The 72,089-nt window shown below is 42.4% G+C and overlaps 1 protein-coding gene across 6 annotated transcripts; it reads left to right on the forward strand.

Moving 5' to 3' along the window:
* Window positions 1-346: 346 nt before the first annotated feature.
* On the forward strand, window positions 347-38,467 carry KCNS3 (potassium voltage-gated channel modifier subfamily S member 3). 6 transcript variants are annotated; one of them, XM_053588143.1, is made up of 4 exons: window positions 1,210-1,337; window positions 1,435-1,624; window positions 21,804-21,993; window positions 36,460-38,467. In XM_053588143.1, exon 4 carries the CDS (start codon window positions 36,519-36,521, stop codon window positions 37,989-37,991), a length of 1,473 nt encoding a protein of 490 aa, XP_053444118.1. In that variant the 5' UTR covers window positions 1,210-1,337; window positions 1,435-1,624; window positions 21,804-21,993; window positions 36,460-36,518; the 3' UTR covers window positions 37,992-38,467. The 6 variants fall into 6 exon arrangements, with proteins under 6 accessions (XP_053444121.1, XP_053444118.1, XP_053444119.1 ...); XM_053588144.1 differs by having other exon boundaries at window positions 1,435-1,593; XM_053588147.1 differs by lacking the exon at window positions 1,435-1,624 and having other exon boundaries at window positions 36,460-36,528; window positions 36,775-38,467.
* Window positions 38,468-72,089: the final 33,622 nt, after the last annotated feature.

Consider the following 72,089-nt stretch of genomic DNA (forward strand, 5'->3'; position numbering starts at 1 on the left):
TTGACTCCCAATGTGGGTTTTTGATAAAAGAACAACTGGAAACCCACAGGTATCAGAGAGCATTTGATCAGGTCAGGAAAGTGTGTCACCTTTCGCATACAACCCTTTGCCCCCATCCCCTCCCCAGCGCTTGGCTCAGGACCTGTGTGGTCTCTCTAGGCGCTTGCTTGAGGTGAGTGGTCAGCGGCTGCTGGGCTGGGGGCGGCTGACAGAGAGCACGATGTGAGGTGGGAACCCAGGGAACACGGGCGCCTCCAGCTTGGAGCGGCTGGCTCCCAGGAATTATTGCACGTCTGCAGAACTTAAAAATCTGCAGTTTGGGGGCGGAAGGGGGAGCGCGGGGGTGGGTCCCAAGCGTCCCATTTCTCCTCCTGGCTGTCACCGAGCATTCTCGCTCAGTGCAGAGAGGCCAGCCATGCCTTCTGGACCACACTTTGCCCTCGCTGAGGTCCTGGTTTGTTCCTCAACCTTGGTTGAAGACATTTTCCCCGGACTCCCTGGAACCTTCGTCGGTCGGAAAGCGGACCGACTCCACTCGTTCCTCTTCTACATACCAGGTGTACCTGCTTGGCACAATGTCCAGCTACCTCTTCTGACTTGGTAAGTTGAGGAATGGGACAATCTACCCTGTTTCACGCTGTGCTGAGTCTTTAGGCAGCGGGACTGGAGGCAAACATCGACAGGAATGGGGCTGTATCTTCCTTCGCACTTTGTTTTAAAACAAGCTGGGGGCTCACGACTTGTTAAGAACACCCGCGCAAATTTGTGAAGTGTTGTTAAGGCCCCGACTTTCAATAAGGGGATGCCGCAGATTCTGCGGCCGGGCAGGAGGTCACCTTTTCCCCGCGGGACCGCGGTGCTTCGGGCCGGGAGGGCGTGCAGGTTGCACGTTCCTGCTTCAACCCAGAAAGAGCCGGACGCTCCGGGGGGTGACTGTGCACTTGGGCCTGGGCGCGGGTGCGCATCCTGCAGAGCCGGGTCGAAGTCCATCCATTCATCCCTCCGCATGTCTCGCTGTCTGATCCCCGCAGTCCGCAAGCGCTCGCACCCTCGGCCCGGGGTGCTCGGCTGCCAGCCAGGCGGAGCCGGCGGGCAGAGCGGGGACCAATGGGGCGGCGGCCCAGCGACCGGCCCCGCCCCGCCCCGCCCCGCCCGCAGCTCCCCGGAGCTGCGCTCCAGCCGGGCCAGACCCACCGACTGACTGACTGACGCTGGCCGCCGGTTGTCCTCGCCGCCGCGGCGGCGGGCGCGGAGCCGCGCCACGAGGCCTGATCCCTGCAGCGCGGGCGGGCGGCGTCGCAGAACGGAGCGACCTCGGCGCTCCCCGACTCCTGCAGGTACCCGCTAGCGTGCCCACCGTGCCGCGCGCTCCGGAGACTTCTCCGTGCGACCCTGCAACTTTATCGCACCTTCTCTCATCGTTTGCTGCCCCAGGTCCCCGCGGTCCAGGTGGCTCTGCAGATCTACGCCCGCAGGGGACTTTGCATCCCGCTGGGCGCCTGGTTGCGGAACCCCATCCTCAGGTCCCCAGAGCCCGCCGTCGCTGGAGCCCTAAGGCTCCGCCTGTTGCGTGAGCTGCGGGCGGCCAAAACGGTGTGTCAGTCTCTTTAAAAGCCGCAGGAAGGTATCTAGGATCAGCTTTCGGCCCATGCGGTGGGGTGGGAGGCGGGCTGGAGGACCCACTGCAAGCGGGAGAGTCGGTGAGCCTGGAAAGGCGGCACCTCGCGTGGGGCATCCCCGGGGCGTTTCCTTAGCTGGGAAGCTGTTCCTTTCCTTCCTAGAGAGGAGGCGCTTTCTTGGCGCTTGTAAGTGCTTCTCAGGCCGCCTGCCCCGCCTTCTTTCCAGTCATTCCTCCCCCCCCTTTGCCCTGCTGAGGTGCTAAGCGCCCCGCGACAGTTGCAGGAGCGCATCCAGGGCCCTTGCCCTTGTGCGGCACTGCGCCCAAGGGACTGCCGGCGCGCTCCGGCCGGGGTGGCTTGGGGCTGGTGGGGCCGGTGTGGGATCGCCTGAGGACTCTCGGCGTTTGAATCAGTGGCGGGGATGGGTGCTCCGGGGTCAGGAACTCCTCTTTTCCGCTCCTGGATGGGTGGCCGCCCGACCTCTTCAGGTGCCTGGGCTGTAAGTGAGATGGTCCTGCCGGCAGGGGCCGCGGCGAGCCTGGCTGGGCGCCTTTCGCATTGCGGGGTTCGTTCTGCACCCCCATCCCTGCTCGTTCCCTTCTCGCCTGTTTGCAAAAATCGCACCTTTTGCACCCTTGGTGTCTCTCTCTCGGTTTCGGCTGGGGAGACTGAACCGAGGGCTTAAGTTAGGCGGCTCGCAGAGGGACAGAAGACAGTTAGGGACTGTCTGCCAGAGTGACCCAGGGGCCCTGGTTTGGTGACTGGGCTTGAAGGGAGGGGGAGGGGCGGAGGTGTTTCTTGTCCTAGACAGTAAGTAGATTTGCGGTTCCGGAGCTTTCTTTTGGTTTTACACCTTTACCCTCTGAAAAGAGTGAGGCAGTTGAAGAAAACCAGTTCAAAAACCTTTCCTGTCTCTTTTCGTGGATTTGCTTAAGCGATTTGCATAACTATTCACTTAGGATTGTATAAATTACTCCTGGTTGCCCCTCTTCTTAGACTACTTGCAAGTACCTGCCCAGGTAAACAGGAAGCAAGCATTTTCCTGAGCACCTGTGTCCTTACTGAAGGTATGTGTCCAACTGCTTTGTTTTTTCCGTTATCTGGAGCTGAAACAGGGTGGCATTGATTCAGCGGTTGAACTTGGTAGAACGTGTGGATCCCATTCCTTACCCGGGTTGTGATCTTGAGGACACTGACTCATTCAGTTTGCATTTGCAACAAGCACCCCACCTCTGTTGACCAGGACTGGGGCTTGGCTGTGGGGCCAGCCCAAGATGGTGTGATTTCTTCTCCCCTTCTGAAGATGATAGGGTTTCCTCTTCCTGTCTAGTTCTTCTTTCTTTTTCACGGAATTCCTTCCTTCTCTTGTCCTAATGTTAAGTTTATTTCAGAATTAGGAATTTCTGTCAATATAGGGATGGGGAGAAGAAGGTGATGTTGAAGTCCTTGAGAACACTGAAACCAAAGTGTCCTAGGAAGGAGACTTGTGGGATCTGTTTTAATTTAATCTTGTGTCTGAGCCATTATCACAGACAAAAGCCATTGATGACTTCACTTATTTGTTGGTTAGGTGTATGAGAGCAAGTTGGGAGATCAGAGCAGTCTTTGCTCTTCAGAAATACTAAAAATATTAAAAATGCAATGCTTTGGAGCTTGGGTTTGCCAGCAAAGCACCAGCTAATTATCTTCTTTATCTTTTTTTCTAAGAAGGAAGAGGAAGAATGGGGATTGCAGGCCCCTCCTGCCTTCTGAGTTGTGCCCTTCGCTGTAATCCTTCACAGACGCACATCCTTCTGCTCCATCACACAACTCAACCGCCCGTGTCTGGCATTTGGGGTTGGGATGTGTCAGCCTGGAGAGAGCAGGCCCCACAGGGTTTTCCTCCTCCTCTTCCTTCTTGTTTCTTTAACAGATAATGCTTATTGGCTGCATACCATATGCCAGATACTCTGCTAGGCACTTTTCCAGGCCTTATCTCATTTAATCCTCATAACAACAGCATGAGGAAGTTTCCACTGCTGGGAGCCAGCAGTAGATGGAGCCTCCCTGGGTGCACCCTGAGTCACACAGAAGGCCAGCAGCACAGGGTCAACTCTCACCAGCGGGAAGGACACTATCCAGGGTAGGTCAAGGCTTAGGGGAAGGTGGGAGTGTTTATGGCCCCAGTTAATCAGGTGTCATGAAGAGGGATCTTTCAGAGTGCTACTGTGCTCCAGCCCTTATCTCTCTTTCTGTATAGCTTCTTGGCTTGAACATGTCACTTTGATTTTGGGGGTCTTGGTCTGTTCAGCTATAGGTATCTCGATTTGTGGTATTTATTGTTACTTTGTACTGGGCATTAACAACTAAGAGGTTTTTACAAGTGTTAACTCATTTCATCCTGATGGTAACATTAGCAGGTGTGTTCTATTATTACTATTATTTCCTTTAGATGAGGAAAAAGAGACAAGACTGAGTAGCCTATGCAAGGTCACCCAGCTGGGGCACAGGAAGCCGAGATTCTTTCCCCAGCAGCTCCAACACTATGCCCTATGCTTAGTAGGATCTTAGACTGAATTTTTTGAACAGTGACAGGTAGAGTTAGCTTGCCGTTATCAAGTGACTTTTGAGTCTGGTGTCTCAGCCTTAAAAAGAACCTTGAAGACAGCATAGAAAATTTTTCTCTTTACCTTTGCCAAAATAATCTGCTTTTCAGTGGAATTCTTCTCAGTTGGATAGGAAAAAAGGAAGATAGATCTTATCATAGGCTAAGCAAACATGGTTATTTTCCAGAGAATGTGTTTATCAATATAAAAGGCCCTAGAGAATGACAGAACACTTGGCTCACTGAGTCAAATCTGTCAAATAAGTTAACTAGTACCCAACCCAAAAGTATTTACTTTGGGTATGTACACTGTGCAGGCAGTGAGGGAAGGCAGATCCTACAAAGTGGTCTTTGAGCTTGACTTTACAGTGGATCTGGAGACTCAAGATCAATGAGCACAAGATAAAACAATATAAGATGCTAAATATTGAAGTCCTGATGACAATCACAGTGACTTGGCCACATTTGTGTAACTTATTATGGTTTGCCAGAACTTTCTCAGGGGATATTTCCTTTCAGTCCTCAGAGTGATAAGTGAAAGGCAGGACAGAGGTTAGGAAGTCCATATTGCAGATGGAGAAGTTAAAGCAAAGGGAAGCCTTGAACTTGGACTTACCTGGGGGTCCTCTGACTCCAGATCCTGCATCTTACTGCCTCACTTAGGTCTGGAACTAGAGGGCAGAGCAGGAGGGCAGTGAGATATCTGGAGTCCTTGGAGGTGGCTACGTCTGAACTTTATCCTAAAGCTGGCTTTTGCTTGCCAGCCGTGACTACCCAGGGTGCTTAATGGGATCAGGGGAGGGGGACTAAATCGAAATGAGGGAGGTGGAGAAAGATTTTTGCTATTTTATTTTTTCAGGGACCTGCTGTTATGTGAAGCGTGGAGTGAATACCCAATTATGATGAACACAATAACAATGTTTACAATGCACAATAAATTGTAGCAGCTGATTTAGAATTTCCATCCTCATCTTTATTATTTCTCTAGGTCATTTTTTGAAACTTCACAGCATGCACACATTATAAAAGTTAACTCTTTAATAAGCTAAAAATATTTATTAGACTAGGTTTAATAACCTAGGGCAAGGGGGCTCATTCTCTTTGGTATCCTGCAGAGCCTTGTGCCATGATTTATTTGCTTGGAGGAGATGCTGTATAAATAGTGTCTTCAGTTGCACAAGTGTTGAATGATAAAGGCATAAGATCTGCTTTTAGCCAGTAATGTTACAGATAACCAATTAATAGTGACAGCAGCTTCAGGAGGCTTACTGAAGTCCTAAATGAATGAAATATCCTGCTGATGTCCCACTGATCAGTCAACTTGATGCTCAACAGGGTTAACTTAATGAGTAACTTATGGAGGCACACATATACTCCCTTTACATATTCAAATATGCACATGCATTCATTTAAAAGCATTTGAATACTTACATATGTACTCTGCTAGGTGCTGGGTATAATGTGGCAAAACAAACAGATCTGGGGGGGAAAGCGGTGGGGAGACAGATATTAAATAAATGCAAAATTTGAGTAGTGGTAAATACTGAAAAGGACTTATGGGAGAGATAACTAGGGTGGGGAGGGCATTAGTGTAGACTAGAAGGTCAGAGAAGAATCTTTAGAGGAAGAGGCATTTCTTTCTGAGTGACAGGCAGGAGTCCATCCAGCAAAGAGTGGGAGGATGGGAATTCCAGATGAGGATTCTCAGGCAGGAATGAGAATCACTTCAGGAGAACACGGTGGGGGTGGCTGGGAGGAGTTTGGACAAGAGTTTAGGGGTCAGATCATGCTTCACCTGTTAGGCCGAGTTCTGAGGGCTGTGGACAGGAGTTAATGAATTTGCAGCAGGTGACTGTCAGGAACTGATTTCTCTTTATACACGATCATCTGTGAGGGCTGTGAAGAACAGATAGGTGTGGGTGTGGTAATAGTTTGGGAGGCTTGTAGCAGAGGTGAGACCTAAAGCCAAGTGGGACTGGCTTGAAAAATGAATGGAGGTGAGAAAGTGCAGAGCACACAGCTGTAGCTTGGTTATGAAAGGCAGCAGAGGGATGTGGGGGTGTCGGGCTGGGTTTGTGTCTGTGGCTGTCTACGTGGAACATGACTTAGGCTGAGTTCAGCTTCTCAGTAAATCAGCACATATATGTCTCTGTGTATAGAGATAACTACAGGGCACCAGCACTTGTAGAAGATTAGATATTTGAACCCTGGCTCTGGCTCTGGATCTGACTCTAAATCTGAATAATTCTGAGCATATCACTTGTTTTTCCCTGCAGTTTTCTCCCATGGCCTGGTGATTTTATGATTAATAATAAAACACAGTCTTCCTACAAATCTTGTTCTTTAATAGCATCGTTTGAACGTGTTGCTTTGGAATATTTTGTAAGTTGAATTAGAACTATGAGTGAGGATATAGGAACAATTGTGCTGGGATTCTAAGCATTTTCTGATTGATCATCACCAATAAGTTGTTTTCAAATTGGCTTAAATGCAGACATAGTAGTAATAAACCTTATGGTGAGGAGACACCAGCCCTTCCACTGTATGAAGGGGGAGGCCTGCTGGGGTGCCCTGGGTGTGGTGATAAGCCACTCTCTCTGTCTCAGTAGTATCCTTTCTTATCTGGTTCTTCCTCTGTACTCATGGATGTCTGGTAAAGACATGGAAGAGAGGCATGCCTGGCCTGTTTTCCGAGAACCCATGTGTGTTAGCCAGCATTCTCCAGAGAAATAGAATCAATAGGGTATGTTTATGCTTGGAAAGATATTTATTAGGAGAAATTGGCTCACATAGTTATGGAGACTGGTAAATCCCAAATTGGCAGGGTGGGCCCACAGGCTGGCAACCCAGGAAAGTCAATGCTCCAGTTCAAGGCCAGAGACAATCTGATGGCCCGTTCTTTCTTACTCAAGGGAGGCCAGTCTTTCTGTTCTATTTAGGCTTTCAACTGATTTGATGAGGCACTTATGGAGGGCAGTCAGCTTTACTCAGCAGTCACCAATTCAAATTAAAAACACCTGCACAAAAACACCTAGAATTATGTTTGACCAAATATCTGGGTACCCTGTGGCCCAGCCAAGTTGACACATAAAATTAGCCATTGCATCACATTTGGGAGAATACACCGGCCTGAAGATCAATGATGAATGTCACAGATTGTCTGATGGGTCCTTAGAGGAGGCTAGAGTACCCAGTGATCAATTTCTAGTTGCAGGGAATGAGAGTGTAAATAGGGCCATAGAATTAGAAGTTACTCCAAAGCTCAGTTAAGTCATTTGCTGCCTCCATAAGACTTCTTTTGGGAATACTGAGTTAAACCCTGGAAAATTAGTATGTTGAGATAAAAGAATGCTAGCAGCCTAAATTTGGAGGCTTGAACGTGCTTTTTTATTCCACTGTGGACTGGTTTGGCTTTCCTAAGCTGTGATGGATGTGCCAAGGTAAAACTAAAAGCATTTCCTATGACTTACTTGAGGTAAAAATGTAATTGTTCAAAGATATTAGAGAACTTCATGGTTATACTCTGTGGTTTATAGATTTGGAATGAGAGGGGATGCCTGGGTTCTGGCAAGGGCTTTTCAGCATTCTTGTCATTGAGGTTGATAAATCACACTCTCTGGGGCAATGTTTTTCTTGTGGGTGTTTACGGTCTCAGTTTTTAAGTGTAGTACCTTTGAGAGGCCAGTGACATAGGTCTCCAACCTCCTTTCCTTGGTGATTAGATGTTGCCTGGACAATATTCCCCCTTGAGGAGGTATTTCAAGGTTGTGCCTCTTGGATAAAGCTTGTGTCCTCTTGGTTAAAAATGTAAGGGGAAAGTACTATGTATAGCAGTGTCTGTCTGCCCATCCAGCTGTCTCTGCCATAATGTAAAAAGGTATTGATGCCCCCATATGCTCCCCAATATTCTCGTTAAAACACAATTCCCACAAAGTAACCTCTCTTGAGATGTGCAAATAGGAATCCCGTGAAAGTTCATGCAGTACCTGAGAACTTGGCCTTGTAAGCAGGTTCCCAGACTCCTTGATCTAGTTAGAAATAGAGTGTCAGTGTGGCATGTCTTTTTGGTGATGAGCACTGAGTTTTCGTCTTCCAGCTTCTCCAGACATAAAGCAGAACACTATGCCTTCTCATTTGGTTTCATTATGTGGGGGTTTGAAATGAAGAGTTAGGGACACACGGTTACATAGTGTGGCCCTGAACTCCAGAGGGTTTGCTCCTAGTTTCTCTGTATCTCATCCCTGTTACCCACATCAGTAGAGTGAAGGCTGCATAGCAGGCCCTCCTGTTTTATAACCCTTCCTTTGCAAGTTAGTTTGAGCAATGAGCAACCATTTCCAAGCAAGCCCTTTTAGACTCCAGGATGAGCTTTCAGGCTGCCTCACCCCAGCTGATGTGAATCCTAGTGAGAGGATAGCGAGGTGGTTTTGAGTCCTGGGACCTGAGCACTATGTGGTGTAGAAGAGGGGAGTTTTCTCCTCTGGGAACGAGGCCACACACTTGCTTCACGTGCCCATCAATGCAGATGCACACCCTTGAGGAGACAAGAGTGCTCATTAGTGTGGGCTGCTTAGTTGATTCGAGAAATGTAGACAAACTGCAAAAGAATACCATAGTATTTTTTCCAAGTCTATGTAATGAACTTCGACAATCGCCCAAACTCTGTTTTGTTTAAATTTCAAAGTATGAAGGGGGTACAAATGTTTTAGATTACTTGGACCATGTTCATAATGCTTGAGTCCCAGCTAAAGATGTGCTTGTCACCCAAATAGTGTTCACAGTACCTGGTAGGTACAAAACCCTGTTTTGCACCATTCTGTTGTGAACTTCATCAGAAACTACCAAATGAGTAGAGTGTGAAACTATTTTGAATTACCCTATTGAAACTAACTTGAGTGGGAAACTCACAGACATGGAAACCTTGATTGTGAAAGTCAGGTGAAGAAAGCCGTGTTTTACCTGACAGTACTTGGAGTTTGTGTGCGCCTTCTTAGTGTGGAGGGAGGACGGCCTTCCGGCAGGGCAGAAGGGAAGCTGCACCTGTCCAGAGGTGATGCCTGAAGCTGTCCCTGAAGCTTGGCTCATGCTGGGCTCGCTGGAGGATGCAGTGTTCTTCTGGGGATCTTTCTTCTTCCTTCCAGCTCACTTCCTCCTGATTCTTTATGTGGGGAAGCTGGGAACTCAGAGAGAGGTGAGGGTATTTAGGAAATGGACTGGAGAAAGGAGACTCAATGTGACAATTATTTTTAATAAGTCAAATTGAAAACTCTTTTGCCTTGCATTGCCTGAGGACCTCATTATTTTTATAATTTTCTTTCATATTGATGAAGTATAGAATTAGTCAGAGTGGGTAGTTCAAAGCATTTTAAAAAATCCTCCCAGGATGGCTTCCAGGAGCTGACTGGATGTGGATGTTTGTGAAGTATAAACACGTTTGTTACTACCTTCCAAATAATGGACTTACCAGACGCTATATAAACCATCGTGTGTACTTTGTCATATCTTTTCAAAAGTTAAGTGAAACTTTTTTTTACTCCCATAAAATAAATAGTCACTGTGGCAACTTATTACAGCAATAGACACTTGGCTGAGGATTTATGGTTGGGAAAAAGCACTCTGTTTTTTTCTAGCAGCAATAAACACTTTTCTGAAATCCTTTGGAAATGCCAAAGCACTGTCAGGTGCTGGCTGGGGTGCAGAGAAACAATAGCCTCGTTAGGGAGCTCACCACAGAGTCCTGGAGCCCCCCGAGAGGTGGTAAGAGTGAAGGCACCTTGCCAGTAGCCCTCCCCCCTCCATCGTGAGTGAGAAAATTCCTATCTCTTACCTTTAAGTGGGATATTCATTCAGTTATAATTCTCCACACATGTCCCATTGTCTGTGCTGTAGCAGACACTGACATCGCTGTATTGCTAAGAAATGGGGCTCTGCAAGCACAAGATAGAGAGGCCTACTTGGCATCAGGGGTGTGTATATGGGAAGAAAGGGTTAGAAAGTGTCCTGGGAGAGGTGATATTTGAGCCGATTTCTTAAAGATGTAACTAGAATTAATTGGAAAAGAAGGGAAAAGGACACTTCAATTAGTGGGAACAGCTTCAGTGACTTTTAGAAGGGAGATGGCACAACGCTTTTGAGGACAGGGTATAACGTGACTGGGTTGAGACAGAGGGGTGTGAAGTAGATTGGTGGATATAGAGGACAGACAGGGGCAGGGGGTGGGGAGCCCGTGGCCCTATGCCCACATGTGGCCTTCTGGATCCCTGAGTGCAGCCTTTTGACTGAATCCAATTTTACAGAATGAATTCTCTTCATAAAGGGATTTGTTCTGTGAAGTTAGGATTTGGTCAAAGGGCGGCGTTTGGGGATGTGGAGGGCCACAGGTGGCCTCGAGGATGCAGGTCGCCCACCTGACTAGGTCTCTGTTACTCAGATAACTCTGTTCCTTGATGCCTGAAATTCCTTATGCTGCTTCTTTTTCATCTTCTTTTTTTAAAGGTCAGGGATGGAGATTAAATGGAATTTTTTGGTCATACATCTGAAGCCCCGTAATTCTTTTGGGCCTGTCTTGGTGGAGCAGTAACTGCTGAGGGTGTCCCAAGAGACTCCTTCTGCTGGCTTCCTGTCCTTGCCCAGGACAGCCATAGGGTGGGCAGGTGCTGTAGGCCCAGCCAGCCAGACTCTCTGTCAGTTGTGTGACTTGAGGACCGGAGACACCGCTGTAGTGAATTCGTACCTGTGATGGCTCCCTGGCCAGACTCTTCCTCTGTTAAGTTTTCCTGTAGTTTCTGCTTCCAGGTTCCTCGGAAGGGCCCTGGCTCCTGCCTTTTTCCAGAAGTGGCTCTTTGGACTTCTCTTTGATTCTAGAAGCTTCATTTAGCCTTTGGAAAAAATTGTATTTCTTTGAGTTAGTCATAACCGGTTGCTGTTGCTTGTGTCCAAAGAACCCTAATAGGTGTAGGAAGTGTCCAGAGTTGAAAGACTAACCTCATAGCCTTCCTTACTGGTATGAGAGGGACACAGGCATTATTTGTAGAGATGGAAGAAGCAATGTTTTTGAAGGGGCTGAAGAAATTAGATTTCTGTAGAATGGACTTTGCCGGCTCCCCAGTATTGCTGTAGGCTGGTCCTACATCTACGTTGACTGGGGCAGGTCAAATTAGCATGAGGTAGGTGGGGGCTTACAATTCCACTTTGCGCTCTGGACTCTGGCAATACTTACTGATAAAAATAATAATAGTCAGTATTGATGTGGCAGTTCTGGGATGTGCCAGACATTGTTATAAATGTGGTATATACACATATTATCCCATTTAATCCTCATAACCACACTTAGATGTAGATACTATTATCATCTTATATTCAATTATTGTTATTATATACATCCACCTATCTATCAATAGATGAGGAAACCTAATGATTTAGTCAAGTCAAACAACCAGAAAGTGGCAGGCTGGGCTTTCAAATCAAGGCAGGCTTGTGGCAGAGTCTAGGTTTTTACCTTCGGTTCTGAATATTAGCTACTTCTCTTCCTGGCTGGGCAAGTTATTTAACCTCCATGGCCTCAGAATCCTCATTTGCAGAATGGGAGTAATAATAGTATTTGTCTAGCATTAGGTGGCCTATAATAAAATGCTTCAGGTAATGTCTGGCAAAATTAAGCACGGTAAAATTCTTTCCTAGAAAAGCTATTTTGCAATGGGCACTATAAAGGAGATTGAATGTAAATACTTTATAAAAGTAAGCATGGAAAGAATTATGACTCTTCTCCCATCCTTATGCATTGTAGCTCTTCACAGAAAGGGGATGAAGTCAGAAAAAGTCATTGGTATTGTCCCTAGGCTTCTTTAGGGAGATAAGGCCAATGTACAGTTTGTTTTAAGGATGTGAGCCCGATACGTAAGGACAGACAACAAACCACCCCCAACAGGAGCAAAGTATGACGAGCCTCCCTGGGCTGGCCACCTCTGCTTTCTACTTAACTGTTTCAAACCTCAGTTTCCTCATCTGTAAATGAATAATGCCTGACTCTTGATCACGGGATTAAAGAAGTTCTGTCATTCATTCATTATATTTGTTGGGCTTTAGGGATACAAAGACTAAGAAAAAAAAAATAGATCCTACCTTTGCAGAGCTCATAGTGAAGTGTGGAGACAGTGAGTAAATTGTTCTCAAGCCAGTTCAATGCTCTGAAAGAGGCGAGTGCTGGTGGGTGGGGTGGCCAGTGGGAGCCTGGTATTGGGAAGAGAGAGGTCTGGGTCAGGAATTGGCTCTTGATATTAGGATAGAGCTGTCTTGAAGGGCAGATAAAATAAGTGCAGAGAAATGGAGTACTTTAGTTGTCCTTTGCTTACATTTTATAAGAACAATAAGAAATCCAGTCTTAGCTTTGATTGGCAGATCATACTAAAAGAAGTGGTTGTTCTTGTTAAAACAAAGCCCTTTGGGTTATAGAATGGGACGAAGTGCTTTTTATATGTCTGTGTGAAGACAGCTCTGTCAACTTTAGGCCTCACTGGAGTTAAACACATTTTTACGAATTTAACATGTAAGCAGCGGTGCCTTAAAATAGGTAATTTTACATTTTAACAATTGCAGTTTAAGTTGAACAAAGTCTGGTGGGGTTATGTTCCCTGCATTAACTCATGAATAATATGCTGTCCATTTCCGTTTAGTATTTGCCAGGTAGACTCCGTGTGATGATCTGATCAATCAACATCACTTCTATTGCAGTCGGGGATAGTGAACTTTTATTGGTTTTATGCCAATACAATTGTATTGTTTTCATTTGAGCCAATTTATAACTTGTACGTGTGCATACATTAGAACTTATTTATCTTGTCTTTGGTAAAAACTGTCTTAACTAAGGAAAAAATGTGTCCTCCTCCCCCTAATTCTCAGTGGCTGATAAATTAGCTACTTTTCTTCTGTGGTGAACATGGTTTCAAAAGTACATTTGTTGTGCATTTTCTATTCTCCCAGTTAATGCCATGGGCAAGAGAGACTATAATATGACACAGGATATGTTGCAAATGTTAGCCAATTCATTAATTCGTTTATTAATTCAACAGAATAATTTTTAAGAACTTACGATGTGTCAGATGAGATTCTAGGCACTAGAAATTCAATGGTGCATAAGGCAAACAAAAATCTCTACACTTGTGGAGCTCATACTGGCATAGGGAAGCAAATAGTAAATAAAAAAATATACACATATATATGCCTATATGTGTCTAAATATATTTTAGGGAGTGGCAAATACTAATGATTAGAATAAAACATAGAAGGGGGCAGGAGTTCTTTGGGAGGGTATTGACATTTTAGATAGGGTAACCAAGAAAGGTCTTATTGAAAAGATGTCACTGGAGTAGACATCTAAGGAGGAGAGGGGGCATGCCATACGGGCACTTGGGGACCAGCCAGTGCAAAGGGCCTGGGGCAGGACGTGCCTCACTTGGCCTGATTAAGGATTATCAGGGATACCATATGCCAGAGGGTTAGAAGATGAGAATGGACAAGTAAAGTGGGGGAAAGGTGGGTGGTAGGAGCTGTAAGTAGAATGGAACATGGTAGTAACATAGTGTGACTTACGTTTTGATAGAATCTTTAGCTCAGTGGTTCTCAGCCTTCTTAATGCCGCCAACCTTTAATATGGTTAAAAGGGGTCATGACCCACAGGTTGAAAACCGCTCCTCTAGCTAAAGTATTCTTAACCTCTCCAATCCAACCGCCCTTTTTGGCCATGGACCCCCTTTAGTGGTCTGGAGCAGCTAATGACCCCCTTTCAAAATAGCACTTTTAAATGCAAAAGGTAGAAGTCACAGGATATACAGGAATCCTATTGTATTAAAATACAGTTATCAAAATAGTAAGACTAATTTATGATTTAGTAATATGTGTGCTTTCTTTGTTAACTCATTAATTAAAATCTAGCAGTAGGTCTGTAACTAATGTGATTCCAAAGTAATTATGAGCACAAATTATATTTTGGGATATCTGCAACAACTCTGATACAGTTGAAATTATTCAATTTCTATTGATGTAAAGTCACAGGTACTGCTAAGACATAAGGCTAATATCTTGGGCCAATGCCTGCATTTTTAATGGAAGGAATTGCTAAATTTCATTTAAAGATTAGTGAAAATAAAGATTTTTTTTATTCCCATCTAAATTCGAGGACTTCCTGGATTCTCAGTACAGATCCCTACTCTGACTGTTAGGTGGAGAACAGATTCAGTGAAACCCAAAGGTGGAATGAACAAATGAAATGTTGCCAATGTTTCTGTTCTTGTCTATATTTCAGTTGGCACGAGTGGGATTCACAGCTATTATTTCAGATCACTGGAATTCCTAGTGGACTGGGGTACCCGATGGCAGCTTCTAATTTTTTAGATGTCTAAGGAACAGCAGTAATGCCAAGAGGTCTTTACATTTCTCTGACTTGGTTCCTGGCTAAAACATTCAGGAGGCCTGGAGTGTGATTCCTTTGTACCTTCAGATCCTCTGTACGGCCACAGGCAGTCCCTCTTCTTCTCCCAGGGACAGCTCCCACCTCAGTCGTTCCTAGTTCACAAAGATATGGAGAGTACAGACGCATAGTTTGTATTCTATAAAGACATAATCTCTGTCAATCTCCCCAGCTCCAAGGACTACCTCTTATAGCCGAGCTCCCCTCTTGGCTGCTCTCTGTCTAAACCACAAGCTTTCTTGCCACTGTGTCTTGTGCGTTCTTTCCTCTCCTTGAAGAAGAGCCTTCTTACCCTTACCAGATCCTTTACTTGTTAATATTTGACCTCAAGGCTCAGCTCCAGATGCTACCTATTCACGTGACTGTCCCTAATTTCCAGTCCCAAAGAACTCTGAACTAAACTTCCCTGAAACCTTCTCTGTACCTTTCTGTGTGGTACCCGGCATTGTGCCTTGGAGTGCAGTTACTTATCTACTACCTGTTCCCCTCCTACAGGTTCTTCCAAGCTCCTATGAGCTCTGAGGGTAAGACCCATGTTATCTTTTGTCCTCCATGTTCCCAGGATGCCACAAAGCAACCAGGAGCACACAGCAGCAGCTTATGATTCGCACTGCTGATGCAGAAGTGCATGTCTGAAATTTCACTTGGTTTCTCTCTCACTCCCCCTCTACCCTACCCAAATGCTGACTAAAACTGCTTATAAGCTTTTATTTTTCCAAATAGAAATAACCGTTTTCATAAGTATTATGTAATACCTACTCATTTAAAGAAATTCGCACAATATTGACAGGGAGTAGAAAGCAAAAATCACTGTAAATTCTATTATCCAGAGAGAATGCATCTAACACTTTGTTGTATGTTCTTATAGATTTTTATTCCACTCTAAAAAATTCAACATTTTATAAAGGTAGAATCATGCCATATATTATATTGTAATTATTTTTCTTTTTTCCTTATCTTAACTGTGACTGTTTATGGATCTACAGGCCGTTGGAGTGTTGTGGTTAAGAGAATGGCTTTGTTGTTTGGGTTCAAATCGTGGAGTTGTCATTTAACAGCTGTTGATTCCAGAGAGTTAGTTAACTTTTCTGTTCATCAGTTTCCCTGTCTATAAAAGGAATGCAATGAAAACACTGCTTGTACAAATGTTGTGAGGGCTAAATAAGTTGAGACATGTAAACACTTAGCACAGGGCCCAGCTCAGTATATGGGAGGTATTCCTATTATTATTTCGGAATGGCTAAAGAGTATTCATTGCATGGCTATTCCCAGTCCATTTACTTATTCTTCTACCAATGGACACTTAGGTTGCTTTTGTCTCTTTTACTGTTATGAATAATTAATAATGCAATGAACTTCCTTGTACATACATTGTTGAATACTTGTCTGACTTATTTCCTCAGGATACATTCCAAAATGGGAAACTGGGACTTGGTGATGTACATCGCTGTAATGCCCTCTAGAAGGGTTTCTTTCAACCAGTTTGTACTTCTGTTAACACCGTGCAGTGTGGTTTTTCCAGTTGCCCTCCAGAGATGCTTGCCCTCAGTTCCTCTTTTGTGTGCCAGTGACAGTCATTTGATATGTCACCCATTTAAAACACAGAGACAGAGGCAACTGGTGCAGGGTCTCCAGTTGGGCAAATTCGACCTGCCTGTTTCCTGGTTGTAGCCTGAGCCTCGGTCTTCAGCGACAAGTTGGATGGGGCCTGGGCAGTTCATTCACCCGGGCCTGTATAAATTGGTAGCTGCATGGGCTACTCGGAGTGACCCCAGACCTCTGTCAACACTGCGGTATAACCATGCTGGGCTGGTGTTTCCTCCTGTGATGTGCATGCACAGCTCCAGGGAGGCTCCTGGTCTGGCTGTCTCTGTTTTCCTCTCCTTGGATTGCTTTGGGGAGGTGACACAGCTGTATCCCTGCTGCCTCTCCTCTTCCTCGGGGGGAGGTTGTCTAGAAACACAGAACTCAAGGAGAGGAAGGTGGTGTTTAGTTACATACATCAAGCTGTTGGGATTTCTGGAGATGGGATTGCATTTACTCCTTCTGAGTTTCCAGGAGAAAATTAATTTATACTAACCTTTCAAAAATCATTTAGAGGCTTTGCTTTAAAAGTACTTACTGGTTTGTCCCTGAATATATTAGACCTTGAGAATTTTTTATTTTCTTTTTGGGACAGATTAAAAAATATCACATTAATTAAAGGATTTATCATATTAACTTAAGGTACTTCTTAAAATTTGGTAATTTAGGAAAAGTAAGTAGTTTAGGGATAACCTCAGTCATCTACAGTCTGCCCACTGGGAGATGTGTGGTTCTGACGACTTGGATTATTAGGATTTCAACATCAGTAAAATTTTTCTAGCACACTAAATCCAGTTGTGGCAGTCTGAAGCATTTTAATTTTATTTAAGAAAAAAGCACTGCGTGGCAATTCTCATTAGTTAAGCAAAATAGAGGTAGGGTCAAATCTCACCTCCACTATTATTTCTATAATTTTATTACTCTCCAATTTGATTGAAAATTGGTTTGTGGTTGATGAATAGTGGCAAGACTGTGAAACTGACATGTATGTGCCTTTTTCCCGGGATATCAGTGAGTTTCCGCAAGATTAGAGCTTTGGTCGGGAGGTGCAGTGTATTTAGTGGGAGCAGCTCTGCCTGTGGAAAGCCGTAGCAGGTGGTATGTCTGTAACTAGGCTAGGGCATGTGCCCATTGTATCACTGTGGCACTGAAAATGTTAGGAAATTTAAAACTCTCTCAGAGAAAATCACAACCTTTAGACTCAAATCCTATGAAGCATGCTTTGAGTTTCAACAAAAGGTTAAACTTGCTTGTTATCTTTCTTCATTTTAAACATTTTGGTTGTCTGACAAGCGAAATGCCATGACTGAATCCTAAAAGAACAAGTGTTGGGGGAATATCCTCAGCCCCAGGGGCAGAGGAAGTATTACTACAATTTGTCATTCCAAGCTTTCTGACCTTTCGCTCCCAAACAGGTGTCTGAGGTCCTTTAACTCTATCTGTAGGATACTGGTTCTCAACTGGGGATGATCTTTGCCCCCAAGAGACATTTAGCAGTATCTGGAGACATTTTTGGTTATCACAGCCTTGGGAGGGGGGAGGTGTGCTGCTGGCCTCTAGTGGGTGGAGGCTGGGGTGGGAGTTGCTGCTGAATACTCTTCTGTGGTCCCTCCATGCATAGAACATGGCATTACCTCGCCCCGCAATGTCAATGGAGCCAGAATTGTAGAATCCTCCTGTAGAAGTTTCCAAGGTCACAATGTCTCCAGGGAAGCTGGCTGGCTGCCAGGAGGAGGGGGGTTCAAAGGTGGCTATCATGGGTAGGGGTCAGCTCTCTGTCTGCACTGCAAACTTTAGAAACTCTTTCAGTTGTCCCAGAGTTGATCAAACTCATGTGGTTAAGTTGCATCGTGACTCAGGCAACTGCGTAAATAAACCTCTTCTTGTTTTATTAAGTTCCACTAAGAATTAGCGGACAGAGTGGACACTGTTGACCACACAGCTCGTATACTCCCTGTCGGCAAGATGCAGGAAAATCCAGATCACCAGGAGGTGCCTGGGGAGTCTGGAGTCAGAACAAGGAGATGTGTTTTGGGTGTAACATGATACCTGAAACCCTGATGTCCTGACATCTCAATCTCCATTCTTGAGATGTTCTACCATCAGGGTAGATGTGCTGAATCTTTAGGATAAGACCTTCCTCCTTCAGCCACTGCTGGGATTGGGTTTCAGAACCAGCTTCCATATCTCACACTTTTCTTCTCTGCTTCCACGACTGACAAACTGCCTTTCATTATCCGTATTGATTCTTTGCATTTATGTACTCTTTAGTCTTGTTGGCTCAGGGGAGACGAATTATTTCAAAAATATGTCAGGCACCATTGTGTGACAGGGGTAATCAATATGAAGACTGATCTTAGGACACTGTCCCTAACTGGAGGCTTTCTAAGTCTAGTGGGTAGCCCTGATGTGACCACATTTCAGAAGAAGGTGGGAAGGGTGGTGGTGGGGACACACAGAGCTCTTGAAATACAAGTGCTGCGACTCAGACCTGTGCTCCATTGTCACCTGCACTGTCTGCTTTGATCTATCAGGCACTGAGTGTATAGTTTTTGAAGCAATCTTATTCCTTTGCTTTCTAGTCCTGGGAGAAGCAGGGGTGGGAAACCTGTGATCTCAAGGTCACATGTGGCCCCCCAGAACCTCAAGTGTAGCCCCTCAACTAAATCCAAACTTTACAGAACAAATTTTTTTAATAAAAGGATTTGTTCTGTAAAATTTGGATTCAGTCAAAAGGCCACAGTCAAGGATACAGAAGGCCACATGTGACCCCAAGACTGCATGGAGGGAGACATTCTCATTCTTGTGCACTGCTGTCCACTAGCTTTTTCCTGGCTTTTGTTCCAAGACTGGATGTCAAATCTCTGGATGATGAAAGAGTCCAATATGCACTTGATCTTCACCTTTTCCCTCTCAATGATGGAGGCCGTCATTTCACATGTTTTTGAATGCCTGTCGTCCACCCCTTAGGAAGTATGGCCAGGGTGGAGGGAAGTGCCAGGGTGATGCAGAGAGTTATTGTGAAGGGAGGGTAGCAATACTTGAGTGAGCTTGATGTGTTTTTCCAGGATCCTGCTGAATCACTCAGCAAAATCAGAAATCTGTTAAGTGCTAAATCATAAACAACGTGCCAACACTGATCAGGATGGTAGGAACACAGATTAATACAAACACCGGATAGGTAAGCAAGAAGGGGAGAGTACATGTTGGATGTACACATTTTTCTTCCCCCAAACATGCTTATTTGGATCATGTTCTGCCACTTCCCCCAGTCCTTCCTTGATTTCCCAACTAAGAGGAATCCTGAGTTTCCACATTAATTGAAATTGGAAAGACTTACATGAGTTTGAATCCTGGCTCTGATACTCCTTAGGTTTGAGGCTTTGTGCAGGTAGGTAGCTTCCCTGAACCCTGATGTCTTACCTACAAAATGGGACTAATAATACTTAGCCATGTATGGTGGTTGAGAACAGAGATGTATGTAGAACTCCCAGTGAGCTTCTTGGCTTCTTGCGGGGATGCAGAAAGTGCTAGTTATCATCTCCTGCTGAGAAGCCATACTATAGATGGGAATGCTCTTACAGGGGTGGGAATTGACATAAATTCACTGGAATAGGCATTAATGGGTGTTACATGTTTTCTGAAAATCTAGTTTTTAGATAAGAATGATGGTGATGAAAAATGGGGCAGGGCATGGGAATTCTGAGTTTTGGGGGGACGAAGAGAGAAAGGGACAGCCTGAGTTGGCATTTATTCTTCAGATGTTGACTTTTATTTATTTATTTTATTTTATTTATTTTTTTTTTTGGCCGGGGCTGAGTTTGAACCCGCCACCTCCGGCATATGGGACCAGCGCCCTACTCCTTGAGCCACAGGCGCCGCCCACAGATGTTGACTTTTAGAGGCCCAGCAGGTACCAGTGTCTGTGAAAAGGAAATGTGGCTCACCTCTCAGCATGTCCCTGAGCTGGCACTGACCTTTCCGGGATGATCTAGTGCAGTGAACTTCTAGGCAGTGCTTGGGCTTTCTTAGAAGTGCTGTGTAGCCAAAGTGCTTCGCTGTTTTTTTCTTCAGTAATTAACATACTGGTATCAAAGCTGTTTGCAGTTAATTAATTATCTCCCAGACAGATTAATCTTACAGGGAAAGGAAGACTTGTATTACTATATCCTTTTAAAAAGGTGCAACAACATTTCTTTCATTGGAAAGTAAATATCGGAGGCTGACCCAGTGGTGTGCTGTACTGGGAGGTTTTGAAGGAGGAGGAGAATGAGGAGAGGGGGAAGGGATTTTGGCTCCTGAACTGATTTTTTTCCTTCTGTTGAGATTTCTTTACCTCCTCTGCCAAGAGTTCCATATAAGAAGTTCAGTCTGGGCAGAGCTACGTTTTGCTTCTGGATCTTTCTTCCTTATTATCTATTTCTGTTATAGGTGGGAATTTACCCTTCTGCGAAGTCCAAACATGCTGCAGGATTGCTTTGCCTGTTGGGGCCAACTCAGAAACTGTGTTCCTGCTTTCTCCCCGGCCCCCTGCCCCACCAGTTGCCTATCGGTATTGTTAGGACCTCAGGACTTATTTGTGGGGTTTGGGGCCTGTGAGCTCTGGGGACTGGGGTCAGGCACTGCATCTGGTTGGCAATCCTGACGCCTGTGATAGCTCCCAGCAGATCTGAAACCACAGTCATGGTTTTTGTTTCATGACTGGCATAGCCAGAGGCACTTCTATCTTGCCTTTTGCTCAGAATGTTTTTCTTCTTTCTTTCCTCCCCCTTTTACACCTGATTGGAAAACATGAAAATCAGTGGATGGATGGTTAGACGCTGATGTGCAGCTGTGAAAATGCCTCAACATGAGGCCAGACTTACCTGGCTGGGGATTGGAATCTATTGCTTTCTTTATCTGGAGAGAGAAACTGAAATTTGTCTTTTTATTTATTTTGACACGGCCTTAGAACATGCTCCACCCTTCCACCCCACAAACATTAACAAGAGGACTCTGTGTTAGCACCTGTAATCATTTCTGATGTGTGAAATAAGGCAAAATTGAATTTGGCCAGCCTTTGAAACTTATTGATTTCAAATTAGAGCAGAAGTGTTAATTCTATTAGAGCAGTAACACCCAGAAGTTGGTCTCTGAGAAGGATTAAAATGTGTTCATTTAGAAGCTTATAAGGATATCATTGATAAATTAGCTGGGAGAATAATGCTCCTATGAGAAACTGCATGAGAGTGAGTGACTGTTGTACTAATTCTAGTGCCTGGTTTTATCTTTGGATGTTTCTTTGGCCTGTGTCCTTGGAGACACCCTAAGCATTCCACTTCAATTGAGTTCTGAGAGCTGTAAACCCATCCATGTGTCTGCTTGCCCACCTGTCCAATGGGAGCAATGTCTCCACAGGTGGAGAAAGACCACCTCCTGCATGAGAAATCGATGAGCTGTCAGAGTTGGGTCCAATCGGTAAAGTGCCCAGACCATGGATTCTGTCATAGAGTCTCTTGGGTGTATTTATTTTCTCCTTGGAGTTACAGTTGGCTGATGTTTTCTTCTGCAGGTGAGTGATTTTCCAGCAATTGCTTTGGCCTCTTCAACCAGAGAACAGGATTCTCCTCTTCCTTTTGGTCACCAAATGCCTATGTGCACTGCATGGACCAGTGAGGGGAGAAGGGTGGAGCTTCTTGGATGATGATGGACATCCCCCCGGGCAGGATGAAGGCAGAGAGTGTGGCATCACCACCTGAAGGGTAAGAGTTGCCTTTCTCTTTTTCATATTCGCTGGAACACATTATTTATCAAAGGAAGACGAGAGGGAAACTTACAGTGTAGTGACAAAGGTAAAAGGTCATGAAAGGGACTCTTCTGATTGTCAAATCCATGGGGAAGTTGGGATAAACAATTAAACGGAAAGCGTCAGGCAAGAAGGATTGGATTGGAGTTGTGCTGAGGGACACCACAGTCCACTCTAAAAACTCTGTTGTCCACATTCCCATGATCTCCCTATTTTGACATTGAGAGAGTCACACTACTGTTATTGTGACTAGTTGCATTTGTGTTCATTTGAGCCAGTCTGGCTTAAAATGGGTGCCATGGAGCAGGAACTGGTCAATCTGGCACAGGTCACAGACTGGGCTGCTGATCAGAAGTATCTGGCCCGGAAACACATCTTAGTTTGAATCACCTAAAGTTAAAGACATGCTGGATCTATCTAATTAAACTTCAGCTATCCCACATAAAAATCATAGTCTGGGCATTGTCCTGGAACATCAACTGATATGTCTGTCTGTACTGGTCATGTGACTCCCCCCAAAGACTCTGTTGCTGAGTAGTGTCTGCCTCTTACTTACGTCTGGATAGCTCACCATAGTCCCTGATGAGCCCACTTCATTCATTTGATTGGTTGGCCACTGGAGGTATTTAATTTTGCCATGGTTGGGCTAGATCATTCTTCCAGCTCTTTGAAAAAAAGTGGTGGTAGCTTTTGTTCATTCTTTGAGATAAAAGCAAATATATTTTAGTAGGTGATAGGCAGCAGTTAGCATAAGAGACTAAAGCTGTAGTAGGACAGTAAATATCTCTTCCTTGGTGGAGCTTGGAGTAAGAGTAAGCAGTGATCAGACTCGTGGTGAGCATGGAGATCTCTAGAGACTGTTGTAGTACCTTGAGTTGCGCACTACACAATGGGCCGTGGGGGAGGTGAGGAGAGCAAGGGAGGCAGGGACAGGAGAACCACTGATCTAGTCGCATTCAAATTCTTCCAAACTCCCTACCTTGGACACCAGCATTTTCCTGGCGTAGATGTGTGTGCCATCCTCTGTGTGGCCTGGCTCAGCTAGAGACGTGGTGGGGTGTCTACAGCAGCGTTTGGGGGCCCCTCTTGTGGCAAAGTCTGCATTTTTACTGTTTCTGTTTGAAAAGCTATCATCTGTGATTCTTTGCTTTTTACAAAGAGGGCAGCTTTCTGGCTGCTTGGCTCCCTAAATCACTAAATCCCCCAGCCTCTGAGCAGCTCTCTGCTTGGAGATGAGCTGTGTGAATTATAGAGTTTCCTGGCGTTTTCAAAAAGGAGTAGTTACACTAAATAGAGGTCCAGAGGGCATGAGTATAACTTTAATATCATTGTACCAGTTGGAGAAAGCAAGGGAGCAGGGAAAGGAGTAGGGGCCGGGAAGGGGTAAGGGAGAAAAACTGTGATATCACTTTTATTTTTCGAATGAACTTTTACATGTGTCTTGATTTTTATGTTTTTCAAAAGAATTTTGCATTTGTTCTATTATCCTCAGGGTGGGTTCATCACCATTGCCTGCTAATGTCCATATTTTGCACCAGTTGCTTTCCATGGATGGAGAATCTACCTACCCAAGGCCATGTACCTGGGTAGAGGTGGCGTGAAATCAAGCTTTCTGCATCTTAGAATTTAGGTCTTATTAGTTGCCTTGGATAGTTCACCGTGAGTAAGGGGACATAGGGGTTCATTTTGTTTAGGGGCAACATTTACAAGTTGGGTTCAGCTTTGAGACTGCTAGGGCCTGTGCCACAGCTGTGTCGTGGGCAGTGGCCTAGGCTATTAGAACACAGATGTAGAGCAGATCCAGGAAGGGGTTTTCTTGCCTGTCTGTTTGGCAGTGAGACTCAAACTTTACACCAAAGCTTCCTCAGTGGCCTGGGCTAGGCCTCTTGGAAGGCTACTGGAGGGAAGGACCTTCTCACTGCCCAGACAATGCCGTAAGAGAAAGCCATCCTGGGGAAGGTGCCTGGCTGGAGGTCACTGAGGAAGAGACATGGGTATGGACTGTGTTCAGATTTTCAATCTAGTTTATATTGGCTTAATTTATTTTGTATATCCTTATAGAAATAGAATTTGTCACAACCTGCCCTTTTTAAAAACCTAAATGATTTTTCTTTTACATTTAATAGAATGAAGTGAAATGTTCCCTTTTTAGAACATTCTTGTTCCAAAAAGATTGCCATAGGAATGCTGAAAATGGCCTATTTTTGTTTGTATGTTTGTTTGTTTGATGAAAGGACTAGTGAATTATAGATTTCTGGACAAGTGGGAAGGAAAAACAAATCTAGGTTTTTTATTTACTTTTATGGAATTGGTTTTAAAAAATGGTTCTGCCTCAGCAAGAAAATGGTTTGTATTATTCTTCTTGTTTCCTTTCTGAGCAAAGCAAGTGTGTTATCAAAGATGGCCAGGGCCACATGCATGCATATATGTGTCAGCCTTGAAAAGACTCAGTTTTGAGAGAGTATTTTTTAAAGTGAATCAGAGAGCACGAGGCAAAGGGAATAGGAAGTGGTGGGTGAAAAAGGAGGTGAAAAAGAGGTTAATGGCTTTGAAAAGGCTTTACAGGGTGCCAGTGGGAGAGAAGTTGAGTCAATGTAGTTTTTTGAGCAGCCTTTTAATCTGCCAGTGAGTATCTCGGATTTTTGACATTCTTTTCTTTCTTATCAATCTTATAAGCACCGAGAGGCACATGGAGGCCAAATACTGTATAGAGTGTTCTCACCATGAGTGATTTGGATTGATAGTAGGCAAGGGGAATCAATACAGTGAGCCTAATCTCTCCTTGAGCAAGAGAATGAAAATTGCAGCTGGTTCTTCTCTCTGGGAGCCGAATGCCTGTATCCACAGGCATGTCTGATTTGGGACCCCACGTGTCCAGCAACATGCGATTAACAATGCCCTGACCGGTGCGTATAGCATTCTTCAGTGAGAATGGTTGACAAAAGATGAAAATCAGAATATGAACCAGTACCCACTTCCTCCCACTTAAAAAAAAAAATGCTCATGTTTGAAGCATAGTTTAAAGAGTCTGCCCCATAATAGCTGGGTAGTGCTTGTCAAAGTCTGAGTCTCAGGTTTCCCTATTTATAACTTGGGAGTCTAAGATCTGCCACTTACAGTTGTTGAAGAGTTGAAGGAAAGCATTCATTCTTTCATTTATTCTTACTCATTGCCTGCTAATGTCCATATACTACGCCAGTTGCTACAAGCACTTGCCACACTGCATGACCTCAATAAAGCTGCTTAGTACATTTTTCTTAAAACACCTTTAATGGAGAATCTTAACATGTCCAAAAATAGAATAAGAAATTAAACTCCTGTGTACCTATCACCTTCTGCAACTTGGTGTCCTGCCTTCCCCCATGTTATTATGATATAAATCCCAAATATTGCCTATTTGTATCCATCAATATTTTATCTTTCTAAAAGATAAGGATTCATTTTTAAGAACATAATTAGGATATTGAAAAATTAACAATAATTCTATTATGGTATCAAGTGTATGGTTGGTGTTCATATGTCTCTGATTTTCACCCAGATACATACACACACGTATATAAAGTATTTGGCTCGTTAGAATCAGGATCGAGACAAAGCCCACACATTCAACCCATTCCATATAATTCCTTGTTTGAGCTATCTTATTTGTCCTGTATATTTTCCCACTGTCTGGATTTTGCCAATTACATCCCTGTGGTGTTATTAAACCCATTCCTCTGAAATCTCTATTTCAGTAAAATCTACTAATTTTGTTCTATTAGGCTTGGTTAGCAGGTTCATGTATTGTCACTCTGATCTCCCACTTATGAAGTTCCTTGCTAACTTTTTTTTTTTTTTTAACAGTGGCCTGCGTTTAATGAGTCAGATATGCCAGAATTTTCCATCATTTGGTAAAGAAATAAACCCTTAGGTTTAAGGAATAGAGATTTTTGGAAATGTGTAAGTCTTCATAGTCACTTCCTGAGAGTCCAAAGCCATTTTCTTCAACCTTGCCAACTTTATATCTGTGTTTTGGCAGCGATGGATGATCATTGCCCAGATCCATAATTTTATTATGAGTTGCAAAATGGTGAGATTTTAATTCTTTCATTTCCTTCTTTATTAGCTGGGCTCCTGTTTCAAATGACAGTATTATTGAGATATACTTCATACCCAATAAATAAAATCTACATTTCAAAAATGTCTAATTCAGTGGCCCTTTGTATTTTCATGAGACTATACAATCATCTAGTTCCAGAACATTTTTATCACCCTCATTTTTATCACTCATACCCATTAGTAGTCCCCATCTCTCCTGCCCCTAGCTCCTAGGAATATTAATCTACTAATCTACCTTCTGGGTTTGACTTGTTTGGATATTTCCTATAAATGGAGTCATAACACTATATGGGCTTTTTGGTCTGGCCTCTTTCATTAGTATAGTGTTTTCAAATTATGTATGTCGCACCATGTGTCAGTATTATATTGCCTTTTATGGCACTTATTATTACTTTTGATTATCATAGTGGTATGAAGTTATATTACACTATGATTTTGATTTCCCTAGGGACTAATAATGTTGAACATATTTTTATGTACTTTCTGGCAATTTATGTTTTCAGAGAAATGTCTGTCAAGATCATTTGCCCATTTTAAGGCTGGGCGTGGTGGCTCATGCCGTAATCCTAGCATTTTGGGAGGCCAAGGTGGGAGGATTGTTTGAGGTGAGGAGTTTGAGATGAGCTGGGCAGCAAAACAAGACCTTGTTTTTATAAGAAAACATAAATAAGTTGGATATGGTGGTGTGCATCTTTTAGTCCCGCTACTTGGGAATGTTGCTGTAGCTACTTGGGAGGCTGAGGTGGGAGAATTCCTTGAGCCTAGGAGTTTAAAGGTTACAATGAGTGATGATCACACCTCTGCACTCCTAACCTATCTTTAAAAAAAGAAAAAGAAATTGTAAGAGGTAAGAGTTTTAGAGTTCTTTATACTGGATACTATACCCTTATATCAGATATATTATTTGCAAATACTTTCTCCCATTTTGTATGCTGTCTTTTCATTTTCTGGATCTTTTTTTATTGTTGGGGATTCATTGAGGGTACACCGAACCAGGTTGCACTGATTGCTTTTGTTAGATAAGGACCCTTTCATAATTGTGTCCCAATTCTTTGACTTGGTAGTGTTCTTTGAAGCACAATTATTTTAAATTGTGATGAAGCTAATTTATCTATTTTAACTTTTATTTTACTGTTGTTTGAGTGTCATATCTAATAATTCATTGAATAATTCAAGGTCATGAAAATTTATGCCAATTTACATCTAAGAGTTTTACAGTTTTATTACCTACCTTTAGGTCTTTAATCCACTTAAAGTTAACTTTGGTATATGGTGACAGATAGACAGTCAGTTTCATTCCTCTGCATATGGCTTTCCCAATACCATTTATTGAACAGACTATTTTTATCCCCACTGAATTGTATTGGCAACCTTATTAAAAATAAATCAACAAGTAAGCTCAAAATATAGGCTTATTTATTTTCTTTCAATTCTGTTCTATTAGTCTTCTTGCCTATCTTATGTCAATGTCACACTGTCTTGGTGACTTCCTTTTTAAGATTATTTTGTCACATTTTGTTCCCTTTCATTTCCATATGAATTTTAGAATCAAATTGTCAATTTCTGAAAAAAGGCAGCTAGATTTTGTTAGGAATGTGTTGAATCTGAGGATTAATTTGGGGAGTGTTGCCATATTATCAATAGCAAATCTTCTCATCCATGAAAATGGGATGTCTTTCTGTTTATTTATGTTTTCTTTAATTTTTTCAACATTATTTTATGATTTTCATTGTACAAGTTCAAATGCTTTTGTTAAATTTATTCCTAAATATTTTATTCTTTTTAATGCTATTATTGCTATATTTAATGCTATAATACTAGCATCAATGCAATTATTTTCTTAATTTATATTGATACTTTCCCTTCACTAGTGTATAAAAATATAATTGATTTTTGTATATTAATTTTATAACCTTCAAAATAGCTAAACTTATTTGTTAGTTCTAATTTTGTATATGTGTATGTGTATAGATTCCATAGGCTTTTCTATATACAAGACCATGTCATCTGCAAATAGAAATAGTTTAATTTTTCCATTTCCATCTGGATGCATTTTATTTCTTTTCCTTGCCTAATTTCCATGACTGGAACTTCCAGTACAATGTTGCCTAGAAGCAGAAAGAACAAACATCCCCATTTTGTTAATGCTCTCAGGAAAATGGTTTGAACCTTTTCTCATTAAGCATGTTTTTAGTTGTGTGTTTTTCATGGATTCTCTTTATAAAGTTGGGGAATTTTCCTTTTATTCCTAGTTTTTGAGTATTTTATTTTCTTTGTCATGAAAGGATGGTCGATTTCTTTAAATATTTCTTCCATATCTATTGAGATGATGGTGTAATTTTACTTTTTTTTTTGCAGTTTTTGGCTGGGGCTGGGTTTTGAACCTGCCACCTCCAGCATATGGGGCCGGTGCCCTACTCCTTTGAGCCACAAGCACTGCCCTGTAATTTTACTTCTTTTGTTTATTTATTTTTTATTTCAGATTAATGTGAGGGTACCAATGATTAGGTTACATTGTGTTTGTTAGGTAAAGTTTAAGTTGTAGTTGAGCCCTTTACCCATGGGGTGAGCTGTGTAGCCTTACCCTGTGCCCAATCCTCCTCTGTCTTCCCCTCTCTCTATCCCCTCATCTCCTCCCCCCGCACCCCTGCCTTGAATTTAATTGTGTTTTTCTTTCATGTGTGGATGTGGTCTGGTTTCATATTAGTATTCAGTACATTGGATACTTACTTTTCCATTCTTGTGATAATGGAATTTAAAAAATTCTGTTAGTATTTTTATTACCTTGACTGATTTACACATGTTAAATCAACTTTATATTCCTGATATAAATCTCACTCATCATCATACATAATCCTTTTTATATGTCGCTGCATTTTGTTTGCTAGTGTTTTGCTGAGGATTTATGCATCTATATTCATAGGGATACTGGCCTGTATTTTTCTCACGATATAGTTTTCTGGTTTTGATTTCAGAGTGTTATTATCTTTATGTAATGAGTTGGGAAGGGTGCCTTCCATCTTTTGGAAGAGTTTGTGAAGGATTGGTGTTAATTCTTTAAATATGTAGAATTTAGCAGTGAAGCTATCTGGACCCGAGCTTTCCATATTGAAAGTTTTTAAATTGCAAATTCAATATCTTTATTTATTATAAGTTTTATCAGGCTTGTTTTTCTTCTTGAATCAGTTACTGTAGGTTGTATCTTTCTAGCAATTTGTTCACTAGGTTGTCTAGTTTGTGGACATAAAATTGTTCACAGTGTTTCCTTACATCTCTTTTCATTTTTATTAGGTCAGTAGTCATGTCTTCTCTTTCATTGTGGATTTTGCTAATTTTAGTCTTCTCTCCTATTTTTGGTTAGTCTACCTAAAGATTTGTCGATTTTGTTGATCTTTTAAAATAGCCAGTGACTTTCTCTATTTTCTTACTATTCTGTTTTATTTCTACATTAATCTTAATCTTTATTATTTTTCTTCTTTTTTTCCAACTTGCTTCAAATTTAGTTTTATCTCTTTCTACTTTCTTAAAGTGGAAGGCTAGTTGTGTATTTGAGGTTTTTCTTTCTTATATTACAGATATGTACAGATATAAAAGTTCCTGTAAGCACTGCTTTAGCTGCACTCTATAAGTTTCTTATCTTGAGCTTTTATTTCTATTCTTCTTATATTTCAAAATGTATTTCAATACTTTTGAATGTATTGTTTTTTGATGTAGGAGGGTCTACATGGGAGAATTTTCTTTTTTCTTTTCTTGGCTAAAAATTTTAATTAATTAATTAATAATTAATTATTTCATGGTTTTGATTACTTTTTATCGTTGGGGATTTATTGAAGGTACAAAGAACCAGGTTATATTGCTTGCATTTGTTAGGTAAAGTCCCTCCTATAATTGTGTCCCACCCCTAAGAGGTGTGTCACAGACCATGATATAATGTGTCCCATACCCTTTCTCTCTGTCCACTCTCCCATGCCCCTACCCCGCTGCCATGTGCTGGCATCAATTATCCTCACATCAGAATTGAGTACATTGGATTCTTATGTCTCCAGTCTTGTGCTGCTTTACTAAGAAGAATGTGTTTCACCTCCAAGGTTAATACAAAAGATGTAAAGCCACCATCTTTTTGTGGCTGAATAGTATTCCATGGTATACATAAACCACAGCTTGTTAATCCATTCCTGTATTGGTGGGCATTTAGATTGTTTCCACAATTTGGCAATTGTAAATTGGGCAGCAATAAACAGTCTAGTGCAAATGTCCTTATGGAATAAAATGATTTTCTTTTGGGTAGATGCCTAGAAATGGAATTGCAGGATCAAATGGGAGTTCTAGTTTGAGTTCTTTGAGGATTCTCCATACTTCCTTTCAAAAGTTGTACTAATATGCAGTGCCATCAGCAGTGTAAAATTGTTCCCTTCTCTCCACATCCGTGTCAGCATTTGCAGCTTTGAGAGTTTGTGATGTGGGTCATTCTCACTGGGGTTAGGTGATATCTCAGGATGGCTTTGATTTGCATTTCTCTGATAGTTAGGGACGATGAGCATTTTTTCATATGTTTGTTCACCATTCACCTATCTTCTTTAGAGAAGGTTCTATTCATCTCTCTTGCCCATTGATATAAAGGATTGTTGACGTTTTTTATGTTGCTTAATTTGAGTTCTCTGTAGATCATAGTTATCAAGTTCTTGTCTGAGTCATAATATGCAAATATCTTTTCTCATTCTGAAGGTTGTCTGTTTGCATTGATTTTTGTCTCCTTAGCTGTATAGAAGCTATTCAGTTTAATGAAGTCCCATTTGTTTATTTTTTTGTTCTAATTGCCACTGGAGTCGTCTTCATAAAGTCTTTCCCCAGACCAATACCTTGGGGAAAGAAAGTGTTTTCCCACACTTTCTTAGAGGATTTTTTATTGATTCATGCCTTCAATTTAGATCTTTTATTCATCTTGAATTAATTTTAGTGACTGGAGAAAGGTGCGGGTCCAGTTTCAGTCTTGTACATGTGGCTATCCAGTTCTCCCAGCACCATTTGTTGAATAGAGAATTTTCTAAATGAATTTGAGAAAAATGTGTATTCTGCTACTGTTGGGTAGAATGTTCTATAGCTGTCTGTCAAATTTGGTTGGTTTATAATGCTGTTCAAACCTTCTTTTGTCCCTATAGTTTTTTTGTTGTTGTTACATTCATTGTTGAAAGGAAGATATTGAAATCTCCAATTATCATTGTTGAATTGTTTATTTATCCCTTCAGTCTTCAGTTTATTTATCCCTGTCAGTGTTTGTGTCATGTATTTTTTAGGCTCTACTGGTGAGTATGTAGTAATATATAAATATATACATTATATGTATTTATTTATTGCTCATGCCTTCTCGATAGATTGATTCTTATTACTTTTCAATGCCTTTTGTCTCTAGTAACATTTTTGTCTTAAAGTTTTTTTGTGTAATATCAGTATAGACACTTTCAGGTCTCTTTCAGTTACTATTTTCAATTTTTTACTTTCAAACTATTTACATTTTTTGAATCTAAATGCTTTCTAGTATGCCATTTTAATTGTTTCTGTTTCTATTTTGTTTGAATTATTGGAATATTTTTTATAAAGATAAAATTTTCTCATGATTACTATATGATTTTCTTAGGCATAATTCATGCAGAAAGGCAGAATAAAAGCTTTATTTTCCACATTCCAGAATAATTAATTATTATTCTAGTACCATGCAAAGGTGACCAGAGTATTTCCTTCTTTATTTTAGAAAATATTATAATCAATTCAGGAATTTTAACAAACTTGACATGTTTCAGTTCATTGCAGATTTATTTTTTGTTTTCGAAGCATAGATTTCCCACCTTTGGCCGTGGGAGTTTTTTAAGTTTTGTTTCTTCCACTGTCATCTTTGATAGCTTTCATGCTTTCTTGTATAACAAAATATTACTGGTTTGTCTTATATGTTTCTTACCCCACCGTTGGGATTGGCTATTTCTCCAAGAAGCCTTGCTTCTTTTTAGTGAGGAATTGTATTTAGATGTCTCAATGTGAGCAAAGTCGGGATGTTCAGTGCTTCTACGTTGGCGTCTTTACTTGGGTTCCCCAGTCAATAGACTGAGACTGATTTATGTACAGAAAGTTAACTGGGAGGTGTCCTTGGGATCAACTCCCAGGGGGAATGAAGGAAATGGGATTAGGCAAGAGGAAAAGTTGAATTGTGATGAGATTGCAGCATTCTTCAGCTGACACTATGGGGAGCTTTGGAGTTTTTCTTTGAGAAAAGAGTGCTGGGTCTTTGTAGCACCCTCTTAGATAAATCATTGGGTAATTCCTAAGTTTAGCTTTCAGCACTGTCCCCTACACTCTGTTCCCTTTCTCCCAATATGGGGAAGAATTTTATTATTTTTTGATTTAGCATTTCATTGTTTCTTTTTCTTCACGCAAGCAATACACATGTGTGTACCATTGTATGTGTATGCATAGTCATAACTCCTCCTTATTTTACAACTTATTATATTTACTTTTCTCTAAATTTATTTTTTATTCCCACTTCACTAATATGTCCCAGAAATGTTTCTATTGCATATATGTGTAGAAAAACATAGACTTTCAGCTAACTAGCTTTTTTAGCTAATTCTCTATTCATGGGCATTTAGCTTGTTTCTGGAACAAATGGAACATCGTCAGTGTTAGTCTTGTCTTTGAGAGAGTTATAGAAGAGAGACTGCTGGGACAATGCCGCTTTTCTAGATTTCCCCTTCATAGGAGTTCCCCTCATTTTGCGTTCCCATTGCCATGTGGAGAGTGCCTGCTTCCCCATAGACTAATAGAATATGCAGCTCAATATTCAGATTTTCTCCCTAATTTGATAGATTAAATGTTATATTTTAGCGTAGTTTTAATCTGCATGTATCGTATTATGAGCAAAGTTGAGCACTTTCTATATGTTTTAAGGTACACTTGTATTTTTTTCCTGTGAATTGTCTATTTCTCTTGTCCATTTTTCTATATTGCTGTCATTAGCTATATTAACCTTTTGTCTGTGATGTAAGGGGCAATTTTTTTTTTTTCCGTTTTTTCTGTACTGGTGTCCTTTTTACTATATGAAAAAATTACTCTTATATAATTATTATTTTTTCTTTTTTAAATATATTTTGAGTCAGGATAAGGAAAGTTTTTCTGACTTTTTGTTTATCCATGAATTGATTCATATTTTTATTTAGTACATGTACGGTTCATATACACACATTTTATATATGTATAAATATATAAATTATAAATCTATTTATATAAATATATGGAGATATACTTATGAACCAACGAATGAAAGGAGTAAATGAATGGCTATTAAATAAAACCTTGCCTAAATATAGGATACTTGGAAATAATGATGTTCAGTATCTTGTTTTCTTTATGTGACTTTAATTATGTTAGTCAGAACACTGTAGAGAGTCAAGAGCTTGGCAGAAGAAGCCCTGGCTCAGGCCTCTGCCTCTAACCCTTAATAGCAGTTTGATGTTGTATCCATCACTTCTGATCTTGCTCCTCATCTGTCAAGTCCAAGTCCATAGTGAGGAGCAAATGGTACAGGGAATATTCATGACTGGTGAGGGACTGTCTGCATGCAAGGAAACTTACTGCAGTTTGCAAAGCTGGGGGCTCCTTCTTTCCTGTCCACAGCCAGATGCTGTGGGCTCTGCACAGCCAAGGAGGCCAACAACACTGGGACTCTGGCTGCAGTGACCTGGCGAATCTCAGCTTGCCTCTGAACTGAAGCATTTGATCTGGACAGAGACGCTTTCCTTTTTCTCTCTTCTGAAAGCCCGACAATCCCAGAAACCCCTCATTTTGTGTTGTGTGTTGCTTTTATGATTAGACTTCATGGGATGGATGGAATTCATAACTCTCTTTCACTGGTGGGGGTGAATAAAATACAGGGAGAACGGAGTAAGAAGGCTGATATTGTGGGTGATAACAACGTTCTTTAGAGAAGTAACTGCGTAGAGATGGGGAAATGCATTACACACATACATACGTACTCATGCAGGCCGTATAGTGGAAGCAGACACCAACTCTCTATGCTTGTTGGTTTCTAGGATAGGCAAGGAGGTGAAAATTGATATTAATGGCAGTTCAGCTAAAACTATATCCTTGAAACATTTTACCACTGTACTTGCCATGAGCATAAGCCATCTTTCAGAGAACTGAAGTTCCATAAATATTTGGAACTCTGATTTAGGTTCTTCAAAGAAGATAATTAACTAAAATTAGAAGGAGGGGGTGGTGGAGGGAACCAAGTGTTTTGAAAAGGTCAGCAAATTTATTAAATGGTGCCTTAAGTCATGCTGTGGTCTCAGCTTCCTGGGACACACTGGTGTTTGGGTGTTGAGAACAAATGTCCTTGTTTTCTTTATGACTAGAGACTTTCCTCTGGGGTGGATGGCAAGGGCTGGTTTTAAGGCTGTGACTTCTGGTGTGTCTTTTTCAGAAGAGGTTATCTTCTTTCATGGACAGCCTTGGCTTTCCTAAACATTAGGGTAAACAAATTCCTTCCTGTGGTCTCTGCCTCCATTAGTGGTGTTACTATCTGCCCAATTATGCAGACCAGAAAACACAGCCTCCGTCTTTCCACCCAGTCACCAAGTCTTGTCAATCTTCCTTTGTCATGTCTCTTAAATTTGTCACTTCCTCTTTATATGCACTGTCTCTGTGTGAGTCTGGGTCTCTGTCTCCCCACACCTGTTCTTCTACAGCCCTGTTTCCTTAGCACTGTCTTTGTCCCCTGCAGCCCCCCCTGCTGTCAGTGGGGGCTTTCTATGTCACAGACATAACTATGTCCACTTGTTGATTCAAGCCCTCTTGTGGTCTTGCTGACAGGAAAAAATTCAGACTCTTTGGACTGATGTGCAGGGCACTTCACAATCTGGCTTCTTTCTACTCCTTTTCTGTCCTTTCTGTTGGTGAGCTTGGTTTGGCCTGCTGTGAAACCTCTCCAGCCAGTCCTAAGAGAAAGCCCTGCTCCTTTAAGATAAAGCCCTCCTCTTTTCTCAGTAATACCAAAGATGCTTGACTTACCTCGGGTATAGCATTTTCCACATTGGATTATTGGATTATCGTAAGGGAAAAGAAAAGTGTGTATGTGTGTGTGTGTGTGTGTGGGGGGTCTGTGTGGTGGAGAGAATATGGACTTGGGAGTTAATGCAACTTGGCTCTATCTTTATGTAGTGTGCAATCTTGGATGCAACCTCTTAGAGTATCGATTTTTCTATCCACACCTTATCACATTGGAAGGATTGAATGACATAAGTGTAATGGTGTCCAGCTCCATCCACCATCCGTATGATGGTCTCCTGTTTCTCCTTATGTGCGTCATCTGCCGTGAGTGAGCATCATTGCTCTGGCTGGTGGTCAGGAGCTATTATTTCTCTCTGAGAAATGGATCTGCTACACCCTGGTTAGTGTCGGAATTTTGAGAACAGGCCATGTGCTCGGCCTGTATGGGCGATCCATGGGAAGATAATTATAGATTAGGGCTGTGTGAGACTGTGAGAGGAAGGCGGAGGTAAGAGTGTAGCACGCTCATGTCAGAAAATTGATAGTGCAATTAACTTAAAAAGGTTTTCCCACCCCAAGTCAGTTCCTTTTCATTTGGATGTACCTGATGAAACACCATCCCATGAAGTGTAATGATATCTTTAAGATATAGGGTACTTAAGGACAAGGAGATAATTATATCATCTTGATTGTCCTCATTGAACCATAGGGAGTAGGGTTTTCTCTTACAGGAGTAAAACGTGGGTGCCTAAGGGAGACCCACAGTCTAGGTGAGAGCCGAATTGAGCCTCCTGTGATGTGTGGGTCGGGGGTGAAGGGCAGTGCAGAGGGCTGTTTCTGTGCTTGCAGGACCTCGCCTGGGCATGTGAGGGTTGGCTTTGAGCCTGGCTAGCTTATTGCATGTGAGCTGAGCATTCCTGAACTCAGAGAGCCTGTCCTTGAGACTGTGGAGGTGCGTATGTGGCACAAGTGATCTAAAATGCATTATTTCTGCAGGAGGCAGGAAGGGAGGTAAAGTTTGGATGCGTAATAAATAGAGGCAGGGAATTAGGCTCATAAAAATGATATTACCATCTTTCCTCTTTCTGAAAAAATGTGTCTATAAACCCAAGTTTTTTGGGAAAAAAATGTGTTTTGTGTTGATTTTCTTCTAGTCAAAATGTGTCATATTCATTTTTATTGCATCTCCTGTTTTGCTTTGAATGTAGCCCATCATCTCAGAAAAGGGCAGATTAAAAACAAGCTTGGCCAGGCACACAGAGCTAATGCCATCTTCTGCTCCCTCCAGGTGCAGCGTGACCTTCCTCGTGTCCCTTCCCAGCCAGCACTCTGCCTCCCAGGTCCACCATGGTGTTTGGTGAGTTTTTCCATCACCCTGGACAAGACGAGGAACTTGTGAACTTGAACGTGGGTGGCTTTAAGCAGTCTGTTGACCAGAGCACCCTCCTGCGCTTTCCTCATACGAGACTGGGGAAGTTACTGACCTGCCGCTCTGAAGAGGCCATCCTGGAGCTGTGTGACGACTACAGTGTGGCCGACAGGGAGTACTACTTTGACCGGAACCCCTCCCTGTTCAGATATGTTTTGAATTTTTACTACACAGGGAAGCTGCACGTCATGGAGGAGCTGTGCGTGTTCTCCTTCTGCCAGGAGATTGAGTACTGGGGCATCAACGAGCTCTTCATTGATTCCTGCTGCAGCAACCGCTACCAGGAACGCAAGGAGGAAAACCACGAGAAGGACTGGGACCAGAAAAGCCACGATGTGAGTACCGACTCCTCCTTTGAAGAGTCATCCCTGTTTGAGAAGGAGCTGGAGAAGTTCGACAAGCTGCGGTTCGGTCAGCTCCGGAAGAAGATTTGGATCAGAATGGAAAACCCGGCGTCCTGCCTGTCCGCTAAGCTGATTGCCATCTTCTCCCTGAGTGTGGTGCTGGCCTCCATCGTGGCCATGTGCATCCACAGCATGTCAGAGTTCCAGAATGAGGATGGAGAGGTGGATGACGCTGTGCTGGAAGGTGTGGAGATCGCTTGCATCGCTTGGTTCACCGGGGAGCTTGCCATCCGATTAGTTGCTGCCCCCTGTCAAAAGAAATTCTGGAAAAACCCTCTGAACATAATTGACTTTGTCTCCATTATTCCCTTCTATGCTACCTTGGCAGTAGACACCAAAGAAGACGAGAGCGAGGACATCGAGAACATGGGCAAGGTGGTCCAGATCCTCCGGCTGATGAGGATTTTCCGAATTCTGAAGCTTGCCCGGCACTCAGTAGGACTTCGGTCTCTAGGGGCTACCCTGAGACACAGTTACCATGAAGTTGGCCTGCTGCTTCTCTTCCTGTCTGTGGGCATTTCCATCTTCTCTGTGCTTATCTACTCTGTGGAGAAAGATGACCACACGTCTAGCCTCACCAGCATCCCCATCTGCTGGTGGTGGGCCACCATCAGCATGACGACTGTGGGCTACGGAGACACCCACCCAGTCACCTTGGTCGGGAAGCTTATTGCCAGTACATGCATCATCTGTGGCATCTTGGTGGTGGCCCTACCAATCACCATCATTTTCAACAAGTTTTCCAAGTATTACCAGAAGCAGAAGGACATTGATGTGGACCAGTGCAGTGAGGACCCACCGGAGAAGTGCCACGATCTACCTTACTTTAACATTAGGGATATTTATGCACAGCGGGTGCACGCCTTCATTTCCAGCCTGTCTTCTGTCGGGATTGTGGTGAGCGAGCCTGACTCCACAGACGCTTCAAGCATTGAAGACAAAGATGTTCATCATACCACATCCTTGGAGAACTGCACAGCAAAATGAGCAGGGCTGTTTGTACCTGTATCTTGTGTCCCTTCCTAACCCTAGGTTAATACAGCTTTATAAACCTCAATGGGTTTGTTAAAAATCATTTAATTCTCAGGGTGTATCTTTTAGCCATAGTTGGACACTCATTGCTGGATTCTGAAGTGAGAGAATTATCTTTATTTTTCTCCGCGAAGACAATTAAATATTTTGTTCTGAAATTTATTTTTTCAAAAGAGAGAATTGTGATATGGTTTTGGAATACAAGGTAAATGGTATCGGGTGGGATTTGTTGCTCCAGCTTATGCATCATTCTGTTTGTCATTTACTCACATTGAGCTAACTGTAAATTACTGACAAGTAGAATCAAAGGTCCAGCCGACTGAAGACGACATGCATGTGAGATCCATAAACTGAGACAACGCATGTAAATCCATGCTCATGTTCTAGACATGGAAATTAGGAGCCTAATAAACTTCCTAATTCAGTATGGAGAATGTCTGGGTTGTGTGTTTTTATTTTGAGTAAGTGCATTTCAGTATGTTCAACTTGGGCTTGGAGAAGAAATGCTCTTTCTGTAGCATGAAGAGTCCCTTTCTTAGGTTTCTGAGCCTCTGAGAGGAGGTTTTTCCAAGTTCTTGGTGGTTGTTAGGAAAGGAATTTCAGGACATACCACATAAACCAAGTGACAACTTTTTCTTGAAAGTGAAAAGTAGAGTCTCAGGAAAAAGAGCAGCTGCACTTGGAAGAAGTGGTTTTAGATCTTGTGTAGTTTTACTAATTGGGGGGGGGGATATTCAAAGAGTTGGGTTTTGCTAAGGATTTCAGTAGTAATTCTTATAATTGGGTTGCTTCCCATTCCCATGCTTTATATGATGTCTTGAAATTGTTATGGTGATTTCAAGGGTGGAGAAATTTTAAAAGCACGATATAAATGGTGTTATGATTAGCCAACATTGATGCGAAGTAACAGAGATAGCTGACAAGCCAGTTGAAGCAGGTTCTCACCCCTCTATTAGCTTCAGCTCGAGGGTTGTTTACTTTAACATCTGCACCCAGTCTTCAAGCACCTGCATGGGGTCACAGCCCTGTCTCCTGCTCTCTTACTCTAGCCCTTGTGTTCAGTACGCTTGTAGGTGGTGGGCAGGTAGAGAACATGTCTGCAAGTTACCTGTGCTGTTCATTGTAAACTGGTTAAACCTGTGGGTAGTTAGGACACACTCAAGCTGTCATTATGAATGAAACAGATGTCCTTACCATTGTATTTCTAGTGTATATAATAGAACCCCCACCATTGACCACCTCCTTACATTCACCACCTCCTAGAGTTGACCTAATTAACATACACCGGACATGTACCACTGTACATATCAGTACGGCAGGCCTAGTTCTTTGTGTTTTTGACCACCTCTGTATGTTACCAGTTTGTTACAGTTCCCTGGGTGGTCAACTTACAGAGGTTCTACTTTATTTTGAATTTTGTATAATAATTTCCATGCTAGGATAAAACTTCATCCCCTGGCAATGAAGCAGAGCAGGGTACGTCTACACACTCACAGGCAGAGAGGTCCTGTCAGTGAATGCAGAAAGGAGAACTGTTGTACAAACACACAGATGGCCTCCTTAGTTGTGGCCGAGGAGTGAAACTTAAATCCCTGGCAAAAGCTATGCCGGCAGCTACAAAACGAGCCAACATTTTCTGATAGCCATAGAGATGATGTCTGTATCTTATATAGAAACTCCACACAATGAAAGGAGACATACATACCCATTTTCAGAGCAGTGACAAAGCAATTCTATCCCATGTGGGAAGAATTTAGCTGAAGTCTCAATTTCGGAGATGTACAGTGACGCTGATGCACACAGTCAGGCACTTTCTCTGAGGTCTGTCAAGTGGAAGGGTCCATCTGGATCACTTTTCCAGCCTTTCATGTTTGTAGGTGCATGTCATTGAAAGAAGGACATTGTCTATAAGTTATCAGGTAAAGGTATCTCTAGCGCATCACTCCTCTTAACATTTCTGTGACTTTTGTACTTTTGAGATAGGTATAACTACATAGAATTTATGGTGACTTTAAAATCTATAGATTCATTACCTGCATTTTTGTCACCCCCTGCCCATTTACAAAATCTTCCGTTTCCCCACAATGTCTTTTTGATGTCGGCATGAATGTAGTTTTGAGGCATAGCATTAGCATTTGAGATCTTGTTTTATTAAAGATTTCCTAATTAGTGGTGAAGCGACTGAAGATTGCTTATATGCTAATGATGATAGTAGTAGTGTAACAACAGCAAAAATAATAATAATTAGCTACTTATGTGAGTGCTTTTCCAGAATAATCCCATTTCGTGGCTTACGAATGTTCACACAGAGAGTAATGGCGTTGGGCTGGGAAGCCAGGAGGCAGACGACAGAACCTGGGCTTTTAACCACCTCCTAGTCTGCAGTGTCAGGGAGTGGACTCAGGAAACATCAGGACGGGTTATATCTGATAAGACAAAGAGCAACAAATGCTGTCAGGCTGTGATTTTTGTAGTATGTGAGCTGAAAGGGGAAGTGCTGGCTTGTATACTTTTCCTGATCCGGAAATCAGACATATTTGTTCGCAGAGACATGTTCTAGAATGTACCCTGAAGCTGGAACAGGCTCCGAGGGTCTTTTCTTGGGGACAGTGGGTGGCAGACAAGTGGGAAACTGTGGTTCTCTTACTCAGTGGGAACGTTTGCAGCCAGGCTTGTGTGGCAATTGGGCTTTCGCCTGTTTTCTCGTCTTAATTCCTGGACAGCAGCTTGCTGTGTGGCATGAGTGGTGATGGTGGCTTCCCTCAGACTTGGCCAGCGGCACACCTGTCCCCCAGCACCTTCTCACCCTGGCTCCTGTGCTATCCTTCAGTTAAAATCCCTGCCACAACTGTGGCCTCCAGCAACACAAACTTGCGGTGCCCTGTTGTGTTTGTCTACACCCTCCTTAGCTTTCTCATGGCCCGGGCAGGTCTCCTCTTGTTTATTAACACTCAGTGACTTGCCGGTTCCCTCTTTCTCTAAGGCTGAGTCAGTGGCTAAGCGCCCACTCCCAGGGCTTCTGGGTGGGGGGACTGGGGCATCTAGTGGGGGCAGGAAGACAGGAAACCTGCCCTGACTTCTGGCTCTGCCTGTGTCTGTGAGGGTTGGTCCTGGGCATTGCAGTTTATTGAAGTTCATCTCAGTGGGACTAGACCACTTCAGAGAATTTTATCCTATAATTCTTTTTTTTTATTAGATCATAACTGTGTATATTACTGCATTTATGGGGTACAATGTGCTGATTTTATATACAATTTGGAATGTTTACATCAAACTGGTTAACATAGCCTTCACCTCACTTATTTAATTGTTGTGTTTAGACATTTTACTCTACTCTTAATACATTTGACATGTACCCTTGCAATATACACAATAGGTGAGGTCCCACTGATTACGCTCCCTCCACCTGGCCACCCCCCTCTCTTCCCCTTGCCCTCCTGTTCTCTCCTTCTTTCTGGGCTATAATTGTGTTTGAAATTGTGGGTATATGAAAGTGTGGGTGATTATATATCCAATGTACTCAGTACTATTATGAAACCAATTTTTTTTTTTTTTTTGAGACAGACTCACTTTGTCACCCTTGGTAGAGTGCCGTGGTATCATAGCTCAGACAGCCACCTCAAACTCTTGGGCTCAAGCGACTCTCTTGACTACAGGTACTTGCCACAATGCCCAGCTATTTGTTTTTTAGAGGCTGGGTCTCACTCTAACTCAGGCTATTCTTGAACTCGTGAGCTCAAACAATTTGCCACTTTGACCTCCCAGAGTGCTAGGATTACAGACCTGGGCCACCATCCTGGCCTTATCCTATGATTCTTTCAAATTATTTGTTCCTACCTTGTGACCTCTTTTTCTGCTCAGATTGACTTTATCACTGTCAGCAGCATTCTTTATGGCAGTTTGGAAGGCCATTGGATCACCCTAGGACCTATCCCCATAGGGCTGATTTTCTTCTTCCCGACCTTCTCCCCTGAGATTCTTTCAGCTTCCTCTTGCTTCCATTCAGCATTCCCTGAGTGCTTCCTGTGATGTGTGTTCTGGGCAGGCACCAGGAGTAGAAGACTGAGACCCCATCCTTGCCTCATGGATCCTTTAGGCCAATAGGAAACAAGTAAGTCAACTGGGTTGTGTGTGTGTGTGTAGAGAGAGAGAGAGACACAGCAGGGGAGAAAAGGCTTCCAGGAGGAGGAGACACCTGCATTGTTTGAGGGCGCTGCTCCCTGAGAACCTGGTGAGCTCAGGTTCTCTCAGGCATGCTTGGGAGAGCACCTTGGCTCATACCGGATGGGGAGTCTGTTGGCAGGCTCCGTGTCCTGGCCACATACACTGCTGATTGCTGCCCCTGCGGCTTCTATTTTCTCTCTCTTTGCTGACCAGTCTACTTTAGTTAAAGGATATTTTTACATTTATTTAATTTTTTTAGCAGTTTTATTTTCATTTATTTATTTATTTTTAGAGACAGAGTCTCACTTTGTCGCCCTTGGTAGAGTGCTGTAGCATCACAGCTCATAGCAACCTCTAGTTCTTGGGCTTAGGCGATTCTCTTGCCTCAGCCTCCTGAGTAGCTGGGACTACAGGTGCCCACCACGATGCCCAGCTATTTTTTCGTTGCAGTATGCCTGGGGTGGAGTTCGAACCTGCCACCATCCGTATATGGGGCCGGTGCCCTACCCACTGAGCCACAGATGCCACCCAACTCCTGTTGTATTTTATAGAGGCTGGTGGATGCTACTGAACAAGCTTTTACTAACGTTCAAAAAAAGGATGCTTTGTACCATATGAAATTGCCACTATCATGATTGAGCTATAATAACAACAGTTTTGACACGGGTCAAAATAGTGTTAAAGGTTTGTACCATGTTAACTAAAAGGTATTTCTCAAGTTCTTAGACTTGTCTCAGGTCCTTTCTATGTATCTGGTTTCAGGAAGATGTGCGTACCAGGAAGCCTGGGGATTTAGCAGCACACCAGGGCTTGGGTGCCGTGTGATCAAGAGACCAGGGAGCACCTCCCTGAGCTGGTTCTCTCAAGGTGAGAGTGTAACTGGGCCCCTTACTGGGTTTAGTACCTTGGCATGTTTTAATGACTGAAATAATGTAAAATTTCAGTTATTAGCTGCTGACACACTCTTAGTCAATCAGAAGGGGAGACCTCCAGGGTCATGAAGAGAATCTATGAGCTCATTTTTCAGGAAGAATGAATGTCCCTGAAAAAGTTGCAGCTAGAGGCTAATGCCCAGAAGTTTGGTTACTCCAGGTGTTATTGTGTTATCTGAGGCTATTCCCTGTCATGTGAAAGCTCCTGCCTCCTTTCTTTCTTTTTTTTTTTTTTTTAGAGACAGAGTCTCACTTTATCACCCTCAGTAGAGTGCTGTGGCATCACAGCTTGCAGAAACCTCCAGCTCTTGGACTTAGGCAATTCTTTGGCCTCAGTCTCCTGAGTAGCCAGGACTACGGGTGCCCGCCACAACATCTGGCTGTATTTTTGTTGCAGTTTGGCTGGAGCCGGGTTGGAACCCACCATCCTCCATATAGGGGGCCAGCGTCCTACCCACTGAGTAGGCGCCGCCCATTCCCTGCCTCCTTTCTTCAGGGAGGCAGATTGGAGTCAGATTTTGCTCTCTGTCTTCCTGCCTGGTCTAATTAGACAAACCTTTCTCTAGCTCCAAACACCAGCATCATAGCATCACAGCATCACAGCATTTGGCTTCATCTGCGGATCAGGCACACAAGCCTGAATTTGCTGTTGTACGCAAGTGTAATAATTGCTGTGATCCTTTCTATCTCTGACGCTTATGTAATTTACTTTGTTTCTACAAATTGGCTGGTTCCCTCTAACTTTGTTTATATTATAAATTTGCATAGCAAAACTGATTTTAACTGCCATCTAATTTTTCTTATATCTGTATAAATAGAATCCCAACCAATAAGGTTTAGGTAGCCCAGAGAATTGGCTACCTTAAAATGTAGGTTATTAAAAACATTTGCAAAGGATCATATATTTCCAAGTGTCTGGTGCTGAGGAGTGAAGGCCCCTAGACTGGTGGAGGGATGTTGGGTAAAAGGCCTCTTGAATGTCGGTAGATATATGATTTTGGTTTGCTTTAAAAATCACCTGGTGGCTTGACTTTTGTCTATTTTCAACATTTTTTATGTTGCCCTTCTCGGGAAGAATACCAAAGCATTTAGGTGAGAGGAACGGTGATCTGAGAGAGAGAAAGCTCACAGGTCTAAGCACTGGTTAAGACCATGGCATGTGACAGCTTAGAGGGACCTGGAGAGGACATCTGGCCCTTTTACAGATGAGGAAAAAAAGTGACTTATTTAAGCCCATGAAGCAACAGAAACCAAATCCAGACTCAAATATAGCCACTCTTCTCCTTCCTTCCCTCTGTCCCTTCCTTCCTTTTATTATGAAAATTTTCAAATATATACAGCGTTGCAAAAATAGTATTATGTACCTCCATGTGCCTGTCAGCCAACTTCAACAATTATCAACTCATAAGAAACTCTTTTTATCTCCTTCATAAATTCACTTCTCCTCCACTATGGAATGTCTCCCTCTGCCTCTCTCTTATAAGGATACTAGAAATTATGTTGAGGACCCACCTGGATCATTCAGGCTGCTCTCCCCATGTCAAGATCCCTCACTTAATCACACCTGCAAAGTTCTTTTGCTCTATGAGGTAACATTCACAGGTTTGTGTTCCAGGGATTAGGATCTGGATATCTACAGAGGCCATTATTCCACTTGAACACTGAAGTTCCACAGCAAAAATGATGCTTTAATTTTAAGGATGTGCTGATATATAATAACATCCTATTGGTCCGGAAAAAGGTACAGGGGGTAAGAGCATGGGTTTGGTTGTTAGACAAACTTGAGTTCTAATCCTAGCTTTGTCCAGGATTATGCATAAGCTCCTCGCTGAGCCTTAGTCTTCTCATCTGTACATGAAGATGATACCAACCCTCTCATAAGAGCAGTGCAAGGATGACATTGGCTGATCCATATACAATGCCTGGTGCAGTATCTCACCATGGAGTGAGTAGGTGCTCCATAAATGGGCTCCCAAATTGTTATAATGCACGATTCCTTTGGCTTATGTCAAGTGGCATCTAGTCAAGACCAGGCATTTTCTGTCTGATTGCAGTACATTAATAAAACCAAACACGATTTGACTGTCAAAGACATCTACAGGTATGAATAGAAAGGTAATTTGCGAAGTATTGTTGTGTGAAAAGATACTGATGATAATTTCAAATTAAGAATAGAAATCTAAAATAGAACTGCATACAAAATCAGAGCAAATTTTAAGTGGGATTTGTAAGGATTTTTTGGAAAACCTAAAATGTCACTGATCTGTGGTGGATTTAAAGATGAGCAGGAACACTGGGGCTGCAATCAGAGTGCTGGGGGTTTGTGCTCTGTTTATTTCTCTCCGGATGGGCTTGGGGAAGCCAGTTCTTCGTGTCTTAATGCATGGAAAGGGCAGAGCAAGCTTATGCTTGTGAAGACGTAAATGGACAATGAAGTTTGGGAACTCATCCTCATTGCTGACTATCATTACCATCACTTTGAAGTAATGCCCTTGGGAAGCTATGCACCCACACCAGCACCTAGTCCACCCTTCAAAGCAGTTTTGGAACTCTTTTTCTGGAATGGCCATCAGAGTTGTTGCTGTATGAAGTCTGACAATTAATTTTGCAAACTCATCCTGGAAAAAGTACTTCAAAGGGTGGACTAGGTGCATAGTTTTCCAAGGGGAGTGGGTAGCTTTCCAAGGGGAGTACTTTGAAGGTGACCGTAGTGATATTCAGCAATGAGGTATATAGCACTTTTTCTAGCTTGAGTTGATGAACTTCACCGTCTATCCCCGTATGTTTCATCTACACTTCTCAGTAAGAAGCATCAGGAGTCTGTCTTCCCTGGTAAGAGGAGAAGCAACTGAGTGTGTATTCACAATAGACTTCGTGCATCGTTTAAAAAAAACCAATGAGCAGAACATTTGGTTCCTGAAGCATTGTGTGACTTTATTTGAACACAGCTTTCTTTCCAAATGAATCCTGCCAGCTACCAGCATGAGTATACGTTTTATTGAAAAGTTCCATGGTGCTGTAAGGCCAGATGTATGAAGCGCACACAGAGATCTTTTTCCAGTAGCAATTATCTGATGAAATTGTGCCCCATCTGCAGCAGGAAAACCAGCTATATTCCCACTGGAGTAGGGAGCATGTGCTATGGTATTTATAAACCGTAAAAGATGTTTGTCAGCACGCACGGCACATGCATCCATCCCTGAGTGCTGCAAGAAATAGCCTCATTGTTCCCGAAGAGCTAATGATGGATTCATAAATTCTGTCAGCAAATCTATTGCTGTGGGAGATTCTTCCCATAGATGATGATGACTCTGCATGTGCAGTTCTAAGAGCGGACCGGATAGAGTGTGAAGCCCTGGATCAAACACTTGGCCCAACAGATCCCAGAAGCAAAGGAAGAGTCATGGAATATGATGTGTGGTGTTGTAGAGAAGACAAAACACGGAAAGTCAGCGTGCTTGGAATCCTCATTTGTATCTCTTTCACTGCCTGCCAAGAGAAAGATTTCAGAGCTATTGCAGACAACATCTCACTCCACTGCTGAGGTCTGCATCAGTCAGGACTTTTGAATCCTTTCTGAGCTATCAAGGATGTTGGAAATGAGTGCAGAAATAGTTCATGTTTGCTTGTACCCTTTGTCTCTGACAGCACAGCAGCCCGTAGAGTGAGCTGCGGTAGACCCGTAGAGTGAAGAGGGTAGAAAGGACCTTCTTCACTGGTCCTTTCCTGCTTCCATCACCTCTCCATGTGGTTTGGCTCCTGACTCTCAGCTTTAAATTTTGTTCAACACCCGCCCTTGGGTCCTGGCAAATCATCTCTCTGTCCCTCCCTCTAATCCCTTCTCATACCCTCAAGTCTATGTGTCTTTCTATTTTAGAGCATGTGCAATGTGAGTCCAGGCAGCCTCAAACAACCCCGAGCCCCAACCAGCCAGTGTTCAGGGCACCCTGATGGAAGCCCTGCAGAGAAAGACTGGGCATTTCAGGCCATTGGAGTCCATGGATACAGGCCTGGTCAGACCCCATTCCAGGTTTCAAAGCAGGAATTATCAGCTCTGGGAGCTCGGGGCTGTCTCAACTTACCACCTTGTGTGATACGTAGTAAGATTCACTTCACATGCATTTTCCAGTGTAACTGCTGCTTTTCTGATCAGTCAATCCCAGTGGCTCTTGGTGGTTTGTCCATAAGGAACTTTGTGGAGTTGTTTGTTTATGTCTGGCAGCTTCCCAGGGTGATAGGAGAGGACCCCTGAGCTTTTATTGTGGGTGATTGCTGTTGAAACCAGATTATTTATTATGTTTTTGCCTGATAACCAATTTCATTTGTTCATTAAAAATTGATTAAAGGCTAGTCTGCATTGTGTTCTGTTTTACTATATGCTCTGATATAGTGGCAAAGAGGCCACAGCTCCCTATTTATAAGAAGCTCACAGTCTGATGGACTGGACATCTAAGGATATGATGTCTAAGACTAGAAGAAAAAGAGCACCGGCATGGGAAGTCAGACCTTGGTTTAGAGTCTGGCTCCACCACTTACTTGCTCCGTGACCATGGTTAGATTACTTAACTAACCTCTTGGAACCCTCCCTTTTCGCAGCTGCCCAGGTTCGTCCTTGGATAAACAGCCTTCATTTCTGATGGCTAAATGTCATCCATCCCATGGGACTACCTGTAATCAGCAGATCTAATAAAGCCGGATCCTTTGCAATATGCTGCTGTAATTGCAATAGCAGCTGTACAATAATAGTATCACATGTGTGCTTGACTTTAAGTGCTTTATCTAAATTACCTTTTTAATTCTTACAACAACCCCAGGAGGTAAGGTATTCTTACTATTCTTATTTTAGCACTGAGAAAACTAAAGAACAGAGGCTTATAAAACTTTTTCAAAGTCATGCGGCTAAGTAATTGAAGAGCTAAGAATCGAACCCAGGCAGCTTAACCTCAGAATTCATTCTCTCAATCACTATACTATACTGGCTCAAAATTAATTTCTTAAAAATTATTTTATTTTATTTTTTCTTTTCTTTTCTTTTTATTAATATTAAATCATAGCTATGTACATTAGTGTCAAACTGTTTATAAAACCAATGTATGGTGCCCCATGATCGCATTAATGTACACAGCTATGATTTAAAATTAATTAAAAAAATTATTTTATTTTTAATTGACAAATAATCATATATGCAATACTAACATAAGTCATACGACTAGTGGTCCTTTAGAAATTTAATTGAATACATAGGATTCATGCTTCTCCATTAATGACAATTAGGGTTATGGGGGGGGAGGAAAAGCAGAGAGAGGGAAGGAGGGCGGGGGGTGGGGCCTTGGTGTGTGCCACACCTTCTGGGGGCAAGACATGATTGCAAGAGGGACTTTACCTAACAAATGCAATCAGTGTAACCTGGCTTATTGTACCCTCAATGCATCCCCAACAATAAAAAAAAAAAAAGAAATATAATTGAAAATATTTTGATAATATTTGAAAATATTATCTCAAGAAGCTGAGTTTTTAACATTTACTAATAGTGTGACCTTTGAATTTGAAGACTGAGAATTGATTGCCCGATATTTCATGACGTTGCCATTGTTGTTGAGACCCTGCTACGTGTTGGGGGTATTGGGGGAGAAGTGTGTGGGATTATTCTTACTATTTTTAATTTTTTTAAATTAAATTATAGCTATGTATGCAATTATGGGGGTAAAATGTGCTGGTTTTATATACCATTTGAAATATTTTCACCAAACTGGTTAACATAGCCTTCATTGCATTTTTATTTATTTATTTATTTGTTTTTCATTGTTAAATCATAGCTGTGTACATTAGTGCAATCGCCTGTACCCATTCTAAGATGCACCATAGATGTGGCCCCACCCGTTACCCTCCCTCCACCAAAACCTCCCCCCTCCCTTCCCCTTCCTTGGCCCTTTCTCCATAGTCTTGTGCTATAGTTGGGTTATAGTCTTCATGTGAAAGCTATAATTTAGCTTCATAGTAGGGCTGAGTACATTGGATACTTTTTCTTCTATTCCTGAGATACTTTGCTAAGAAGAATATGTTCCAGCTCCATCCATGTAAACGTGAAAGAGGTAAAATCTCCATCTTTCTTTAAGGCTGCATAGTATTCCGTGGTATACATGTACCACAATTTGCTACTCCATTTGTGGGTCAATGGGCACTTGGGCTTCTTCCATGACTTAGAAATTATGAATTGAGCTGCAATAAAAATTCTGGTACAGATGTCTTTGTTATATTGTGACTTTTGGTCTTCTGGGTATAAACCTAGTAAAGGAATTAGTGGATCGAATGGCAAGTCTATTTTTAGGTCTCTAAGTATTCTCCAAACATCCTTCCAGAAGGAACGTATTAGTGGGCATTCCCACCAGCAGTGTAGAAGTGTGCCCTTTCCTCCACATCCATGCCAACATTTCTGGTTTTGGGATTTTGTTATGTGGGCTACTCTTACTTGGGTTAGGTGATATCTCAGAGTAGTTTTGATTTGCATTTCTCTTATAATTAAGGATGATGAGCTTTTTTTCATGTGTTTGTAGATTTTGCATCAGTCTTCTTTAGAGAAGTTTCTCTTCAAGTCCCTTGCCCACCCTGAGATGGGGTCACATATTCTTTTCTTGTTAATACGTTTGAGTTCTCTGTGAATTCTGGTTATTAGACCTTTATTGGAGGTATAACCTGCAAATATTTTCTCCCATTCTGAGGGCTGTCTGCTTGCTTTACTCATTATGTTCTTGGCTGTGCAGAAGCTTTTTAGTTTGATGAGGTCCCAGTAGTGTATTTTGATACTGCTTCAATTGCCTGGGGAGTCCTCCTCATAAAATATTCACCCAGGCCGATTCCTTCAAGAGTTTTCCCTGCACTTTCTTCAAGTATTTTTATAGTTTCATGTCTTAAGTTTAAATCTTTTATCCAGTGAGAGTCTATCTTAGTTAATGGTGAAAGGTGTGGGTCCAGTTTCAATCTTCTACAGGTTGCCAGCCAGTTTACCCAGCACCATTTGTTAAATAGGGAATCTTTTCCCCACTGAATATTTTTAATTGGCTTGTCAATGATCAAATAACGGTAAGTAGCTGGATCCATCTCTTGGTTCTCTATTATGTTCTAGACATCTACTTCTCTGCTTTTGTGCCAGTACCATGCTGTTTTGATCACTATCGATTTATAGTACAGTCTCAGGTCTGGTAGCGTGATTCCTCCTGCTTTGTTTTTATTTCAGAGTAATGTTTTGGCTATTCAAGGTTTTTTCTGATTCCATATAAAACGAAGTATTATTTTTTCAAGATCTTTAAAGTATTACAATGGAGCTTTAATAGGAATTGCATTAAAATTATATATTGCCTTGGGCAGTATGGACATTTTAACAATGTTGATTCTTCCCAGCCATGAGCATGGTATGTTTTTCCATCTGTTAACATCTTCGGCTATTTCTTTTCTTACAGTTTCATAGTTCTCTTTGTAGAGATCTTTTACATCCTTTGTTAGGTATACTCCCAAATATTTCATCTTCTTTGGCACTACTGTGAAAGAAATAGAGTCCTTGACTGTTTGTTCGGCTTGGTTATTGTTGGTATATATAAAGGCTACAGATTTATGGGTGCTGATTTTGTAGCCTGAGACATTGCTATATTCTTTGATCACTTCTAAAAGTTTTGTAGTAGAATCCCTAGTCTTTTCCAGATATACGATCATATCATCTGCGAAGAGTGAAAGTTTGATCTCTTCTGACCCTATGTGGATACCCTTGATTGCCTTTTCTTCCCTAATTGCAATGTCTAAAACTTCCATTACAATGTTAAAGAGCAATGGAGACAATGGGAAACCTTGCCTGGTTCCTGATCTAAGTGGAAATGATTTCAATTTAACTCCATTCAATACAATATTGGCTGTGGGTTTGCTGTAGATGGCCTCTATTAGTTTAAGAAATGTCCCTTCTATACCAATTTTCTTAAGTGCTCTGATCATGAAGGGATGCTGGATATTATCAAAAGCTTTTTCTGCATCAATTGAAAGAATCATATGGTCTTTATTTTTAAGTTTGTTTATGTGTTGAATTACATTTATAGATTTATGTATATTGAACCAGCCTTGAGACCCTGGGATAAATCCGACTTGGTCATGGTGTATAATTTTTTTGATGTGTTGTTGGACTCTGTTTGTTAGGATCTTATTGAGTATTTTAGCATCTATATTCATTAGTGATATTGGTCTATAATTTTCTTTTCTTGTTGGGTCTTTCCCTGGTTTGGGGATCAAGGTGATGTTTGCTTCATAGAATGTGCTGGGTAATATTCCTTCTTTTTCTATATTTTGGAAGAGGTTTAGTAGTATAGGTACTAGTTCTTTAAAGGTTTGGTAGAATTCTGACATAAAGCCATCTGGTCCTGGGCTTTTCTTTTTAGGGAGATTTTGTATAGTTGATGCTATTTCAGAACTTGATATAGGCCTGTTCAACATTTCCACTTCTTTCTGGCTAAGTCTTGGTAGGTGGCGTGCTTCCAGGTATTGGTCGATTTCTTTCAGATTTTCATATTTGTGAGAGTAGAATTTCTTGTAGTATTCGTTTAGGATTTTTTGAATCTCAGGGGTCTGTTGTTATTTCATCATTACCATTTCTGATTGATGAAATTAGAGATTTTACTCTTTTTTTTCCTGGTTAGGTTGGCCAAAGGTTTATCTATTTTATTGATCTTTTCAAAAAACCAGCTTTTGGATTTATTGATCTGTTGTATAATTCTTTTGTTTTCAATTTCATTTAATTTTGCTCTGATTTTGGTTATTTCTTTTCTTCTGCTGTGTTTGTGGTTGAAGTGTTCTTCTTTCTCCAGTTGCTTGAGATGTTCCATTAAGTTATTGACTTCCTCTCTTTCTGTTTTCTTGAGGAAGGCTTGCAGTGCTATAAATTTCCCTCTTAGGACTGCCTTTGCCGTATCCCAGAGGTTCTGGTAATTCGTGTCTTGATTGTTGTTTTGTTCCAAAAATATGGTGATTTCCTTCCTAATCTCGTCTATAACCCATGTATCCTTCAGCATAAGGTTGTTTAGCTTCCATGTTTTTGTATGGGTATGCAGGTTCCTGTTGTTATTTAGTTCAACTTTTATTCCATGATGGTCTGAGAAGATGCAAGGAATAATTTCTATTTTTTTAAATTTGCTGAGGTTAGATTTGTGGCCTAGGATGTGGTTGATTTTGGTGTATGTTCCATGGGCTGATGAGAAGAATGTGTATTCAGTTTTTTTGGGATGAAATGTTTTTTTGTAGATGTCTGTTAAGTCCAGATGTTGAATGGTTGAGTTTAAATCTAAAATTTCTTTGCTTAGCTTCTTTTTGGAGGATCTATCCAGGACTGCTAAAGGGGTGTTAAAATCTCCAACTACTATGGAAGTGGAGGAAATCGAGTTGCTCATGTCTGTTAGAGTTTCTCTTATAAATTGAGGTGCATTGTGGTTGGGTGCATAAATATTAATAATTGAGATGTCATCATATTGCGTATTACCTTTAACAAATATGAAGTATCCATCCTTATCCTTAATTATTTTGGTGGTTTAAAGCCTATTGCATCTGCGAACAGGATTGCAACCCCTGCCTTTTTCTGCTTTCCATTTGCCTGGAATATAGATAACCATCCCTTCACCTTGAGTCTATATCTGTCTTTTAATGTAAGATGCGATTCTTGGATGCAGCAGATATCTGGCTTGAGTTTTTGTACCCAGTTCGCCAACCTATGCCTCTTTAGAGGACAATTTAAACCATTCACATTAATTGAGAGTATTGATAAGCCTTTTGAGAGACTGGTGGACATTTTTAATCCTTTTGCAACTGTGGAAGTTGGAATTTGATCAAAAACTTTTGTGGTGGAGAATTATGCTGGTCTTTATGGAGGATAGGTCTAAGAATGTCCTGGAGAGCTGGTTTAGTTGTGGCAAATTTCTTCAACATGTGAATGTCGTTGAAGTATTTAATTTCTCCGTCATAAATGAAGCTCATTTTAGCTGGGTATCGGATCCTGGGTTGAAAGTTATTTTGTTTTAGGAGATTAAAAGTCGATGACCATACTCTTCTAGCTTGAAAGGTTTCAGCAGAGAGATCTGCAGTTATTCTGTAATTCTTCCCCTTGTAGGTAATGGTTTTCTTTTGTCTGGCAGCTTTCAGAATTTTCTCCTTCATATTAACTTTAGTGAAATTGATTATGATGTGTCTGGGGGATGTCTTATTTGGGTTGAGTCATGCTGGAGTTCTGAAACTGTCTGCTATCTGAATTTCAGAATCTCTTGGCATGTCTGGAAAGTTCTCCTTCATAATCTCATGGAGAAGAGACTCTGTGCCTTGTGAAGCCACTTTGTCACTTTTGGGGATCCCTATAAGATGAATATTGGTTTTCTTCAAATTATCCAAGAGCTCCCTGAGAGAGTGGTCTGTTTTTGCTCTCCATTTCTCTTCTTCTTTGAGGGTTTGGGAGCATTCAAAAGCTTTGTCTTCAATGTCAGAAATCCTTTCTTCTGCTTGCTCCATTCTGTTACTGAGGGATTCTACTGTGTTTCTCAGATCTTTGAGGGATGCAACTTCTTGTCTCAATGTGTCGAAATCTTTGGTCATTTGGTCTTTGAATCCATTGAATTCTTGAGATAACTTTTGGAATTCTAATTCGATCTTATTTGCTATCCAGATCCTGAATTCAATTTCTGACATCTCAGCTATTTGTTTGTGCATGGGGTCTTGTGCTGTTTCTGCCCCATTGATCCTTGGGGGAGTTGATCTACTCTGATTATTCATATTGCCAGAGTTTTTCTGTTGATTTCACCTCATGATTGTTTTTCACCATTGCCTCTGGCTGTCCTCAGAGTTGGGGAGGTGTCTCTCCAAGATTAGACCCCAGCGGGATCACTCTTTTGTTGCTGGATCTTTGTAGGGAGTGACCCTGTGTAGTTCCTCTGGGGCTGCTCTAGCTAGGGAGTTCTGGTTGTGGAATCAGCTCTGGTTTGTGACACACCTGGATCCAGCAACAGGGCTGCAGGTGGTGCGCATGGTTCTGGGAGTGCCAGGCGCCCAGTGACTTTGGCACAGAGAGCCCAAGGCTCTAGCAGTCTCTAGCCAGGAGAAGAGCTCTGCGCAGAGGCAGGGAGGGCTCCAAAGGGCACGCAGCTACCAGAGTCCCTTTCCAGATGAATGGGCTAGTGTGGAAACTTGGAGAACACAGGAGGGAGTATGCAGGGTTGTGTGGCTCCCGCAGTTCCTGGTCAGGGAATGTGGATGCCCGGTGGGTGCAGGTCGCTGGTCGGGGGTTGCTGCACAGCTCTTATGGAGGTCTGGGCAGCGCCAAGCCCAGGAGTTTGAGGTTGCTATGAGCTGTGATGTCACGGCACTTTACTCAAGGCAACAGCCCAAGGCTCAATGTGCCAAAACGTCTCACTCTGGCCCTAAGGATTAAGGCTGTAAGGCAGCCCAGTCCCCACCTTTAGGCTGCTCAGTCAGTAGGTTACTTTGACCCGCCCAATCCTAGCTCTGAGACCCTGAGGGCGGAGCTTGCCGGGGCAGTTCTTTCACAATGGCTCACTCAGCTCAGTGGCTCAGTCTGGGGCCCCAGACAATGCCCAAAGTTCTCCACTCTCCTGCTCAAGCTCTCCCGAAGGCAGTTCAACTGAGTGCCAAGTCCAAGAACACCGAAACAGTTCACAGGTAAGGCCTTTCCGGTTTGCAGTCTCACTGCTGCTTGTACTTATGGTTGCCAGCGTGATTACATCAATCAAACACACACAACCACTTGCCAGTTTTCCACTGTTTTTGTCCTCTTCTTGGGGTCCAGAAGTCCATTGCTGGCTCCCTGTATCCTCAAAGGGATGATTATAGGCAGATCCCACCGGCCAGAGATGCTTGGAGTCTTGTCTCCCCAGACTCGCTGTTCCCAGTTGCAGGGAAGCTGTTGCTTGGCTGCCATCTTTAATCTCTCCTCTGCATTTTCTTAGTTATTGTGTTAAGACATTTATATTCTACACTTAGTAAATTTAATATGTACCCTTGTAAAATGCACTGCAGGTGTGTTCCCACTGATTACCCTCCGTCCACCCATCCTCCACCTTCCCCTCCCTCTCCTCTTTCCCCTTCTTCTTGGCCTATAGTTGGGTTATAGCTTTCATATGAAAGCTATAAATTGGTTTCATAGTAGGCCTGTGTATATTGGATTCTTTTTATTCCATTTTTTTCTTCCATTCTTGAGATACTTTGCTAAGAAGAATATGTTCCAGCTCCATGCATGTAAACATGAAAGAGGTAAAGTCTCCATCTTTTTTAAGGGTGCATAATATTCCACGGTGTACATATACCACAATTTATTGATCCATTTATGTGTTGATGGGCACTCCGGCTTCTTCCCTGACTTAGCAATTATGAATTGGGCTGCAATATACATTCTGGCGCAAATATCTTTGTTATAAAGTGATTTTTGGTCTTCTGGATATATACCTAGTAGAGGAATTGAAGGATCAAATGGTAGATATTTTTAGATCCCTGAGTGATCTCCAAACTTCTTTCCAAAAGGAACGTATTAGTTTGCATTCCCACTAGCAGTGTAGAAGTGTTCTCTTTTCTCCACATCCACACCAACATCTCTGGTTTTGGGATTTTGTGATGTGGGCTAATCTTACTGGAGTTAGATGGTATCCCAAAGTGGTTTTAATTTGCCTTTCTTTGATGATTAAGGATAATGAGCATTTTTTCATGTCTGTAGGCCATGCGCCTGTCTTTTCCAGAGAAGTTTCTCTTCAAGTCCCTTGCCCACCCTGAGATGGGATCAGTTGTTATTTTCTTACTAATACGTTTGAGTTCTCTGTGGATTCTGGTTATTAAACCTTTGTCAGAGATATAACCTGCAAATATCTTCTCCCATTCTGTGGGCTGTCTGCTTGCGTTATTTACTGTGTTCTTGGCTGTGCAGAAGCTTTTTAGTTTGATCAGATCCCAGTAATGTATTTTTGGTGTTGCTTCAATTGCTCTGGGGGTCTTCCTCATAAAATATTCTCCCAGGCTGATTTCTTCAAGTGTTTTCCCTGTTTCATGTCTGAAGCTTAAATCTGAGGGTCTATTCCACTGAGAGTCTATCTTAGTTAATGGTGAAAGGTGTGGGTCCAGTTTCAGTCTTTTACAGGTTTCCAGCCAGTTCACCCAGCACCATCTGTTAAATAGGGAATCTTTTCTAAGAGTGGGGGATTATTGAACATGATCCTGTCAAGAACTATGAACAGTGTGAAATTTTCTCTACTTGAATGTAACAAGTTAGTCTGCCACAGATTCATGTTTGTGGTCAGAAAACATGTGATTCCTGGGTTAGAGATAAAGGGCAGTCAACTGGTTATAGCAATTGAAGTAACCAGAGTATCAGCATCTATACCTATTCCTTGAACCCCAGTTTTCATAGGGTGATGAAGAGGGGGTTCAACGAGGACATCTGAGCTGAAGGGAGCCATAGTTTTTAGAATAGGCAGTATGCATGCCTGTCCTTTCCCTTAGAGGGAAACATTACTTCTGTTATGCTGGACCATAAGCAGACCTGTCCTTTGCTCTGGAGGGAGGAGACACTATCTCTATGTTCTAAAGCTGTTTGCTCTGTTAACAGCCTTGAAAAAGCAGATCAGAATGAGGGTAGCTGATGGGTGTCTTGTTTTTCTCTCATCTTGTGAAAAAGAATTGTCTCACAACAGGTGTCTCTGTTCCCAGGAATCTAGCATTTCAATGTGGGCATGGGAATAATAGACATGAAACAGCGTAAGACTACCCAGCGGCAATCACATAATTTGGACTGACATATAAATGGGCTTCTGGAGGTAAAAGCCTCTGTGAGCTGGGTGGGTTGTAGGAGTCTCCATGGATGAAGTGAGATTTTTCTAAGTCAGAAGAAATTGGTAAGTGAAACCAACATGAACATTTTAGGTTTTTTTTTTTTTTTGAGACAGAGTCTCACTTTATCGCACTCAGTAGAATGCAGTGGCATCAGCTCCCAGCAACCTCCAACTCCTGGGCTTAAGTGATTCTCTTGCCTCAGCCTCCCAAGTAGCTGGGACTACAGGTACCCACCACAATGCCAAGCTAATTTTTTTTGTTGTTGCAGATTGGCCCGGGCTGGGTTTAAACCTGCCACCTTTGGTATATGGGGCCGGCGCCCTACCCACTGAGCCACAAGTGCCACCCCAACATTTTAGGTTTTATCGCAGCTGAGGCTATGTGGTTGAGGGCATTGGACTTTGGGTCAGACCTGGGTTCTAATCACATCTTACTTGTTTACTAATGCAGGTGGGGAACCAGGAATCTGAGGGAACCTTGAATAAATCCAAATTTTACATAATATAACCTTTCATTAAAAGGGGTGAAGCAGAGACAGATGAAGCTTTTATTGCCTCCTGTGCTGTTTAAAAAAGAATCATCTTAAAATCAGAAGGCCACAGGTCCCTTGTTTATTGATTTTTTTATTCCCTGCAGGATATGGACAATTATTACCCATAGGTGAGATGTAGAAATCAGAATTTGGTCAATATCATAGTGAAAAATGGGAAAATGTTTTCCTTATCTACACCCTTAAGACAGAATGGAGAGTTCAGAAAATGAGTTAGATTTTCTTTCAAATGAGGAAATGGTGATAGGGCCAGACCTGACTCAGAATCTGTGAATAAAGATTTCTCTGTGAATGCTGATTTCTCCTGTCTTTACCCACTGATACACACCATCTTCCTTCTCTGGAGCATTTCTATGGTTTCTGTATCAGTAAAGTGAGGTGACAAAACCCACTTGATTTAGTTATCAGGAGGGTTACATGAAATCACATATGAAGAACATGTGCTCAGTACTTTGCAAATGTGATTTCTGTTAATGCTGTGGAAACAAGCTAACAGTCCACCTCATTCCAAAAAAATTTGCAGTTGCTTAAAGACATTTAAGAGGGATTAGTTCCCTGAACACATTCTAACTTCAGCTATCAACTTCGATCAGGACTCTATAGAACAGAGATGAGGAAAACAAGGAGATAGGAATGAATTAGATGAGAAAAAGGCGGCAAGTGTGAAATAAATTGGAAGATATGCGTAGCCGTACATTTAAAAATATATATTATTGAATTACTTGTACTCTGACTTGTTTTCGGAGGGCTTTAAGTTACTTACAAAGATATACACATTTAACGTGGCAAAATTAATTACAATATATGCATTCATGCCCTGACTGCTTCCCCAAGGACTTTGTTAAACTTATAAATTTAAAATAAATAAATGCTGGGAAATTAATAGTAAAAAAAGAACAAAAATGAGTTTGCATAAGAAAAATTGAATAGAGACACGATTCTAGAGTGTGGTTTCCATGTGTGGTCAGTGGCCCTGGTATCTGTCCTATCCCTATGTGTCACGTACACAGAGACTAAGGAGGGCACACTTGGACATTGGGGAAATTTTCTGCAATAATCTGACTTTGGCTTTGCTTCTGACCAGCACTTCTTCTTCTGTGTCTGCCCTGACTCTGCCCGGGATTCCTCTTTCCAGTTCTGCTCCTGTCCTCGGGCTTACTCAGTGAACACTGTCCTTCCAGCTTGACCTCAGCAGAGGGTCTGTGATGACTTTGTCTCAGGGTCCCTCTAGAACTTTGTTCCTGGCTGCCCCAGCATGGGTGATTGGCATCCAAATCACCATGTGGACAGGTGCTGTCTTAGAGCGTGGGACACACTGCATAGCTGGGGCCCCACACCCACACAAATTATGTAGCTGGGTTGTTTCTTTGCACGAGTGTCTGTGTCACCCACTTGTCTCCCTGTCAGCGTGGAGCCCAGGCTTGCTGTCATTCACATCTGCCCTCTACCTCATCAGGCTTTGGGCTACTTTATGCACATTCAGTCATTTCAATTAGTCGTTAGCTGGCTTGTCAATCTGCTGATGGGACACTGCGTTAGCATCCTCAGGGGCAGTTATTTTATAAAGTGTTCTCAGTTTTCTATCAAATAAAATACAGTAGAACTCCTATAGCTGACCACCTCCTTACACTGACCACCTTCTTATGTTGACCTAATTTTTATAGACCAGACATGCCCCACATGTACCTATCAGTACAGCAGGCCTAGTTCCTTATGTTCACCACCTTCGTATATTGACCTGTTTGTTACATTCCCTTGGATGAGGCCAACTTACGGAGGGAGATTCTTCTGTATTTACATGCAGGAGGGATTGCTTATTAGCTACAAAACAACAACAATGATACAAGCAGTGATAACAACGATATCATCTTGAAGTTTTGAGCATGTCTGTGCTAGCCATTTTGGTATATACATTATATACATTCTCAAGAAGTGCCATTTGTAAAGAATAATTTTTAGCACCATTCTATTGAAAAAAGACTCAGGCACAGAGAGGTTAGGTAATTTTCCCCAGGTCAAATAAATAGTAGTAAGTTTAAACAGGATCAAAACCTGAATCTCCCCAACTTCAAGGGCCAGATTTCCCACACTACTATGCTTCCTGGTTCATTCTGTGGCATCTATGGTGACCAAGGGGCAGCTACCAGGAAAAACAGGGGGATCTCAATTGGGGTCCCCTGTGACAAGCTCTTCAACCTGCCAATACACTTCCCTGCCAAATAGCTATTGAGATAAGTGTTCATTCAAAGTGCAAGTTTTCAGTAATTGTTGACCATCTTCTGGGTTCCAGGCACTGTGCCAGGCAATGGGGAATAGCGGTTGCTTTCCCTTGACACTTGTTCTTTTGGCTGCCTTCAGACCTTCCATGCACCTGCCATCCCCATCCCCTTTCCTGTCATAAGACCCCCCCCCTTGCCGATTCATTGTAACTCCACGGCCCTTAAAAATACCCAAATCATTTTCATTCTCTTCCACCCCCTTCTTATCACCTTCACTCTCCTCTTCCAAGCCAAGCTCCCAGAGAATTGCCTACAATGACAGCCTTCCCCTCCTGTCTGCAGGTTCACCTGCAATGCCTGTGGTCAGGCCCCAGCCCCTCACTCTCCTGGAACTGCCCTGAGCGAAGTCACTCACTGAGCTCTTGTGTGCCCACAGCACCCTGTGCCTTTCAGTCACCTTGGACAGCATTGGTCCTTTCCTCCTTCGGAAAGTGACTCTTTGGTGTCTTTGACCCTATTCTCTGGATATCTGTAATCTTCTGCCTTGTCTTTCTGTCTTCTTAAAGGGTGTTCTCTCTACCCAGTGCTGAAACATGGGCTCTCCGAAGCTTGCCTCTGGCCCCGGCTCAGCCTTCCCTGTGGGTGGGCTCCTCTTTGAGCAGCAGCACGCGCTTCTGAGGCTGTAGCTGGTGTTGTTGTTTCTGTCCGTGCTCATTCCCCCAATCTTCAGATGGACAAAGAAATATCCCAAGGAACACTCCCAGGATGTCTCACAAGTCCTGAGCTGGACCCGTCATCTTCCTGAGGTGATCCGGCTGTCCTGTCTGCTTCCTGGGATGCCAATATCTGCTCTGTCACTGCAGTCAGAGGCCTGGAGGTCACTTCCCAAGTCAGGACCTTCCTTCCTTCCTTTCCTATTTCTCATGTCTTATGCTAATTAGTGGGAACACAAAAGTAAGCCACAAACAAAGACCGACCCTAATTAAGGAACTGTAAAAGTAAATGGGACATTTTTATTTATGCTGAATGTTTATATGAGGATGAGCAATAAGAATTCTTCCCATCGGAAGTGAGATTCAAACTGGAAAAGCTGAGTTACCTAGTTAAAGGGTAGAGAAGGAAAGCATTCTCAGCAGGGGATGGCATGTGCTCGGCCCTGGGGATAGGGAGCTGGAGCCTGAAGGATCTGAGACAGGCCAGAGCAGCTGCTCCGGGAAGTTCTGGGGCCTGAGTGAGGCTGGGAGGTGGCCAGGCAGACGGTGCCAGGCCTGGGCTCAGGAGAGGGGCTCTGCTCCACGTTCTACAGGAACACGGGCAGTTGTTCAAGGGTTTTAAGCAGAGGGCTGATGTGATCAGATTTTAATTTGTCTTCAAGCATGGAGAATGGTGAAAAGAGGCTAGTAGGGAGGTGACTGCCGTGTATAGGCAGAGCTGCCAAGAACAGGACTGTAGGTCACTTTATAAAAAGTCTATCAATTTGGGCTGCGTCTGTGGCTCAAAAGAGTAGGGCTCTGGCCCCATATGCTGGAGGTGGTAGGTTCAAACCCAGCTCCGGCCAAAAATTGCAAAAAAAAAAAGTATATCAAATTGTCTTGAAATAACTGAATTTGCCTCTCTAAGGGGAGTCATCTGATAGTTCAGAACTGACATTCAGTTATGTGCGTCCTGCTTCTTCCCCAGCAAAAGGGACCTTATTAAATAATTTAACTTGAGTCTTTGCTGCTGTGTGCGGCTGTTTCTCTAGTTTCTCCTCCATTGGTGCTGTGGCATGAGTCAGTTGGATGGCATGAGCCAAGTGGCTGAGGTCACCTGTCAGCAGCCCCTTCTCCACCATGACTGTATGGAACGAATCAGTCGCCTCCCTCCAGGCAGCCAAGGAGGTGCCCAGACAGCACCAGTGCCCTGTGGAGTGGTGGTGCTCCCATCCCACTTTGACTTTGGCAGACCTCTGCACGACACAGCTGTCCTGCAGCTGCTGAAGCTGTGATACCGGTGGCCCACCGATGTCACATGCAGCTTGGGTTCAATGAGGCCACTTATAATTTACAACTGGAGCAGCGTATGCATGCATGCATAATGTGTGTCTTTTTACTCATTAAACTTTAGAGCTGCAATGTGAAATGGAGCTGGAATCTGAATGTGAAACACATCTTGCATTTTCCCTGTGGCTTTCCCTTTCTCCCATTGATACAGGAGTTACATGGATACAGTAAGAGCTGTAAATATTTGTTGAATGAATGTGCAATCTATTTGCCAACATTCTACATAGCCTCACCTTGCAAGAAAAAAGAGCCCCAAGTAGGTAACCCATGGACACAGGACGTGCTGGGGGAAAGCCTTCTCTCACGGAAGGATTTGGAGGAGATGGCTTGGGTGCATGGGTGAGGGAAGAGACTCAGAGAACATGTAGCAGTGAGGACACCAGGTGGGAGTGAGATGTGGAATAGCTTCTTTCTGTTACCAAATTTGGGGGATATAGTAAAAAACATTTAAAGAAATCTTGCCTTGTACCCTAAGGAAATAATTTCTCTCAAGTGCCTACCAACATTCTGCATTGTTCTTCAAGGACTTTGTGCTCAGCTTGGGTCTTTGTTACATGAATCCAGAGGCAGAGGCATGCCTCCAGGAAACCCAGACATTCTGGTTTACAAAGAAACGAAAGTGTCTGGACTGTCTCACTGCTCCGGGTTTCTGGTGGGGTCTTGGAGTTGACACTAAGTTTATTATCGCAGACGACAGGTGGACAGGTGGAGCCATCCGTGGGGCAGCTTTAAACAAATATGTACATGGACTCATTCTGAGCTCTCAAAATATCACTGGCTGTGAGAACTGGAAGGTGACTTGGAGATCATTTAACATTTTACAGATGAGGAAATGGAGACTCAAAAAGGGATATCGTGAAACCTCTCAAGGAAAAGCAAGAATCTGGACTTTGGACAAAGCTCTCTGCCTTTCGTGTTTCTTTTTTTCCCAGTTTTCCCACTTCCTTAGGTTTAATAGCTTTCATGGAGTTGAATAAAAAACTCCTGCATCTGTTAAAGATTTTTTTGGTTACAGACAACAAATATTGCTTCTAACTAACTTGAGCAAAAATTTGTGAGGAGGATTTGTCAGAGAACACTGGGCACACTCCTAGATCCAAGGAAGAGCAGGACACTGCCAGGATGGGACATTTGCAAACGGGGAAAAGGGCTCTCACCAGGCACAGAATCTGCTGACTCCAATCTGCTGACTCCAGCCTCTAAAACTGTGAGAAATAGATTTCTGCAATTGGCCACGTGAAAGGACCACTCTCTGGTCCCATGTGTGGTTTACACTGCACCCCAGTGATGATAAAAGAGTTAAAGAACTCAATGCTGGGGAGTGCGGAGAGGGGCGAGGAGAGGTAAGGGTGTGCTCCTACTTAATGAGCGTGATGTTAGGGAGTTTGGCACACTTCTTGGGAGCAGGACACATGAAAAAATGCAAACATTGTAACCTATTTTTTTGACCCTCGAATTAACCTGAAACAATAAAACAAAACAAAATCAACTGAAATTACATATTTTATAAAATCAATGAATGTCAAAATTATTTTTTAGAAAGTAAAATATAGGTAAACTATGACTTGAGGAATGTTTGCTTAGTACATATATAAATTATGATTGAATATAAATACCAAAAGAGATGAGGCCTTTGTTAGACCCAAAAGTTTTAAATTATAGCATGAAGACAAAATTATAGCGCAAGACTTTCAGATGGCTTTTGCATAATGATGTTGTGTTAATCTAATACTTTCCAGTGAAAGTTAAAATAATATTAATTCATGACATCATATAAATAAAAAAAAATAGAACTCAGTGCTTCAGCCTTTGTCTGAGTGGCTGAGGGACTAGAAAGTTCTGAGACCTGAGTTACGGCCATTCCTTGCTCACTCAGCAGGGCCACAGTGCACACAGAGGGATGACGTTGATTGCTCTATGGGTACGCTGCTCAGCGTGGGCAGCATGTGGGATGGAGTGTGCCATGCGTCTACACCTGCCCCATCAGCCGTGCAGAGGGACAGTGTCTCAGCAGGATTCTCTCTGGCCACTGAGCAGGAGAGTTGGGAGGCAACGTTGAGTGGAGCCCTTCCCTCTGCACCTTGGGGGCTACCCCTCTGCTGTGACTCCTCTGAATGTTTTTATCTTTCATTTTTTTGGTGACACATAGTAGATGTACATTTTTTGAAGCACATGTGATATTTTGAGACATTCATATATTGTACAAAAGTCAAACCTCACCGAACTTTTACACCTGCCTCACAGCTTGTCTGTCTCCACCATCCCTGTTCAATATGCAGTGCTTATACCGCCATGTTCTTTCCATCTTCCCAGCCATGTTGGGTTTTAAAAATTAAAACTAAAAATCAAATTAAAAAAATCAACTGTGGTAAAATATAGATAAGCATACAATTTACTATCTTAATCATTTTGAAGTGTTTTGAGATTAGTAGTGTTGGCCAAATCCTCACTTCATTATTGTCCCCAGGTTCTTGGAAACTGTGACTTTAAGTAAAACCATGTTTAATGAAATCAATTTCTTTTCTCATCGCTGTTATAATTTTGACACAAACAACATTAGTCTAATACCTGCTGTATTTTGTTGTGCTTAAAGTCCTGGTTTCCAAGAACCTGTCAGTGATGTTAAGCAAGAGCTTATGGTATCACATTATTGTGCGACCCACTTCCAGAATTCTTTCCATCCACCAAAGTTCTAAATCCATTAAATCCCTACCCACTCCCCCTTTCTCCAACCCCTGACAGCTACTGTTCTACTGTTCTATTCTTCCCTCTATGATTCTGGCTGCTCTAAGTACTCATATTAATGGAATAACATGGTATTTACCTTTTTCTGACTGGCTTCTTTTACTTAGCATGACGTTTTCAGGTTTATGTATGTGTCATATCACATGTCAGTAACATCTTCAGGTTTATGCGTGTGTTGTATCATGTGTGAGGATCTCCTTCTCTTCTAAGGCTCAGTAATATTCCCTGACATAGATCTACCACATTTTGTTTATTCACTTATCTATCAGTGGACCCTGGATGGCTTCCATTTTCTGGCAATCACGAATCATGTTGCTGTGAACAGGGATGTGCCCACCAACCACAACATTTTTGCAATAAAGTCCCATCTTCTGGCCACCCCCCTGCCTTTCTCCCAACTACAAAGCAACAATGTGGCAGATTTCCCAGCTCTCTGCTGAGACACTCTCCCTCCAGAGGGGCCAGAGAAATTTCTTTTCTGCAGGGACATTCCACATTGTTTCATCTGGACTGCTTAGCCCTTCTCTTCCAATTCCCTACATTTCTTTGGCGGGGAGTCTTTGTGAATCTTTTCACAAAAGTTTTGCTTCTGAGCTCCTCCTCCATTGTTTACTGCTGGGGGGGGTGAGGTGCACACCTGTACAAAGAGCAGAAATGCTAACCCGGGAGCCTCTAGGGACGGGCGGTGGGGGGGGGGGGAGAGCAGAAGAGAAGGTCCACACCGTAGAGGAGGGACCAGTGGCTTCTGGGCAGCAGAGTCAAGGTGGTTGGCAGAAGTCTAAGACTTTGCTGCTTTAGCTCTCCAGGATTGGAAAAACATGACCAAATGTTGGAATCAGCAGGCTCAGGAATGTGACCAAATGAGCAGCCAGAAAGAAGGGACTAGAATAGAGGATGGTGTTGGTGTGGGACCTGCCTACAGGAGAGGGAGGTTGGGAGGGAACAATTTCTAGAGAGATTTCTAGGAAGTTTTTTGAAAGCTGAGATGTGTAAAGACCCCTGTACTCATCACCCCTCTTAAAGACCTACATTTTTCTTGAAGGCTACTATGGGCCAATTTATGTTTCCTTTGACTGTGACTACATGAGGAGACTGGGTCATGTCATTTATTGAAGTTAAATGGGGATTCTTCAGTCACCTGTCTTAGGTCAAAATTTCCTTAGTTTGAGTGTTGCTGCTTTGTTTCCTGTTTTCACTCTTAGAGTTAAAAGAAGCTTGTGATTTTTATATCTAAAATGTCATCCTTTTTAGGATCCAGGAAAAGTGAAAGCTTTATAAAAAAAAAAAACAAATAAGATAAGGCAGTTTGTTCTTTGTATGGGAATTCAAGCTTTAAAAGGGGAAAAAACATTTCCATGAGTAATACTTTGCTGAAATAATTTGAAGTGTGATTTCACCCAGCTTTTCTTATACTATACACATTAATATTTCTTCTAATTATAAAATACAATATTTTCTATGTTATATCCTTATAAGCATTTAGCTTGAGAAACATTTCCTTACTCTTGGCCTGGTAGTTGAGATCACGTAAACTGAATGCTATTAAAGGAAAATTGTTCTTATTGACGGAGAAACCTGAGGGAAGGATTTAGATGAACCCTGGAGTTTCCACAGCTTGCTGCGTGCTTTCCTTCTGCTTCTACACCACAGATTCTCTCTGCGCAATGCTTTCTTCAGAAGAGTCACAAGGCATTTTCTCTGCTCTTTTGAAAAAGCTATCTGTGGATCAAACTTTAGAATTACCTCATCTGGATTTTGTCATGAATTCCAATTAATATGTCCTTTGAAGTAGAAGAGATTCCCTTCACTAGCTTCCTGGCTTCCCTATCTAGACATGGTTTTGAACTATTTGTTTGATTTTAGGGCTGACTGGTCACAGGAAATGTTGTTTCCATTAAAGCAAGTAATTTCAAGCTTGTAACATTTAATAATTACTAAAGTTTTCCAGGTAGAAAAATCTCCCTAGGATAAGACTATTAGATTAGGAGAAGGAAGCGTCAGAAAAGCTGACATCTCTAAAGCTATGCATTTGTGGGAGTCAGGCCACCATAGGAAAGTGTATTACATAGGATATAAACGCTTTCTCATCTGGTGTTTTAGATTGGACATAAGTCCCATCTTTCTACTTGAGAGTAATATATTTTTAGTTATAGTTAGTAACCTTGCAGGAAACTTGTGACTACTTTCTTTTCTATTAATGCCCAATAATTTATGGATTTTATCCTTACATCTGGTAGACTGATAAAGGGGGTAAACTTTCCTTTCATTATGGTGTTAATTTCCTGACCTCATACTAGTACTGACTGCTTTATTTAGACAATTGTCAGCCCCTCATTAGTCACCTATCAGATCTTACCTTGATTTCTTCCTTCTGCTGTTGTCAAATCAGTAAAGTAAGAATTTCTTTCTGTTGGAGATTGGACTGAAAGTCAAATTTTATTGAACAATATAGCCATTGTCGTTTTGGCTTCTCTGTGAAAGTTTTTTTTTTTTCCCCTAATTCTTTTAATGGCAAAGACCAGGTATTTTTCCTCATTTCTTTTGGGGTCACCCATTCGCAGGCTGTCCTGGGGCTCATGCATCTTCTTTTCAGTCACAGGAGTGTGCAGTGAGTGAGGGCAGGAGGAGTCTGTGGTGATTTGACCGTGTTCCCTGTATTTCATGTGTTGGAAACAATCCCCCAATTCGTATGTTGATGATACTGGGAGGTGAGGGTCTTTGGAAGGTAATTAGATTAGATAAGGACATCAGATGTTCTGTTGCCCTCTCACCGGTGATGATGTCCTTTGCCATTTTACGATGTGGTAAGAAGGCCCTCAGCAGATGTGAACCTTCTACCCTGGACATTCCAGCCTCCAGAACTGTAAAAAATAGAATTCTTCTCTTGTAAGTAAACCAGTCTGTGGTATTCTGTCATATGACAGAACATGAACTAGGGCAAAGACCTTCCTGAGCTTTTTGCAGGAATAGACAGGAGAGAAGCAGAGTTCCTTTTCTTCTTGGGATCATTAGTTGTAAGGATAGTGAAGGCTGAAAGTTCTGGTTGCCACCATGTGGGAAAGCTGAGAATGAGGCCAAGACAGGGAAAAGCAAAGCTCAGAGATGGAGAAGACATTTTCTCAATGACTTCAGTGAACCCATTCGTCTTTACACACCCAAGTCCGCTTTATTCCACAGAGTTTTAGCTACAAGGGCTGATACATTCCATCTTTTGCATACACTAGCTTGGGTTGGGTTTCCGCCATTTGTAATTACAATTTTCCTACTAATATAACTGCTAGTCATTTTATCCTTGGAAAGTTTTTTTTTTTTTCATGGTTCAACTGCCTACATAATTTACCTCTGTCTTCTTGGACACCTAGTTCAGAGGTGTAGACAATGAAATACTCACCTTACATGTAGGAGGAGTAGGCAAGTGATTTTCAGAGACATAAGAAAGTTTCCTTCTGAAATTGTCAGACAAAATACGGAATTCCTAGTTAAATTTGAATTTTAGGTAATAAAACATCATTTAGTATAAGTATGACCCAAGTAATATATAGGATATACTTATAACCAAAAAAATTCTTATTAATCTGAAATTCAAATTTCAATGTCCTGTATAGTATCGGTTCAACTTAGTCTCACCAAATAGTCATATTTTAAGTATACACTCAGAATAATATTATGAGGTTCCTAAATTTAGGACATTATCCTACCTTAGTATTTTTTGATACATCAGGTCTAAAATTCAGATTTAACTGACTTTTCTGTATTTTTATTTGTTGAAACAGATAACTTTATCCCCCATCTTCCCCAGTTATTTTCTTGATCCAGGTGATACAGCACCTAAATTCTAGTCTCTAAGAATCATCTTGTTTTACCTGCTCCGTGGTCAAAGAAGAAATGTGTAGATTCAAGCCTCTTGAGAGGGTGCCCCTCCCTTTCGGAGGTGAGTATTTGCAGGGGACAGGCACTACAGTTAAAGAAGGGCGGTTTGAGAGGGGAGTCGACTCAGTAGAATCTACATTTACTGAGGGTCTCTTGCTTGTCAGTCACTGGGGAGAAGCTCTGTGTCTATTGACTCAATAATCATCCTGATAGTCCTGTCTGATAGATAGATTTTCCTCTATGCCCATTTGCAAAATAAGAAAACCAAGACTCAGAGAAGTGAGGTAATTTGACCAAAAATGCATAGTACCAGGTTCATCTGACTCCAAGCTTGTGTTCTTTCTTCAGATTCAGTTTCCCAGGGGCAGACAGCCCCTTGTATCTGTTATCAGATGGGGTCTTCCCAGGACACAGAAACAGAGAGCCTGCAGAGGGACAGTGGCTGCCTGTGTCTGTAGCCTTTGGACCAGAGAAATGCGACCTTTCCTCTCTGCCCAAATGCAGATGGATGTGTGGGTACTTTGACCAAATTTGTCTTTTATGCCTTTCCTTGAGATAGCAATTAAAGCAAAGCAGATGGCCCTCAAACATATAAAAAATGTTCAAAATCACTCATAATGAGAGAAATGGAAATCTGAGCATCACAAGATAAATTCTCACCTACCAGATTAACAAAGATTAAAAGTCTAACAACATGTCCTGTTAGAGAGTTGGTGGGGGCAACAGGCATATCACACAATTACTAGTGGGAAGGCAAACTGGTACCACTCATCTGGGGGGAGCTTGGCAATACCTTGTAGACTGTCTGCATACTGACCTTCTGTTCCCACAGTCACACTTCCAGGAATCCACCCTGCAGACACACCTCCGCAACAGGAAAATGCAAGAGCGCCCGTGTCTTCATCATAGCCCTGTTGCCATTATGCAATATTGGTCCATACAGTTTAGTTGACAGCACCGTCCCAATGATAATTTGCTGGGTTTGTAAGTTTAATATGGTTATGTAAGGTGACCACATTGAGGCAAACTGAGAAAAAGGTGTTATTTTATATGATTTCACATTTTTGCTATAAGTTTAAAATTATGTTAAAATAAAAAGTTAAAACAAGAAAACAGATGATAGTGATGACAAAACAGAGTTCTCGTCCCCTGATGTGGGGCATGAAGTCAGAGCCAGACCAGTAGGGAGTGGCCATAGCTGCCCAAGTCCCTCCTGCTGGGGTCTAGTGTGTCCTGGAGAAGGGGCAGGGCTACCCAGGCACTGGGGTGTTGGGTTGGGGGCAGGTGTCAGCCATGGGAAAAGTGGGTGGTAAGGCACAGTCATCAGCCACGTGTCCACAGAGACATCAGGGAGCCCTACATTCCTGCAGGGGAAATTGTCCAGTGTTAAACGGAGTCTGTCCCTGGAAACAGTTCTATTACTTTAAAGTCTCTTCTCATGTATGTGAGAGATTTCCTGTCCTTTCTCAAGTCACTGGTTATTTGTATTGTATGTTCAGATCCCTTGAACTATGCGACCCCGCCCCCCGTGGCATTTTCAGTTCTGCAGACAAGTAAGAGCTATAAAATGTTTAAGAGGAGGAATCAGCTCTCTCCCCCAAGCAACTTGCTCAAAATTGCATTGCTCTTGTTTCTAAAAGATTGTAAACTTGACAAATGAATCAGAGTGTCCTTAGTCACGGTGACTTAGGTGTCTCCTACAGTTTTATCTTTTCTAATTTACGCTTTATGGGAAAACACAGATTAGCTGTTTTTATTGGCCACTCTGAGTTATTTTGCCAGGGCTTGGTTTTGGGCTTCAGCAATACCTTACCCAAATATTAAACTCTGAATCCTGTGGCGGTAGAATGGATTAGCGCGTGCTGGGGGAATGTTTTAACCATTTAGTGTTCCCAAAGCTGTAGGCAGCTTCTTGGGCTCAGCTCAGAGGCAGGGTGGCTCCAGTCAGTGTCCCTCCTTGCACAAGTGGGGGTGCCTCCCCCGGGGACTTCTAGCTTGAGCTGGACACCATGGCAAGGCCAATAGCTCATTTAATCACCTGAGCAGCCCAGTCAAGAATCAGAGGGTGAAGTGCATTTCCCAAGGTCACAAGGTTATTAAATGGTGGGGCTGGGGTTTGAGTCTGCCTGGCCCCCATCCGGAGCTCTTTAGACTATGCACACTACCTACAGAGGAAGATCAAGTCTGCAGACTGCGCCTCTTTGCTGGGGCCTACCCGTGCTTAGGCATGAAAAGAATAGGCATCTTCAGTCAGCGTGTGCACCTCATCTCTTGTGAAAACTGGAGGCTTGTTCAGTCGTTCCCTCTCGAGCTTTGGGATGGTTTCCCGTCCTTAGACATCATTTTGAAAGAAGTCTCTTGGGCCGGCTCTCAGCAGCTTGGTCTGCGCAAGAGATCTTTGCATTGTTCAGGAACTAAAGATGTCCCAGAAGGGAGCCTCACAGCAAACCAGCCCTCCCTCCTTCCCAACTTAGAACCCCATGACTCATGCACACCAGAGTGAGAAATGCCAGGTCCTTGCCTCCCTTCTTTTCAAGGGAAGGTTCCATTTGTGTTTTGAAAAGATCACAGGTTTCAAATCGCACCAGAGTGTGAATTTGGTTTCACTGCTGCATTTCTGTGGATAAAGTAATTTACTTTTACTTCTTCATATCTCAGTTTTTCTTGAAATGAAGTGGGGATGGCAATACCTTATCATGAAGATTTAATGACAACATAGAAAAAGCGCCCTAGCACATAGTAACCATAGAAAAAGTGGGCTTTATTATTTTGACAAATGCTGCTAATTCTCAGTGTAGCGTTTTTCCCAGATATTCCCTCCATGGGGTTCAGTCCAATTCTACCAAGAAGAACAAAGTTGCAAAGTGTTGCCTCGTAGAATCAGTTTTATTTCTAGAGGACAGAAACTCTGCCAAGGAGGAAAATGGAAGCTATCCCAGGCTTTTGTGCAGGTTTTATTTGTGTGCGAAAGTGAGCAAGTCTTCTTTGTTGTGAAGATGAATTTCATTCTAATGGTGCCAGTGAATCTTTTAAAATTTCATAATTACCATCCTTAGCGTGCTCCAAACTAAAAGACAACAAAAGAATTAGGTGCCCAGTTTAGGTTGGGTTTGGAGATGGATGTGCTTTTGAAAATGAGTCATCCAAGTCCATGGAGAACTGAAGATGAGTTTTATTGAGGAGTCCGTGGCACCGGCCTGGCCCTGCCCGGCCAGTGGTAGAGGAGATGGCAAGAAGGTGTAAGTCAGGCCCAAGGGGCACTGCACTTGAGTCCTTGGGCACCCTCGTAGCTCTGCCATTTGTTACCTAGACACGCAAATGTGTGGAGCACTTTACAATCTACCAAGAAGTTTATACATTTATCCCATCTTATGTAACTCTCTTAAGCATCCTTGAAGATAGGTATGACCAAGGTTATTATGTGATCTTGTAGATAAGGAAACTGAGGTTCAGGAAGGTTACAGTTTACCCAAAACACACAGCTCATATATGGCAGAGCCTGGACTTAAATTCCTATCACCCAACTCTAATTCTCTTCCCACTGTATGTACCTGCCTATCATGGTACAGAATAATGGTCCAAGTTTGAATTAATTATTATTATTATTATTTTTGAGACAGAGTCTCAAGCTGTTGCCCTGGGTAGAGTGCCATGGCGTCACAGCTCACAGCAACCTCAAATTC

Source organism: Nycticebus coucang, chromosome 4, assembly GCF_027406575.1.
Source record: "Nycticebus coucang isolate mNycCou1 chromosome 4, mNycCou1.pri, whole genome shotgun sequence".
NCBI classification, from domain to species: Eukaryota; Metazoa; Chordata; class Mammalia; order Primates; family Lorisidae; genus Nycticebus; species Nycticebus coucang.

Coding starts and splice junctions, on each gene's coding strand:
- KCNS3 (XM_053588146.1), top strand. CDS start 36,519: ATGGTGTTTGGTGAGTTTTTCCATCACCCTGGACAAGACGAGGAACTT.